This window comes from Palaemon carinicauda, chromosome 10, assembly GCF_036898095.1.
Source record: "Palaemon carinicauda isolate YSFRI2023 chromosome 10, ASM3689809v2, whole genome shotgun sequence".
In the NCBI taxonomy this organism is placed as follows: domain Eukaryota; kingdom Metazoa; phylum Arthropoda; class Malacostraca; order Decapoda; family Palaemonidae; genus Palaemon; species Palaemon carinicauda.
The window spans coordinates 117,561,011-117,633,099 of record NC_090734.1 but is presented as its reverse complement, the minus strand read 5'-3'; the positions used below and the strand labels follow the sequence as shown (position 1 = coordinate 117,633,099).

Sequence of the window (72,089 nt, the reverse complement as noted above, 5' to 3'; positions counted from 1 at the left end):
CTCATTACTAAAAATGCCGATTTACTGCTCCTTTTAAAGGTTTTTAAGGTCTAAACCCCCAACCCTGCCTCTCAAGTTGAGGTTGCAGACACTAACGGCATTGGTGAGTCTGAGCGGGACTCGAACCCCCGACTGACAAACACCGGGCAGAGACTCCATATTCAAGCCACACCTTGTAGTGAAATCAACAACAGCAGTCATTGTTTCACTGTCACATCTGACTCCGCCGCCAAGAGCCGGCAGTGTGTGCCCTTGGTCACCACCCAGTCAATAGATGAGTTGGTATACCTTCAATCGACAGCCCGCCGATTCCCAGCGGTCTGCCGACAGCCCGAGGAGTCTCCTCTGGTTCAGAGATCCGCTGACTATGCGTATAGTTTTCACCACTACCCAGTCACATTGAATACTGGCTAGGATGGTGTGACGTCTGTCAGCGACCCGCTGACAGCCGACAAATCACTGATATGTCGAAGACCTGCTAGCCATATCGGTACTGAAGTACTGTGCCAATTAACTTACCCCCAAGCACTAGCCTTGATGGTAACAGGCCAGTTGTATAGGGGTATACAATACCCTGTACACCTGCAGTTTAGGACCATATCGCAGACAGAAATCCTTGGTACATAACCATACAATAGAATGGTTTCCCAGTACGTTGTGCTTCTAAGCACAACCCCTTGCTGAGACCTACCTGATTTGGGGGATCCACTCCCCCCCCCCCCTTCTTCCTTACGCTGATGCTTCATCAGCCTCTTGATTCTCATTATTAATTCCCCGGATGTAGGGCGCTACTCTAGCCTTATGGACTAGAATCTTCCATCGGCCTCTGCTTGAAAGGGGATGCCCTAGAATCAATAATTAGGAAGACCGCAGCAGTTGGCTGGAAGGATTTACACGTCTGTGTCTCTCCTCTTTCCAGCGTACTTATCCTAAGTTTTATGCAATAGAAAGGAATCTTCTATTACAGTGAAACACTGAAAAGCTGATATAGGCGAACAGTCAGGTAAGGCCTGAAAGGAGAACGGAAGGGTTTCTTAGTTCTCCCTAGGATGTTAAACTGCATCCCACAGTTACAATGACCGTTGTTCCACAGACAGTCAGATTTATACACCTTCGGATCAAGCGAAGCAAACAAACGCTTCTGGTAGGAGGGAAGTTCCTCCTGGATCGCCGGACCTTTGATCACTGGAGTCCAAGGCCTGACCAAGATGAGACTAGAATGGAAATGGACATACCTCCACCATCCTTTCCTCAACTCTTCTTATATTCAAATTCCCCCTAGAAGAGTATACCTTAAAGCTCTAGAGCATACTAGCAGTGAGGAAAGTAGAGTCCATCGATTTCCAATGAAGGCAGTTTAGTGTTCACATGAAAGACTCAAGAAATCTCTGAGTCATTCTGGACTTGGCGCCACGCAACAAGTTCCAATAGAACAGCAAGTTCAGAATGATAATCCTTCTGAACATAAGGACCCTATTCAGTAAGGGGTGTTGACAATCTAGCCAGCCCTGGAAGATGTCTATCAGCAACTTCCAGTCAGTCACCCCCTCCCCTCCTACCTAGGATCCAAGTTATGGAAGATAACGTATATCCTGGACGAGATTCTCGTCGGACTAGTTTCAGTCCTAGGATCCTTACGGAATTAGCAGACAGTCAAGCGAAACCAAGCCTAAAAAGAGTTCAGGCAACGATGGCCCTGGACGACAGGCTGGGGTGGGTAGCACCCGAAATTACTGTCTATGAGCATCCATGGAGATGATCCGGCCCTGGAACATTGAGGATGCAAATAATAGAATCTCGATTCTCTCCAGCTCAGGGGCTTCAATGTTTTAAAAAATCATTGAACGCCCCCTTTTCCCCTGGGGATGTAAAAGGAGTTTGCAAGGTCTGTCAAGAGACTATGGTAATCAGTCAGGATTCCATAACGCTAACAGGGAGGAGTTTCGAACTCTCTCCAGTTCACGATGATGACAGACCCAGTGCTACGTGCACAACTATAAGATGCGCTAAGAGGCTGGAGAAGATACGCATCAAACGCTCGAAGAGATCTAATAGGACCAATGATGGTCATTCCCTCTCCGCTTACCCTACAATGACCAAAGGCCACGGACCCGTAGGCCATTTTAGCCCTGTAATGGGTGGATAAACTCTCTCCACACAGATCGGACCTCCTCAGGTTGATCTGGAGCATCGAAGCGATAATGAGGCGTCAAAACTGTCGAGGATAAGGGACGTCTCATTTCATTAGGGAATGCTAGCCATCCCTTCCTTAAGGGAATGGCGCCTATCAGCAGCTCGTTTATATATGATCCGCAAGGTGACAGCGGATGCTCTTCTTGGGTTCCACCCAATAGAGTTGGAATGGTACACGGACGCAGACCCATTCCCTCCCAGAAAGGGACAAGTCCCCGAGCTACAGATCGTTCTCTTCATAATGAGCGTTATCAAGATACTATCTCGTTATTTAGTCCCATACGAGGACCCTCTAATGGAGGTAACAGACATCATGTCTCTACATTAGAAGTGATGGACTTAGAATTCCTATTCAGCCCATCAAAATTTCCACCAGAAGGCCCTCTACATGCTGAGACCCTTCCAAGGAAGAGGGGCTCTATTGGCTCCCAGAAAGCCCAAGAACATCCCGTTCCCTGTAATGAAGGAACTGAGGCTGAGGCTAGTCCTAGTTATGCACCTAGGATTATCCAGGAGGTTCAGAAGTTTTCTGCCTTCTATTTATCACTGTACACCTGATCCCTTCATTTTTCGAATTCCTTGCCCTTAACGGTTAGGAAAAAGACTGGGATCTTAAGGGCAAAATAGAATTCCTAGAAGAATACAAGTCTAGTCAACGAGAAGACAATACGAGTCTTCTTGGGAAAGTAAATTGTTTTGTAAAGCAAAAGGGCCCGAAAACAATCTCATGATCTTCTGCCTGTCCTTCTTTGTCCACCCCTATATTCAGGGTCTGGCGGCCGACAGCACGTTGGCCTTTGAGGAAGGAGGCAGTGTATCCTTGAATACTATGAGAACGCTAGTTCTTCGGCCTTGTCTCCATATAAACCCTTGAGTAAGCACCAAGGGTATGGCTGACTTTGCGAGAGAGGTCACTTAATGGGATCTTTGGATCCATGGACCATTATCTCTGTGCAAGTCAGCCCCGACTAGACCTCTTCTATATGCCCTTTAAATGGATCTAACGATTGGAATCTTTAATAAATTCCCGATAACATGTGCAGGCTTAGGCCCGCAACGCCACTAAAGCCCATCTAATGGTCTTTGGACAAGGTCCTACATTATCCCTCACCTGTGAACAATGAGGATTGTTCCCTCAACCATCTAACCTAAAAGGTTATTTTTTCGGTTCCCTATAGCCTCTGGGACTAGAGTTAGTGTAATAGTAGCCCTATCCCGAGGGCCACATTAAGTGAGAGAACTGCATCTCTTTCTGATCTAACCTTTCTCATTAAAGATGTCCTACCTACTAAGAGGTGGGGCTCCTGGAGAATCTACCCTCTGAAGGAAGATGTCTCTCTAGGTCTGCTAGAGCGTCTAAGGTCTATCTTCATAGAACTTCAGACTTCAGGAGGAACAGCTCTTTACAGGAGAAAACTTTGGATCAAACTATCCACTACAATTGAGGGCGAAGCTCACCTACCTTTTTCGCGGAGCGGATCCTGACAGTACTCCTGCAGATAAAAGATCCAAGAAAAGTTGCTTCATCACTGAACCTTTCAGTGTGTGGACTTCAGCCTCTTCGTTCACCTACTGATCGGAGGTTGTCCAATGCGTCTTACAGACACTATACTAAGCAATCTATGGATTGAAGCAATATGTGGTGGCGGCAGGTGCTATTTGGACCCTGTCGTCTAGCTCTGCGATGAACAGTAAATTGATTGGGACTATCAATTAAAAGGAGAAGGGGTCAGCAATTTTCGTGTGACCTCCCTTTAAATAAGTGTTGCCAAGGTAACACTAAATCTGTTCAGAATCTCAGGTGTGAAATTATACGGATACCACTAGTGCCGTGTGTACATAGTACATAGTGTTGTTAGACTACTTCATGTACAGAAATTATAAAGAAAAGTCTTGTTAAAAGATCTTTTCTTCAGTTTGAGAGTGGCACTCATCATTTCCCCCTTTCAAAAAGGGGAACATTATTTTTTGTGTATGTCTCTCGTATAATTTCCTTATCATGCTACATTCATTTAGCATGTAGTCATTTATTAGGAATAAATGTCTATTAAAATGCAGTTGCGTCCTAATTCGCCCAACGATTGCATGTTTTAAAATACCAGAGTTCCTTAACTTACTCATGTAAGTATTTCTCATATCATTGTATGCTTACAATCAATGGATGGGGACACTGATATTGGTTCCGCAATATATACAATCCTTGAGACCGGTTGTATTCTCAGTGTATACTTATGTTTGTTCATACAATATATGCTACCTTGAGGCCCTTTTCCTACGTCTAAAAATGACTCTTCCCTGCAGGGGGCAGGAAGCACTACCATTGTTATGCTTAGTGATGATGACGGATAACGGTAACGTCATTTGTCTCAATTGGCCCTTTTGGCCGTGGAAATATTGCCCCAAGGTTAAGGCACTAACACAAAACCACAGATACATTAATTCTCTGGTTTGCTTCCATTAGGACGTCATGGCTTGAGCCCAAAAAACGGATTTTGAGCGAAGCGAAAAATCTATTTTTGGGTGAGATGGCCATGACGTCCTAATGGACCCACCCTTCTTTTCTATGAAAAGATCTTCACGGTTTCCCCCCCTGATCTACTGCATCTGTAGCACCTTGCTCACCGCTACAAGGAATGACCGCCAGAGGGAGTTGGCGCGGTTTTGATACGATTGTAGTAGGGGAACCAGGGTAATCTTTGTTGCGTTTACCCTTCTATTCTGCCACGTTTTCCCCCTAGAGCCTAGAGGCGTAAAGGCTATTCGGGGTGCAGATTGCCATGTGGCGTGTCAAGAATACGTCCCCTGATGATATACGATACCCTTGAGAGTAATCTTAAAGGTACTCGCGCTAGAAGTTAGAATTCTGTGAAACCTTTTGTTTGATTCTCTGGGAATATCACTGTAGTCATATATACCCTTCGGAAGCTACTAAAGGAACCTTCCATTAGGACGTCATGGCCATCTCACCCAAAAATGGATTTTTCGCTTCGCTCAAAATCCGTTTATCGGTCATCGCCTGACCCCATACTAGATCGCTAGCTTAGCCCCTAGGCCAGAGCGCCTGTCACCAGTGTTCATGCATGATATATTCCAGTGATCCTAGGTTAAGTTATGAAGATAGTGGCATTATTTTATGATACTGTTTACTGTGATGCAAGTGTTTTCGCCTTCGGGGACCATATAGGGGATTGGTTTGATAGTGTGCCTTTCTAACCTAACCTAAATGTAGGACCCCTATATGCTCCCTTCACCCCCTGCCTTAGGGTATTCCCTCTGTGTGGCCTTGCTCCCCCTACCACGTAAGGGGATCAAGTCCGTATCAGAGTATTTATCGCTTCTCTGTCCTCCCTAAGGGAATGATCCCCAACGGCCTGTCCTTCCTCAATTGCTGAGGTTAGGTTACCTGACCTTCCTTGCAATTTGCGATATGTCTTCCAGCCTACCTAGCTTAGGGTTTAACATCCCTTCTCTAGGTTAGGCCTCGGGGGGGGGGGGGGGGGGCTAGTTCTGTGCTTTGCTTGAAACGGTACCCATGCACCGTTCTCAGCCAGGTTGCCTACCCTAGGCTAGGGAGCGTCCTCCCTTCCTTGGTGGCCGCTTTTGTACAGAGCCTCCCCTATGGAAGACCCTTCTTCTTCTCCCTCCCCCCCTATCCCTTGTATGGTCTAGCCTATACTTAGGTTAGCCTATACTCATCTGTCCCTTGTCCTACAACTCCTCCTTAGGGTGGAGTGACAGGGCTATCTTGAGTCCCTGTGAGCAGTCCGCTCTGGTACATATACCCTTCATAGCGTCCTATGGGGTTAGCCACTGGAAGCGTTTTGTCCGCAGGGGTTCTCCCCCCTCTTGGGTGTTCCCTGGCCCTCACTTGGGCTACTCTGGTACCTGGCCGCCTGCCGGCCCCCTGCCATTGGGTGATAGGGCTAGCCTCTATCATGGGTACACTCATTCAGGTGGGATGCTATAGGGGTTCATAACCTTACCCCTCCATCCCTCCTTCTGTCTCTCTTCCTGTCCTGGTGCCGGTCCCTTGCCGCCTCTACTGCCGGCGATACCGCCCTCCCTTGGTGACACATTGCTAGTATCCTCCCTAGTCGACAGTCCTCCACGTGCCGGAGGGCTGCCGCCTTCCGTCGGTGTGTAGCCGATGGCCTACCCTTACTCTACCTAGCTTCGGTCGTTCGTCCTTCGGGCCGGCCTCCGGCGTGCCGGCATCGTTTGCCGGCGATCCGGGTATGCTATATCCCCCTTCCTTATCCTATGACCTTGTCACCAAGCCGGCAGCCCCCGCCGGCGGCCGCCAACCTGGCATTACACCTGACTTCTCTATGTGTCTTCCCTAATGCCAGAAACTCTGCTGGAGCGGCCTTCCGGAGACGCCAAGAGACTTGCACCCCTTCTCCCAGCTATCAACTCCATGCTGATAGCCCTACACCGCAACCAGAGAGCTTGGCTACCCCAATGGATTGGTATTGTCTTACCGTTCTATTAATGGCCATGCTGTCTTCTTGCATATCACAATTTTCCAGCATGCTGTGTGTATCTTAGCACAGCTGGTTGCCGGAAACCGTTGCCCTATGGGGTCTTCTACAACCCCCCATACTAATGGCCTGAGTGGTCTCAGTCCTTGATTTACATCTTAGGCAATTCCTGCTAGAATTACCTTCTGCCTTCCTTGGCGATCTATGAAGAATTCTGCCTTGTGTCCTCGGTCACAAACAAATTGCCTACTGATAAGGTTACGGTAACCAGCTGGGCGGGATACACAGAGTATGTGTCTATCTACTTCATTTCCCGCTCCACTCTCTAACATTACAATGTTATTAATTAATTAATGTTAAGGTAAAGTTAACTACTTAATATTTAACTTTAGAGTAATATAAGTCATTTGTATGACTTCCGTATACTCATGTTCTCCTTCTCTTACAGGAGGAGTACGTGAAATGTGACCACAACTTCTGTGGAGTGAAGCGCCCGCACTTCTACGGGCACACGGCGTGTAGGACCCACGCCCCCTGCGCCAACAAGAAAGGCGATCTGAAGTTTTGGGACCCGCAGCACTGTACAGTCTGCAAGGACCGCCTGGTCGAAGCGTTCGACAATCCTCCTTCAGCGGAGGTTAGGGACTCTTCTCGAGAGAAGCTACGCAAGTGGGTGCGTGGCTTCCAGAAGAACGCCACCGGACCATATCTCGCCACCGAAGATTTGAGGGCCTTGCTTTTCCCGAAGGCATCCCCAGACTCAGTGGTCCTCAAAGATCAGATTCCCACCGGATGTAGTCATGGCTCAGTCCATGCACGAGTGCCGTTTGGATGCCGACAACGCGGAACGTATGTCGGAAGTGTCGGAGAACACGGAGAGGAACCTCATGGGCGACGAACTGGACTATGAGGAAGATCAGGTGGAATACACTGAGTCGGAGCAGGAGGTCGCTCCAACATCCACCCCCACACCGACTCCTACACTGACGGATGTATCACTCCCGTCTACATCTGCTACCCCGGATCCCACCCCATCCAACGCCCAGGAGATCTTCAAAATACTTGAGGCTCTCATGGATAAGAAACTCCGCGAGAAGAATGAGTTCTTCAAGTCCAACATGGGAAGTTCGAAGCAGCCGAAAAGGATTTCAGTTAAGGACCTCCCTGCATGCTCGGATACTAACCCCTGGAGGTATGCCGAGCACATGTCGATCACTACGGGCAAGATCTTCATATGCGAAAAGGTCGGCTCGATCGCGCTGGAAGAAGTGGAATTCTTCCCAAACTTTGAGGCTTACCCGGACTGTTACGTCCGACTTAGATCTGAACCTGCCTCTAAAGAAGAGACCGAACCGAAGGAGGTTATAGTGTTCGAACTCCCGAAGGCCCAGGCTATGCTGGCCAATACAGTGAAAAGTAGGGGCTTCACCTGCTCAAAACTACCGGCGCTTAGCAAGAAGCACCCTACCTACGTCGCACCAGACGATGCGACCTTCCCCTTCTTGGAAAAGGCCTTCACTGCGGTGCATAAGGCAGTGGAAGAAGGAAAACCTTGCCCTGCACTGGAGGAGTGCAGACCCTTCTCCCTGACTACTCCCCCTGATGTTAGACACTGGAAAGATGTCCAGTCAACATTTGTAGTGGGAAAACTAGAACCTGACGTCGCTGGTCGTCAGTTTAACGAGGACCTCCCAAAACTTAATGACCATCTCCTTCGTCGGGAACATGATACGAAGGAAAGGCTCGCCGCATCTATGTCCCTCCAAGTACAGTTCGAAGTCATGGCCGGTGACACTAGGGTCCCTGACTACTACATGGTTCTCGCCAAAACACATTTGGCGACCGTAGTAAAGGATCTGTACAGCTTCACGAAGGCTCGTAGAGCCTGTCGTGAATTCGTGTTCTCAAGTGCTACAGTGAGACACGAACCCCGGAGGCTGATTTCCTCCAACATCTGGGGTAAGCACCTCTTTCCCTCCTCCCTAGTGAAAGAGATCACCGACAAGGCCGCCACGGAGAACAGGAACCTTCTCCACAAATGGGGCATGTCGAAGAAAAGGAAATCCTCTCAGGACGACGGCCCTCAACCTAAGAGGAAACCCACAAAACCGAAACCCCAGCAACGTCAACAGAGACGGCAGTTTCCGGGATCCGCTACTCCCCAAGTGGCAGCTCAGCCACAGCAGACCTTTCAACTGGTCACCCAACCGGTCTTGTCACAGTCGCCGGTCTTCACCCCTGCTTTTGAGCAACAGTCAACTACCTTTCGTCCCAAAGGTAGAGGCTCAAACAGAGGTGCAGGCAGAGATGCATCTCGCCATCCCTCCAGAGGCAGAGGAGGAAAGGGAGCTAGCGGCCGAGGTAGTAAGCCCTCGGGAAACCAGAAGCAATGAAGTGCTTCCGGTGGGAGGAAGACTCCGCCAATTCCAGGATCGTTGGACCTTCGATCCCTGGGCACACAGCATCGTCAAGAAGGGTCTAGGCTCGAGCTGGACTCAACCACCCCAACCTTCCAGCAATTCTTCCAACAGTCAACCCCCCTTCTGGAAGAATATGTCCTAGAACTCTTGAACAAGAAGGTGATAAGGAGGGTAAAGTCAACCAGGTTCCAAGGGAGACTGTTTTGCGTCCCCAAGAAGGACTCCGATAAACTCAGAGTCATTCTAGACTTATCCCCCCTCAACAAGTTCATAGCGAACAACAAGTTCAAGATGCTAACTCTTCAACAGATAAGGACCCTTCTGCCTCAAGGGTCCTACACGATCTCCATAGACCTGGCGGATGCCTACTGGCACGTTCCAATGAACCACCACGCTTCCTCCTACCTAGGATTTCGACTCCAAAGGAAAAGCTACGCTTTCAGGGCCATGCCCTTCGGCCTCAATGTGGCCCCACGGATCTTCACAAAGCTGGCAGACGCCATCGTTCAACAGCTCCGCCTCCGCGGCATCCAGGTGATGGCCTACTTCGACGACTGGCTGGTCTGGGCTCCATCGCCCGAAGATTGTCTAAGATCCTGCAACAAAGTCACCCAGTTTCTGGAACACCTGGGATTCAAGATAAACAGAAAGAAATCGTGCCTCTCTCCAGCTCAGAAGTTCCAATGGTTAGGAATCCAGTTGAATCTTCAGTCACACCGCCTTTCCATTCCCCAGAAGAAAAGGAAGGAAATAGCAGGGTCTGTCAAAAAACTGCTGAAATCCAAACGGATCTCAAGACGTCAGCAGGAACGAGTTCTAGGCTCTCTACAGTTCGCCTCAGTGACAAACCCAGTGCTGCGTGCACAGCTAAAGGATGCCGCAGGAGTCTGGAGACGTTCTGCATCCATCGCTCGAAGAGACCTCAAGAGACGGCTCCCAAACAGACTTCGGTTACTCCTCAAGCCGTGGTCGGAAGCAAAGGCCCTGAAAAGGTCCACCCCTCTTCAACATCCACCTCCATCACTCAACATCCACACGGACGCTTCGCTGGAGGGTTGGAGAGGTCACTCCCACCAAAAACAGGCTCAAGGAACATGGTCTCCCCTATTCAAGACGTTTCACATCAACATCTTGGAGGCCATGGCGGTCCTTCTCACTCTGAAGAAACTCTCTCCGCCTTCCTCGATCCACATTCGTCTAACCCTGGACAACTCGGTGGTAGTCCGATGTCTCAATCGCCAAGGCTCAAGATCGCCCCAGATAAATTAGGTGCTTCTCCCAATCTTCCGTCTGGCAGAGAAGAAGAAATGGCACCTGTCTGCAGTTCACCTACAAGGATTCTGCAACGTGACGGCGGACGCTCTATCTCGGACAAGCCCGATAGAGTCGGAATGGTCTCTAGACGCAAGATCCTTCTCCTTCATCTCTCACCAAGTCCCAGAACTTCAGATCGATCTCTTCACAACGAGCGACAACAATCAACTTCATCGTTATGTGGCCCCGTACGAGGACCCCAAGGCAGAAGCAGTGGACGCCATGTCACTGGATTCGAACAGATGGTCCAGGATCTACCTGTTCCCTCCCACCAACCTTCTGCTGAAAGTCCTCTCCAAGCTGAGAACCTTCAAAGGGACAGCGGCCCTAGTGGCTCCCAAGTGGCCCCGGAGCAATTGGTACCCCCTAGTCCTGGAGCTACATCCCACGCTGATCCCTCTCCCGGGCCCAGTTCTCTCCTAGCAAGTACAGAAGTCGACTGTCTTCGCTTCATCATCGAAAGTCAGGGACCTTCATCTCATGATTTTCTCTCCCTAGCCGCGAAGAAGAGGTTTGGGATCTCGAAGAAAAGTCTAGACTTCCTCGAGGAATACAAGACCGAATCCACACGACGGCAATACGAATCATCCTGGAGAAAGTGGGTCTCATTTGTCAAGGCAAAAAATCCTACGGAAATCACCATTGATTTTTGCATGTCCTTCTTCATTCACCTTCATGGACAGGGCTTAGCAGCCAACACGATTTCTACCTGCAAATCGGCCTTGACTAGACCACTACTGTACGCCTTCCAGATTGATCTGTCCAGCGACATCTTCAATAAACTGCCGAAGGCATGCGCTCGTCTACGCCCAGCACCCCCACCAAAACCTATCTCCTGGTCCCTGGACAAGGTGCTCCATTTCGCCTCCAACTTGGACAACGATTCGTGCCCTCTCAAGGATCTGACTCAAAAAGTTATATTTCTTTTTGCTCTTGCCTCAGGAGCCCGAGTCAGCGAAATAGTGGCATTATCAAGAGACGAGGGTCACATCCTGTTTACAGACTCAGGAGACCTTACCCTCTTCCCGGATCCGACGTTTCTTGCAAAAAACGAACTACCCACCAAAAGATGGGGCCCTTGGAGAATCTGGCCCCTGAAAGAAGATGCCTCTCTATGTCCGGTAGAGAGCCTCAAGGTCTATCTTCGTAGAACTTCTGACTTTGGTGGAGGCCAACTCTTCAAAGGAGTAACATCGGGTAGCGACCTGTCACTGAAACAACTAAGAGCGAAAATCACCTACTTCATTCGCAGAGCGGATCCTGACAGTACACCCGCAGGTCATGATCCTAGAAAAGTCGCATCGTCTCTGAATTTTTTCCAGAGCATGGATTTTGAAAGCCTCAAGAGTTTCACAGGCTGGAAATCCTCGCGTGTTTTCTTCAAGCACTACGCGAAGCAAGTGCATGAAGTCAAACATTTCGTAGTAGCCGCAGGTAGTGTTATGAAACCTGCAATTAACTCTGCATAGAACAGTGAGTTACTTGGGACTTTAACTCTTCGGGTGCCTATGTTGACCCTCGTGTGATACGTAGTGATTTCAGAGACACTTAGTGTTTTTCATAGACTGTTCTTTACAAGGTGAAATGTCATAGTCGTCACATGAGTGCCGCATGCCTAGAGCATGATGTGTTTTTTTTCCTTATTAAAGACTGACATTCCTATGGAACCTGTGCCTTCTAATAATTTGAAATTTTCTTTCAGATTCAAGAGCGAAGTCTTTCATTACTATGTACATTATAATTTAGTGTAAATTAATTTTACATCCCTTATTGCATTTATTTTACTATATCCTGCAATTGTGAAATAAAATTTCTATTTTATTACTTGTGCGTCTCACTCCGCTCCTACTCATACTATGAAATACATGGTTGTCAGTTTCATTATCCCCTTTCTTTTAAAATAATGAAGAATAATAGGTTCAATCCATATTATATACTCACCTATGCTGTGTAATATTCCTAACTGAATACTTACTTGCGCTATATCTTCGAGACCAGATCGTTCTCTTGCTACGAAATGCAGTGCCTAACCACCACTTTTCTGTTATTGAGAATGTTCCTATATGAATATCAATCATTCTGTCTTGTCTCCGAGTTCTTCACGTTCTCCCCGCAAGGTGGGTAGCCCTTCGATGACCACTTTGATCTTCGGCATGGTCCGTTGGGACTTCTCTGCCAAGGGGGGCAGGAAGTTACATCCCCACGGAACCTCTATCGAGGTCACTATGCTTACCTTATTCAAAGCCCTCGGCACTTACTCTACAAGGGGAAATCTACCACGATACATTGATTCTCTGGTATTCTTCCATCAGGACGCCATGGCTTGAGCCCAAAAAACGGATTTTGAGCGAAGCGAAAAATCTATTTTTGGGTGAGATAGCCATGGCGTCCTGATGGACCCTCCCTGCTACTTTCGTCCAGCCTTTCAGGCCCCACCCTGTCCTACTGTATCATGGTGATCGGCAAGCAACTGGCATCAGGATGAGGACGGACGTGACGTCATTTAGCAATGGCGCCCGTTTGTTTACGTTTCGAGTACCAAAAGTAGCCACGGACGAGTATAGCTGTGGAACGGCTCCCCAGCTATTCTCCGCCCCTCCATATCCAAGTGTTAACTCTGTGTGGGGTGCAGATAGCTATGTGGCGCGTTAATACATGCGTCCCCTGTTGATATACGATGTCTTAAAGGGAAACCTTTAGGATACTCGCTCCAGAAGTTAGAATTCTGTGATAACCTGTGGTTAAATTCTCTGGGAATATCTTAGTAGTTAATATACCCAAGGAAGCTACCTATAAGGAACCTTCCATCAGGACGCCATGGCTATCTCACCCAAAAATAGATTTTTCGCTTCGCTCAAAATCCGTTTTTGCAGGTTAGTGGCAGTTAGGTTTTTACTGAATGAGCCAAATGATTGTACAGCATTTCATTAAGTTTAGTGGAGTTTAGTCTTCTTATAAACATTTAATGTGCAGTTTTTGTAGGGCCTGGAACAAATTAAGCTATTTACATTTAAAAGGCGACTACGGAACCAATTAATTTCGTGTTGTGATTCATTACTGTATCAGGTTACACAAGGAACAATGGTACCCACCTACAGCCAGGAGGTCAACCTGCAGTGTTTCTTAGATGATGAAACCCCAAGAGAGGGGAGAATGAAGGATGAAGAGGCCAGTTACTCAAACATTCTTCCTAGACTTACTACCATGTAACATCTGTCCTCAACTGACTGCTATTTGTCCTACAAGAAAGCTGAGGTGTTCTTGACCACATTTTGTGCACCCACCTCAGGACCTATTGAAAAGGTATATACTGTAGTTTCCTGTGGGGTTACATCTTCCAGGTAGTGGGCTGTGATTGTAGTTTGCCGTTTCCGCACACCCACTTGTAATACCTGCATCACTGAATAGTTCTTTTTGAATGCCAGGGATGTGCTAAGTTGCTAACACAAATGACGTCATGAGCTCTAAGTCTACAGTCGGGACAAGTGGAGTCTGTTGGTAAGCAGTGAGAGCATGGTGATGGCAGCAAGAGCGATTGGTGTATGGTGTACAAGTAACAAAAAAATTAAGTCATACAGGCTAAAAGAAAATACTCATGTATTGTTATTGCTGTGTGCTGGTAAAAAATGAAGAAGAAAATTTGGTGCAAAGAGTGTTTGCAAAGGTGACAAAATTTTGGAAGTCATGTTACAACATTACGGAAGTTGCAAAATGAATCAAAAGTTGATTTCATATATTACATGAGAATACTGTAGATCCAAATATGTTTTACAATCATATCTCTAAACTGGAGCCTACAATCACCAAACAGGCTACTATTATGAATTATAAGACTAGTTTTTGTGTTGAAGCCCTTTTACAGGCAGCATTACTTCATCTGTCAACAAGATGCAACTACAGTATACAGAACTTTGATACACATTACAACAGGGATTTAAAAGCATAGTTTGTGTAAAATAATACCCAAAACTTGCAGAGAGATCTATGAAGTCCTAAAAGAAATTTCTTTGACTTGCTAATTTACTGCATTTTTTGTCTATGTTAATGCAGACAAGTGCTAGTTTTAGCTTTACTCTTTCCATAGTTATTTTAGAAATTGCTGCAACCTGTGCATCACAAATTCTCTCTAAAAAAAATATTGGTCCTCACATCCCAAGGGCTGGGGGGATGTTTATACAACTATCAAGTTTAAAGTTGCCTCATGAGTCCAATAAAGCTTGGACATGCTTAAACTTTAAAGTAGAGGAAACAGAAATGGTATATCACTGGCATTGGTGAAAAGCGTAACTTCATATGTCAGGCAATGACATTTCTCCATTGCTTAACCACCAACAAGCACAGCTCCCATTACTTCAGTAATCATACAAAAAACCTATACAGAACTTTACTTGCTGCTTCTACACTTCTGACATCACCTTAAAGTTTGTTGAGCAAAGTTTGTAGGGTATATAGAGCCTAAGGCTCGCTCCATCACCTGCCTGATCCAAGAAGAGATAGAGTTTTTGGTGACAATCATCTTAACTTTTCCCATGCATACTAACAGAGTCTTTTGACCTTTGGACGACCTCTGGCAGTTCGTTTTGAGATATTTCCTCAGCACCTTCACAGGGAATAGTATCAGTACCTCTGGATTATTTGTTACTGAACAAAGACTCTCAACCTGGAAGGACCTAAATCTAGGATCCGCTGCAGCTGGATTTTGAGTCTTAGCCACAAACTTAGGGGTGAAGCTGAGTATCACTTGGCCCCATCCTTTAGAATGGGCAACATTGTAGGACAGACCATGTAGCTCGCTGACTCTTTGCAGAGGCCAGGGCTAACAGGTAAACTGTCTTTAAGGACATGTCACAGTCTGATCACTTAAGAGATGGTACCACTTTGATCAGAGCGGATCATCTGTAAGCCGAACCTGCTTGACGGAACTGAGAGCATTTCAAGAATACAATTATGCCCACTTTAATTATAATGGCAGGCAAACCAGACACAATGCCAAAAGTCTTATTTAGAAAAACAAGCTCCCCCCTGGAATCCAAGGGCCAATTTTTTTACATGAAATAGTTCTGAGTGCCAATATGGGAACAAAGTATTGATACTCCTTTAGTCCAGTCATCAGTAGGTAGCTGGCAAGACCACCACAGCTCTTAGGAATACACAGAGGGGTAGAAAAAATTAACATACGCTTGACCATCAGCAAATAATTTTCGAAAAAAGAACTGCTATTGAATTTTTCCTTATGGCTTAATACTCTCACAATTGGTTTCGAAAACCCCATTCCCAGTAATGGTATCCCTTCCAAAAAATCTAGACAATGAAAAGGGGAAGAGTGGTTGGACAGCAAGGTGGGAGTCAGTTGATAAAATATCAAGAAGGTTGAAGTAATAATAAGCAATAGAAAAAGTATGAGAAATTTTGAGTCACACTGAGGCAAAAATATTCCCAGTTTTTAGTGCCCTCTTGCTCTTCAAAAGGCTTCAACAAGGAAATTATATCATGTGTTGAAACCAAGTGACTGTCAAGGCACTCTCTCGTTAATAGGGAATTGGTCTCACAGGTCCCAATGCTGGGCTACATGGCCCGAATTCATAAATTCATATATCCCATAGAAGGGAGAGCAGAAAAAGAGGGATCATGGGAGCTACCATATGCACAAGACTCATTGTTATCAGAAAAATCAGAAGAAGAGAAATTGGCAATGTTTAAAAAGTGAAAGTAAAATAGATAGGAGAGACTGAAAACCATGTACACAAAGTTAAGCTAATGGTGACTAGACATGGAACCAAACGGGAGAAATTGGCAAATGGTGTCACAAGAGCTGCTCTGAATTACAAAATCTACATAGAGTAAGAGAATTTACATGAACAAAACATGTAACAAGAGCAAAAGGAGAAAGCAGAAGGATTAGGAATCTTATAGTTATACTTGGACAAGTCTTAGAAGTGTAGTGCATCTGTGTTACATTGGAAACACCAAGAACTGTGAAGCAGGAGCCACAAGAGTACTGTAGTAAGAATAAGAATGGCAGCAACATTTAATATAGAGAGACTGCCAGACATTATGGGAAGGAAAATGTTCCATTAGTTGAGAGAGAGCAAAGTCTTACAATAGGTAATATTCTTTACAGCAGAAATTGAGGCACTGACAAACAACAGGGAAGTTATTTTGATAACGTGTTACCTTAGAATGTAAGATTCAAGGATTTGGAGTATAAGAGGAAGACCATATTACAAAATGAAGAACTGATGGAAAGATTTGGTGCCTATAAGCTGTATTCAAAGTTTAAGATTGAGATAATTTAGGCAAGTGATGAGAAGGGATGAGGAGTTATTCAGAACAGTAAATATGAAAGTAGAAGGATGAAAATTATAGGAAATGGTAATCCTGGTAGATGCAGCCCTAAGAAGACAAGATTACTGTACAAGAAAGGAAAGTGCAAAGCAATCGATTTAATTCTAACCCTGTAAAGGGAAGAGATAATGTAAAAACTGTAGTACCATATCAGATGAGCTAATATAAAGTGAATAAAGGGGGCAATATTCCTAGGAAAGGGGGAACGAGCAGGAAATTGGCATCCATGTTGACCTAACCCACAACCATTGAGGAAGTACAAAAAAGTTTAGTGTAGGAGCATGTGAATCTTAGTCTGTAGGAATACATTAAAAGTAATGAAGTTGTAGAAGGCTTTTGTGTTATAAGCAGGTGGGAGTGAGTGGATAGGGAACACAATACAGTATGTACGAGATAGGCCATAAATTTAGTGAGTTAGGTCAACGCGACTTAGATCAAGCTTTGCGTCGATACTTGCATTGTATCGGGATCGACCATCCTGCATAGTAGAGCCGAGGTGGAAAGAGTCCTAGTTCATTTCTGAAATCAGTTTTTGCACTGGGTAGAGCAATTATGAGGTAGTTAGGGCAAGAAAAATGCTCTGCAAAAATACAAGCTATCTAAGCCTACACCACAACAACAAAAATCAAATGATGGGGTATAGGATCAAGATGTATAGTGAAGAAGGGGATCTCATAGCGTGGTTAACCAATGCCAAGATGGTATAGACTTTAATGGTACAGTGCTTGGATGGGTGCACCCAATCAATGTATCAGCAGCACATGGAAAACGTAATGGCTAGCTGAAGCAGGCTTTAACATCGAGTTCAGTGGTAAGATATGGGTAGTTGGCAAGCTGAGGTACAATGGGAAGTTGGTAACGTTTTCGCCAAAGAAATATTACGATTGGCCGGACTAGCTAGGTACAAGGGTGAAGGGTAGAAACAACTGTTAAGTTGGCATTCATGTGTGGGTTTCTGGACCATATCTTGGCAGAGCTGCATAAAGTGCCTGATTTTGAGTCCATGCCCATAGACCAACTGGTGATGAAGGCTACAATAATGGTGTTTTTTAACACATCACGCATTGCTACAGTGTCTCCAAAAGTGGTAGTCATAGGCCAGTTACAGAGCCGGCTCTCTGAATGGAGTGATGATCGACTTGGTGGATGGGGAGAGGCTCTGAAGTTTAGAAGGAAGTGCTTCCAATATTGAGGCCCTTATACGGCAAGGAAATGTAAGGAACCAAACCTAGCTGTAATTTTCTACCCCTAAGGCAGGGTACAACACAATGGTGCACCCAAGAAAATGACTAGATGGGGGCTGGTGCACCTTCAGCCACTCTTTCCGACAGGTAAATGTGCTTCCTAGCTCTCTGCCATTAGTTGAGGTCAAAATAAGTGGAATGGGGTGAGGGCCCTCAGTGACAATAGCTATTGGACTACAGTACGGGCTTCACAGTTAGTTGATAGCTGTAGGGGAGAACAGAACCCAATGACATTTTATAGCAGGGAAGTTAGAAGCAGGGATGCGAGTAAGGTAGACTTGATAGACCATGAGAGGGTAGTGAGGGTGAATGTCATTATAGTTGAAAGCATAATTGTGGAATGGACGCAGTGATGTGGATGGATGTGACTTGCCAACTGGGGGTATAACTGTAAGTGAGAATGAAGTGAGGTTTGGATGGGCTGCATATGCAATGAATATAGAAAGTAAGTGTGAGGATGGTTGGGCTTAGCTAGCAAGCATTAGAATGGAGCCTGTCCTTTTTACGATCGAGGACCTGGACATCCTTGTTTAGTCTGATGAACACCATTGGACGGTCAAGTACTTCCGGAAAGATGGGAAGCATTCTATGCTAATGAACCAGGTGAGCTGCTATGAGCATTCATTGGAAGGAGGCAATAAACAAAAATTTGAAAAGGGGAATTGATGGATGGACTGTACATGATATAATGGAGTCGTGTAGAAAGGAGGGGGATAGAGGGATGCTGCCACTGATAGCAGTCATGGAGGCAACAAAAGGTAAAGTGCATTTGGTACTGTACTTCCGAAAACTGAATAATTATGTACAATATCACACTGGCAATAATACCACAGATGTTTGTGATGAGACCATATGGGAGTAGAGACAGATGATGGGACCACTATCATTCTTGACCTGATGTTACCCTACTGCAGCTCCATGTATCCAAAAGGCTGAGGAAATGTCAGCTGGAGAAGTACAAGGGTAAGATTTTGGAGGAGGCTACTTGGTTGAAAAAAAGGACAATTGGAGTCATAACAGTGTGGTAAAGCTGAATGCAGTGCTGAAGAACATCCAATTAGCATTAAAATGAGGACTGCAGAACTTTGAGCTTAAAACGGATTCAGCCACAATGTTCAGCCGGTTTAAGTCGGTGAACACAGCCGAAAAGAAGGTATGTAAATAAGGGGCATCAGAAATGATCCTAGAGCATCAACTGAGAATCCTTGGAGAACTGGTTAAGAAATTTTAGTTGAAACTATACACCTTATTTGCACCCTCTGAAAATAACAAGGCAGATGCACTAGCCAGGGTAAAGAATGCCCGGTTGGGAGAGCCAGAGGAGACTGCAAATGAAGCAGCTAGAGTGTATTGTTCTGCAGCACTGGATTTACTGGAGATACATCGGAAGCACCATATAGGGGTATATAGGACCTTGCCTCGGCGTCAATGACCTTCAATGTCAGGCTGCCAGAGAACTTCAAATCATTCATTCATTCTTCCTGATTAAAAGAATCAGCCCTGGCATCACAAAGGAAGCTGTGCTGCAAGTACTCTAAGGCTATGACAAATGTTAGTCAACCGACCTGTCGTCTGGGGCCTACGAGTCTAGAGAAATTTGGGTTGAAACTACCTGGACAAGGCTGGCCATAGATATAAAACTTTATAAGTGAGGCCTGTATCTTTCAATGATTGATTATAGCCCAGTCAGTGTGGCGATCTATAAGGAACTTTGGACTGAGACAGTGTCTGAAATTGCTGGTGTGTTAGATGGAATGTTATAGAAGAGGGGTCCAGCATTTGTGGTACTGATGGACAACAGCGCTGCTTTCTTTTCGGAATCTTTTTAAGAGCAGCTCACTCCATGGAAACTGTTCTGGTATAACATTTGCCAAAATCAGGATAGGATGACATCCATGCCTCAATGGACAGAGCTCTGTTACAAGTGTCAACACCTTAGTCAGGAATCTGGGGACATCATAGTCAGATGGACCCGCAATCATTAAGGTTAGAGACGAGGTATAGGTAAAGCAACCAAATGCCAGTTATATAACTCAAAGGTAGTAGGTTGGCCAGGGCACCAGCCACCCGTTGATACTACCGCTAGAGTTATGGAGTCCTTTGACTGGCCAGACAGTACACTGGATCCTTCACTCTGGTTGCAGTTCTTTCCCTTTGTCTACACATACACCGAATAGTCTGTCCTATTCTTTACAGATTCTCCTCTGTCCTCATACACCTGACAACACTGAGATTACGAAACAATTCTTCTTCACCCGAGGGGTTAACTACTGCACTGCAATTGCTCAGTAGCTAATTTCCTCTTGGTAAGGGTAGAACAGTCTCTAGCTATGGTAAGCAGCTCTTCTAGGAGAAGGACACTCCAAAATCAAACCATTGTTCTCTAGTCTTGGGTAGTGCCATAGCCTCTGTACCATGGTCTTCCACTGTCTTGGGTTAGAGTTCTCTTGCTTGAGGGTACACTCGGCACACTATTCTATCTAATTTCTCTTCTTCTTGTTTTGTTAAAGTATTTATAGTTTATATAGGAATTATTTATTTCAATATTGTTACTGTCCTTAAAATATTTTATTTTTTCTTGTTTCCATTCCTCACTGGGCTATTTTCCCTGTTGGGGCCCCTGGCCTTATAGCATTCTGTTTTTCCAACTAGGGTTGTATTTTAGCAACTGATAATAATAATAATAATAATAATAATAATAATAATAATAATAATAATAATAATAATAATAATAATAATGGAGATGATGTAGGGCAACTGATGTCCACTCCTGGAACAACATCTAAGGGAACAGCATGCTGCAATACTGTACATCCTAGACGTGAGAAATTGTGGACTGGTTGGAGAATGACACAAGTGAGCCATAGCATGAAGGGAAAGTGACAGTGCAACAACCACACAGAGCGACAAGTTCCTGATTCGATGAATGACTATAGGAGATGGATATCGAGCCTATGGAATGTTGAGCATAAATGGGAGGTTACCAATGTTGATCTGGTACATAATGATTGTGGGTATGTCTGTGAGGCTATCGTGAGATCAGGGGGGCATGTGGTATGAGCAAAGGGAACTGGTGTAAAGGATGAACGAAAGGGGAAACAAGCGGGAAATTAACTACTCTACATTGTTGCCCTGATCCATGACCAGCGAGGATAAATGGAATTATGAATGTAGTAGCATGCAAGTCTTAGTTTGTATTACTACATCAGAGTAGTGAAATTGTAGCAAGATTTTCTTATATAAGTGTGTGCAAGTGTGTGGACAGGGAACAGAATGCTAGTATCGCCATAAACTTAGTGAGTTAGGTCAACAAGACTTCATTCAAGTCTGCATCAATATCTTGATCATCAAAGGTCAAAGGGTATCAACCACCCAGAGTAAAAGAATCTTTCATAAGAATTCTATAATCCGTACATTATCATTCACACAAGTTGACAAAAGCAATGATGATGATAATATTAATAACAATACTGTTATGATAATAATTGGTGGTTGCAAACCTCCAACAAGACAGAGAAACCAATCTCCCCCAAAAATCCCCCTTTCCCTCTTTACATTCCCATTTTTGTCAAAATTTAGTAATGTCAAGAATGCATCTCCATTTTCTTTTAAAGTTTCGTACTCATTCCTCTTTTGGTATAATTTTGCAAATAACCGTACAAAGAGAACTTGAATGATAAGATTATGTCTACCTCCTTATCAGAGTTGACATATTACTCATTTTAAGTGCATATAAGTTATAGAGAAACTACCTAATGATACTAATGTACATCATAGAACACAACAGTAAGCCTGCTACTGGTCATCTCACTGCAGCCGCCATTCATATTTTATGATGAATGAAACCAGGAGTATCTAAGTTACTTTAAAATAAAAGTTATAATGTAGTGTCTTGTCGATATTATAAAAAAAAGGAGGTTTGTAATTAAAATATAAAGCTGAAGAATATTGAAGACTGGGATGTTTAAAAAAATATGATGTCTCATTTTCCTTTTCTTAAGGCCAGATGGAATTTCGTTTAATAGATCTTTGCCCCTTAGACATACAAAACCCCTTCCCCACAGCTTAATGAGGCTAGAACTATAACATATACAACTGTGAGTGCCTCACAGAAATGAGGTCTTAAGTTATTTTACTCTAAGTTCCTTTAAACCCTTAAATCTTAGTTGATTGAAGAAAATATGTCTCGTCAAATCCCAGTTCCATCTAGGATGCTGTTATTTTTTTCTCATTTCACACTTTTGTGTGTTCCCAGAGTAAAATGTATGTCCCACAACCTCTAAATGTCATCCTTACCCATCCACCACCAAAGTCAATCACTGCATAATGTTCCTTTTCTTCTTATATTCTTTTCACCATGTATCTTGGTTATATAAAATTACTCAATTTATATAGAAACGTTCATGAGCATATTTTGCCCTCCATGCATACTGTAGTACTGTTTACCACTAAACGAAAAATACGGACGAGTGAGTATACCATAAGATTATAAATTACGTTTTCTTTAAAAAACCAAACTTGTTAACGTTTTCAGTGGCTCTAACACCAAACATAAACGTTTCTACGGACAAAGAAAAAATGTAAATATTAAAGACAACTGAGACAAACGAAGTAATAAGTTAAAAGTTTTTTAAGAACTCACCCCTAAACCAGAAGAATTGAGGTTACTTAGCACAAGAGTAAAGAAGTAGCCTTCGACATATCTATCGGTCAAGCCCACGGATGTACGGCGATATTTGCCTCATATTTCTTTAATTTCTTTTTTTATTCCTTCTAAATCTTCTATGTTTTGCATAATTATCTCATAAATATCGTTTTATATTACGCACAATTATCTTACAAATTTTACATTTTAGTGATCCAAGGCCTTCGCCGTTTCAACGGCACATCAATTTAGATAAACAATAACAAACGTTCGAAACTCGGCCTTTCCACTACCTTTGGAGTTGACATGCAATAGTTGTTCTCGGGTAATTACTAGATAAACTGGTTATGGTACTTGCAGATAAAATCCATTTCGTCAAAATTAATGCACCATATATTAATCGTGCATTTTAGCGAATTGTTATCTTGTAGTGCATGTTTCCCTTTGGTAGCCTAATGGGTTTTATCATAGTTACGGACGGGAAAAGCTTTCCTACAAAATATAAACTTTTTTTCTACAGAAAAACTCCGTATTCTTCGAAACTTCGAAAATGACACATATCATTTGGTTAAATCACTTTATTTACTACAAAAAAAAACATGGTTCAAAATGTTTCCCCGTCCGTAAATATAATTTTACCGCCTAATGCCCCTTGTAGAACATTAGGAGCCACATTGATTTACCTAACGGTTCTGGATTGAATAAAACGAATTTTAGTGCTAAAATGGACGATAACAGAATTCTCCACTGGAAAAAAAAATGAAGGAAATGCATGCTTTGCAAGGTTACCTCACCCCAGAGGACACATCCCATACAATTCGAGATTGGAATGCTATAAACTTGTCGACTTCTTTAGACTCCTACTGGCATTTTATTTCCTCTGGGGTGAGTTGAATTGAATATAGGATTTAGGCAACAGTGCTTGGCTTAATGCCTAAATCCTATATTCAATTCAACTCACCCCAGAGGAAATAAAATGCCAGTAGGAGTCTAAAGAAGTCGACAAGTTTATAGCATTCCAATCTCGAATTGTATGGGATGTGTTTAGGTGGATATACATATATAACCATTAATACTTTCAGAGCAAATAGGAGGGGTTGCTGGTGTATTTTTGAGTGTTCTGAATGATTTATCGGTTAATAACTGTTGGAAATTTGTAGTTTTAAATTGTTAAGAAGACTGAGATGAAAATATGCTTGAAAAAAAATATTTCACAATAAAGCAAACATGAGTGAGACCTTACCTAAAATTTCCCACCTAACTAAGCTTAAGATGCCTTATCAAAAAAAAAAAACACAGAGCGGGGTACAACCTTCCAGAACTACGAGTAAAATTATAGTACAGTATTATACAGTGTCCCTAGTGAAAAAACGGCAATTCTGGTGTACATCTAAATTCCATATTTAAATGTTTGCAATTTACAAAAATCCATAAGTAAAGGATAGGTGGAATGGGATTGATTGATTTATGAAGCTTTTGGCCCGAAGGTCTGGGATGGGGCTCTGGCTAGTAAGGCAGGTTGTAGCACTATGGATTAGGTTAGGTTAGGTTGGGTTAAAATGTAACTTTGTAGGAACTACTGCCATATTTTTCAGGAAAGATTGAGTTCAGTCCAGCAAGGGAAAAATTCATCCTTGTCAGGTAAGTTATCCCATAAGAGGTACTGTAGGTTATGAAAAAGTGTTAAAATTTATTTATCTGTGTCTACTAGGCTATTTCCGGGATAGTGGAGAATGGAGAAAACTCAATTCCTGTAAGATTACGTATCTGTCCATAAATGGTATTCAGTAAAGCTAAGAGCTGATGTAAAAAAAAATAATGATGTATAAAACAAGTGAAAATAAGCTAAAGTGTTAGGTTCTAATGCAGACAGCTTTTGTCACAAATATGAAGCAATCCATTATTATTATTATTACTTGTTAAGGTACAACCCTAGCAAGATGCTATAAGCCCAAGGGCTCTAACAGGTAAAAATAGCCCAGTGAGGAAAAGAAATAAGGAAATAAATAAACTACAAGAGAAGTAGTGAACAATATAAAATATTTTAAGAAGAGTAATACAGTATCATTAAAATAGAGTTGTTCCGTAACCGAAATACAAACCACGCTATTTACAAAGGGTATTACTTTTAGCGCAGCTGAAATGACGAGCCAATAGTTTTTAACGAGGGTTAATTACCCCCGCGCTAGTTAGCGGGGGGTGGGGAAAGGTAGCTTGCTACCCCTCCCCCCTCCACACACCGGTGACTTGCTTCTCTTCACTTTTGGCTCGGCGGTGATCAGACGTGTCTGTTCATCGCCTTCGTGACAGCCTTTAATTTTCTGCTTTTTCTTTTCAGCTTGTGTGATTGGTTGGAAGTTGACCTTCAGTTATTTTCTTTTATTTACTATGCGTACATGCCCTGGAGTTGCCGGCCGTCCTTGTGGGACTTTCATGTCGGACGTTATTACGGATCCTCACACCCTCTGCCCTCAATGTCGGGGCCGACGGTGCGACCAGGATAACATGTGCCGTGAGTGCAGGGAGTGGTCTGCCTCCCAGTGGGAGAGGTTTTGCCGTCGGCGTAAGAAGAAGTCCAAGAGAGACCGTTCTCCTCCGGGGTTAGCCTTGAAGGAGGAAGGTTCTCGGGACTCTTCTTCCGCCGCCCAAACCTCCTCCGAAGCTCCCCCTCGTCCGCCTCCTAAGGAGAGTCGTCCGAGTGGGAGCGCAGGCCCTTGTTCTGTTTCCCTACCTTCGGTGGGGGGAGAGGGCGTCGCCTCCCATAGCGAGGCGGTTCCCCCTCCTCCTCCGGGGGAGGTTATTGATAATAATGCCTTATCCAGTGATGATCTTTTACAGATTTGGTCGTCCCTGGGGCTTAAGGGCTTGCCGACGTCGTGGTGACAGAGGCCTCCGACGTGGCTGGGCCTTCCGACGCAGGTGCTGTTGCTGGTGATGGTGCTCAAGGCTCTCCTCCTCCTTCCGTGCATCCTTCGAAGGGGGAAGTGAGTCCTTCGGTCTCGACTGCTGCCCAGCTTCCTTCTGAGGGAAGTGTTTTGACGGAGACTCCCCTTCGGAGGACCGATGGTCCCGACGATCTCCGCCGAGGCCGCCTCCGCCGTAAGGCTCACCGCCCTCTACGCCACAAGGGCCTCCCTTCCCCTTACAGGGGGACTAAGAGGCGCCTTTTTGGGTCTTCGTCCTCCGGGGGGGACTCTCCTCGTCAGCCTCAACCGACTGCTCCGCCCTCCTTGAACCTCTCTGCAGACCGCTCACCATCTCCTGCCGGATCTTCGCCTTCTGGAGAACTCGTCACCCGACGGGCAATGGTCCCTTCGGGGCTATGGGATTCTTCCCTTACGCGAGCAGGACTAGCGCACAAGCGCTCTCCTGCTCGCCAGCGCTCTCCTGCTCGCCAGCGATCTCCTGCTCGCCAGCGATCTCCTGCTCGTCGACGATCTCCTGCTCGCCAGCGATCTCCTGCTCGCCAGCGATCTCCTGCTCGTCGACGATCTCCTGCTCGCCGACGCTCACCTGCTCGTCGGCTCTCTCCTGATGTTCGCCCCCCTCGCCAGCGCTCTCCTGCTCGTCAGCTCTCTTCCGAGCGTCAGCGCTCATTTGAGGACCATCGCCCTGCGGTCTCTGACCACCCTTTAGTTCCTGCTGAACTCCCTGCTCACCATCCACCTGGTCCTGTGGCTACGCAACATCGTGCTGCGCGTGTGTCAGAAACACATGTTCGCCAACGCGCCAGCGATCTTCCCGTTCCTGCTCGTGAACGCGCCGCACCACCTGTCCTCTCACAGGACACGCGTCGACCTTCTGCTCGCCAGCGATCACCTACACATGCTGCTCGCCATCGCACGACCCTGCATGATCACCCGCTTACGCATGCTGCTCCTCATCGCACAACCCTGAACGATCGCCCTCCTGCGGATGCTGATCACCATCGCCCCCTTTCACGCGGTCATTCACCTGCGCATGCTGCTCGCCATCGCACAACCCTGCACGATCGCCCGCTTACGCATGCTGCTCCTCATCGCACAACCCTGAACGATCGCCCTCCTGCGGATGCTGATCACCATCGCACCCTTTCACGCGATCATTCACCTGCGCATGCTGCTCGCCATCGCACAACCCTGCACGATCGCCCGCTTACGCATGCTGCTCCTCATCGCACAACCCTGAACGATCGCCCTCTTGCGAATGCTGATCACCATCGCACCCTTTCACGTGATCATTCACCTGCGCATGCTGCTCGCCATCGCACAACCCTGCACGATCGCCCGCTTACGCATGCTGCTCCTCATCGCACAACCCTGAACGATCGCCCTCTTGCGGATGCTGATCACCATCGCACCCTATCACGCGATCATTCACCTACACATGCTGCTCGCCATCGCTTACCATCACGTGGTCATTCACCTGCGCATGCTGCTCACCATCGCACATCAGTGCATCGACATACCACAGCTCGTCATCTATCGCCTGTGGATCTACATCGCCAGCGATCTCCTTCACCTACGCGGCAGCACGATCCCTCGCCGTCGCGCCATCGCTTGCGTTCGTCGCCTCGGACACGTGTTCATTTACCTGCCCACCCTCACGCTCACTCGCCTGCGCGCCCGTGCGATCGCTCGCCTGCGCGCCCGCGCGACCGCTCGCCTGCTCGCCTGCGCGACCGCTCGCCTTTGCGCCCGCGCGACCGTTCGCCTTTGCGCGACCGTTCGCCCTCGCGCGACCATAGTTCGCGGCGAATTCCACAGCCGGTGGTAGCAGCAGGGACGCGTGCTCCTAGACGGCACTCGGGATCACCTCCATCCAAGCACAGGTTGGTAGTGCAGGACAAAGACAGGTCAGTACAGCATTCTTCCCCACCTTCTTTTCAGGCAGGTACCGTCGTGTCCACTCCAAAGGATCGCCCGATCCCTTTCACCTTAGCGAGGATTTCGGACTCTGTGTCCTTGGAGCAGCAGACTTGGTTTGGTCCGCTGGCACGGGCGTTAGTGAGGGTTATGAAACCAGCACTCGCCGGCCAGGGTAACAAACCAGCGGCTGTCTCTCCTACGCTGAAGAGAAAGAGAGGAGTGGACTTCGTGGTGACTTCCCCCAGGGCGAAGTTGGTTCCCAAGAGGTCGGTCTCGAGGGTCCCCTCTCCTGCACGAGTACTCTCTCCTTCTCCCGTGGACGAGGCCTTTCCGTCCTCAGGTGAGTCCAGTGGGGCGGTAGTCTTCCCCTCGGCACCAGGGGCGGAGACTTTGCTTCAGGCAGGAGAATCGTCTCGTGAGGAAGGGGCCCCTCGAACCTCGTTGTTGGGATCCTGTATCCCTCCCAGGAGGGAACCCAAGGATTCCAAGACCATCCCTAAATCCTCTGCAAGGATTCGTCAGGAACCCACGACTACCCAGGGGAATGTCCACGTATCACCCCAGGAAGAGATTCCTGGGGCAGGAGACTTAGCTGCCAGCCCGCAGGGAGGAGAACAGCAAGAGTCCGAACATGCCTTCTGGCAGGTCCTAAGCCTGATAAGGCAACTTAACAGTCTTACGGATCCAGTCATCCCCCCCCCGTGAAGGCAAAGACACGATTCTGGATGAAGTGTTTGACGTTCGGAAGGCCCCTAAGACCAGTGCAGCTCTGCCCTGGTCTCGGGGGCTGAAGAGTGCCAGAGCTAGGGCCAATGCTCAGCTCGCACTTCTTGCCTCCTCCAGTCGTTCCACTGCCGGGAACAAACTCATCCCTCCTCCTCGCCTTCAGCAGAGGAGGTATTTCGAGATCCTGGGTGAGCACAACCTCGCTCTTCCTCTCCATCACTCTGTGGAGGAGCTGGCGAAGGGAGTTCCCTTGGAGAAACTCTCTGCCCGGCAGGTGTCGTTCTCGGCGGCAGAGATCCTTAACCACGAGAAGGTCGCTAAGTGTGCCATGCAGGCCACTTCGTGGCTGGACTTCTGGTTAGGATCTCTGGGCATCCTATTGCGATCGGAGGACTTGTCCAAGGAGACCAATAGGAAGGCCCTAGAGACCTTCTTGCTCTCGGGCACCCGCTCCATCGAGTTTTTGGCGCACCAGGTTACCACCCTGTGGGCCAACTCGGTGTTGAAGCGTCGCGATGCTGTGTCCGAGAGATTCCATCCGAAGGTTCCCGCCGTAGATGTGTGTAGGCTCCGACATGCCTCCGTCCTGGGGGAGAGCCTGTTTGAGCCTCAAGACTTGGAGCGAACGGCTGAGAGGTGGAGGAAATCCAGCACGGACTCCCTCCTCCACAGGGCCCTTACAACTCAGCCCTATAAGCCTCCAGCCCCGCCACAACAGCAGCAACAGCCTCGTAAGGCTCCCAAACAGGCACCGGCAGCTAAGAAAGTGGTGTCTAAGCCCCAGCCCTTTCCAGCCAAGGTCAAGAGGGGCGGTAAGTCCTCCAGGGGAGGCAAGACTTCTAGGGGTGGCGGCCGCAAGCCCTAGGGGTGGCAGTCCCCCTGCGTGTCCACCTGTGGGGGGATGCCTTCAGCGTTGCGTCCGCAGGTGGCAACATCACGGGGCCGATGCTTGGACGGTCTCAGTGATCGGCCAAGGTTATCGCGTCCCGTTCACGTCATCTCAACCTCCCCTGACAGCGAATCCAGTGTCGTTGAGCTCCTATGCCATGGGATTGGCAAAGGGGCTGGCCCTTCAGGCCGAAGTCGAGACCATGTTCGAGAAGGGCGCTCTCCAGGAGGTCGTGGACGGCTCTCCAGGCTTCTTCAGTCGACTCTTTCTTGTAAAGAAGGCTACTGGAGGCTGGAGACCCGTCATCGATCTCTCGGCTCTGAACAGGTTTGTCAAACAAACCCGGTTCAGCATGGAGACAGCAGACACGGTCAGACTTGCGGTGAGACCACAAGACTTCATGTGTACACTGGATCTAAAGGATGCGTACTTCCAGATCCCAATCCATCCGTCTTCCAGGAAGTACCTGAGATTCTGCCTAGACAACAAGATCTACCAGTTCAAGGTGCTGTGTTTCGGTCTCTCCACAGCTCCTCAGGTGTTCACCAGAGTGTTCACCCTGATTTCGACTTGGGCGCACAGGAACGGCATTCGTCTCCTTCGTTACCTAGACGATTGGCTAATCCTAGCAGACTCGGAGACGACCCTTCTTCGGCACCGAGACAGGCTTCTAGATCTTTGCCAGGATCTGGGGATCGTGGTAAACCTCGAGAAGTCCTCTCTGCAGCCGTCCCAACGACTGGTTTATCTAGGCATGCTAATAGACACCAATCTCCACAAAGCCTTTCCATCAGACGACCGGATAGCAAGGCTGAGGAGGGTGGCAGAACCTTTCCTCAGGCGAAAAGAACTCCCCGCCCAATCGTGGTTGCGTCTCTTAGGCCACCTATCCTCCCTGGCCCGTCTGGTTCCAAATAGCCGCCTCAGGATGAGATCCCTTCAATGGCGGCTCAAGTCCCGGTGGAATCAAGGATCCGATTCCCCGGACATTCTGATCCCAATGGGGTCTCTGGAACAGACGGACTTGCGGTGGTGGCTGGCCGACGAGAACCTGCGAAAGGGAGTGAGTCTTCTCGTCCTCCCCCCGGAATTGACTCTGTTTTCGGACGCGTCAAAAGAAGGGTGGGGGGCGCACGTTCTGAACCAGAGGGCCTCAGGCCTTTGGTCAGAATCAGAAAAGTGCCTACACATCAACCTGCTAGAATTGAAGGCCGTCTTTCTGGCCCTTCAACAGTTCCAATGGTTCCTGGCGGGTCACTCCGTGGTGGTGATGAGCGACAACACCACGGTAGTGGCTTATATCAACAAGCAGGGAGGCACTTTTTCGCAACAGCTATCCCATCTTGCAGTAGAGACTCTGAGGTGGACCGAAACCCACTCGACAACACTATCAGCTCGCTTCATTCCTGGCAAGAGGAATGTGCTCCCCGACAGTCTGAGCAGGGCTTCGCAGATAGTGAGTACCGAGTGGTCTTTGGATCCTCAGATAGCCAACAAAGTCCTGACTTTGTGGGGTTCCCCGACGGTGGACTTGTTCGCGACAGCCTTGAACTTCAAGCTGCCCCTGTACTGCTCACCAGTCCCGGACCCCAAGGCACTCTGGCAAGATGCTTTCCAGCAACGGTGGGACAACATCGACGTGTACGCCTTCCCACCATTCTGTCTGATGAGAAGGGTGCTCAACAGGACCAGACTATCGGTCAACTGTTCCATGACTCTAGTAGCTCCGCTATGGCATCACGCGGAATGGTTTCCGGACCTTCTGCAACTCCTGACGGAACTCCCAAGGGAGCTTCCTCCACGACACGAGCTTCTCAGACAACCCCACTCCGGTGTCCCTCACAGGGCCGTAGCCTCGCTTCGGCTTCACGCCTGGAGACTATCCAGCGTCTCCTCGCGGAGAGAGGCTTTTCGCAACAGGTTGCTGATAGAATGTCTCGGCACCTGCGAAGGTCCTCTGAGGGAGTCTACCAAGCGAAGTGGAGAGTCTTTTGTGGTTGGTGTCGTGGAAGGGGTATCTCTCCACTCGATGCCACTATTCCAGCAATAGCGGACTTCCTTGTGTATCTGCGAGAAGAAATGCGCCTTTCTGTCTCGGCAGTGAAAGGCTATCGCTCAGCCTTAAGCTTGGCCTTCAGATTGAAGGGCGTGGATATTTCTTCATCGCTAGAACTCTCTTTACTCATACGTAGCTATGAGCTTACCTGCCCCCAGTCGGAAGTGAGACCCCCTCCTTGGAACGTGGTTCGAGTCCTCAGGTCTCTCAAGAGACCTCCCTTCGAGCCATTACGCCAGGCCTCTGATCGCCACCTGTCTTGGAAGACGGCTTTCCTACTCGCCTTGGCCTCGGCCAAGCGAGTTAGTGAACTTCATGGTCTCTCGTACGACATCGCCCATTCAAGGGGATGGGGGGAGGTAACGTTCAGGTTCGTCCCTGAGTTTGTGGCCAAGACTCAGAATCCTGGAGTGCCGGATCCTCGGTTCGACTCTTTCAGGATCGCGAGTCTCCGTTCTGTAACAAACGACCCAGACCAGCTGCTACTATGCCCAGTGAGGTGTCTGAGGTACTACTTGAAGAGAACGGCTGCAGTCCGTCCTCATGTGCGAGCTTTGTTTGTGAGCACAGGCAGGACAAAGAGGAGGGTCACCAGGAACACCATCTCTGCTTGGATTCGAAGGGTTATCCACCATGCCCTAAATCCTGACCCTCCTCCGTCACGTCGCCCTCGGGCCCACGATGTCAGGGGTATTGCTACATCCCTGGCCTTCAAGAGAAACTTCTCTGTGACGCAGGTACTTCAAGCTGGAGTCTGGAAGCGTCAAACGACCTTCACAGCCCACTACCTGCAAGACGTGACCCACAGGAGCCTCGATACGTTCTCTATCGGCCCTGTGGTGGCTGCACAACAGCTGGTCTAACCTCAGGCTCCTTTTTGGACAAGTAGCAGTAGGTTGAGGGCGTTGTTACCCGGTCTTAGTCTGTGTGAATGAAAGAGTATGTCTGACCCTTACTTCTTTCTTCATTCTCCCCTCTCTTGGGGAAGCAGCATCCTGGTCCTCGCATAGCTGACCTCGACCTCTGCAGGTAACCCATGCTTCTTTGTGCTCCTAGTATTAAGCTTAATACTGTTGCGTCTCCCATACCCTGACGAGGTGGTATGGGGAACGTCCTATCCTAGAATTCCTATCTGAAGGTCTCAAGGTCAACTTCATAGGACGAGTCACACTCTCCTCCTCACACTACTTATGTAGGCCACTCGTTCCTAGCGATGCTAGGAACCTGTGAGGTACAGGGGCTCCCTCTCTCTAGTGCTGCTCACTTAGGGATCGAGTCCCTGGGCAAGCCGAAGTCAGTAAGGCTGGGGACTTTCCACCCTTCCTAAGGGGTAAGTCACCCTTTGTAAATAGCGTGGTTTGTATTTCGGTTACGGAACAAATGACAAATTCGAAGATAATTTGTATTTTTCCTAACCATACAAACCTTAGCTATTTACACATATGTGCCCGCCATCCCTGACCCCCAAGTCAAGTCCTACCTCTAAGTGAAGTGAAGCAAGTCACCGGTGTGTGGAGGGGGGAGGGGTAGCAAGCTACCCTTCCCCACCCCCCGCTAACTAGCGCGGGGGTAATTAACCCTCGTTAAAAACTATTGGCTCGTCATTTCAGCTGCGCTAAAAGTAATACCCTTTGTAAATAGCTAAGGTTTGTATGGTTAGGAAAAATACAAATCATCTTCGAATTTGTCATCTTTCATATATAAACTATAAAAACTTGAAAAAAACAAGAGGACGATATATAGCACACAAATGTGCCCGAGTGTACCCTCGAGCAAGAGAACTCTACCCCAAGACAGTAGAAGACCATGGTACAGAGGCTATGGCACTGCCCAAGACTAGAGAACAATGGTTTGATTTTGGAGTGTCCTTCTTCTAGAAGAGCTGCTTATCATTGCTGTAGAGTCTCTGCTACCCTTACCAAAAGGAAAGTAGCCACTGAACAGTTATAGTGCAGTAGTTAACCCCTTGAGTGAAGAAGAATTGTTTGGTAATCCGAGTGTTGTCATATGTATGAGGACAGAAGAGAATGTGGAAAGAATAGATCAGGCTATTCGGTGTGTGTGTGTGTGTGTGTAGGCAAAAGAAAAAACCGTAACCAGAGATTGATCCATTGTAGTACTGTCTGGCAGGTCAAAGGTCCCTATAACTCTTCAGCAGTAGTATCTCCACGGGTGGTTGGTGCCCTAGCCAACCTACTACCAAGATATTAACAACCTTGTCTGTTTATCTTAATTGTTTATAAATATATATATATATATATATATATATATATATATATATATATATATATATATATATATATATATATATATATATATATTCACTGTCATGTAATAAATGATTGACTTGATTTTCAGAAATAAACTACTGTGCTGTACATAGTTATGGATCCACAATTAGCTCTGCAGGCCTTTGAAGAGCTTGGGACACTAGTCATGCTTGGAATGCCAGTCGGAACAGAGTTTGGCATAGACATGAATACCTGGAATGTGGGGGAAAAGTTCAAAGGTGTCAAGATGATCCCACCAGGGCTGCACTTTATTTATTATAGGTAAGTGAAGAATACTTAATTTTCAGCTGCAAAAGTTCACTTTTTGTTTTACATGAGCATGAAACGATGATTGTAGACTCCCAAAGTTTATGAACTTTTTAATTTGACACGGAGGTGTTCTTCCCATCTCTTTGTTGTTGTATCCTGTAGTATAAGGAACAGAAGTAAGAACAAGTGTTATTTGTTACTTGTTCTCTTGCTTGAGGGTATACTCAGGCACACTATATTCTATCTAATTTCTCTTCCTCTTGTTTTGTTAAAGTTTATATAGTTATATAGGAGATATTTATTTTAATGTTGTTACTCTTCTTAAATATTTTATTTTTCCTTTTTTCCTTTCCTCACTGGGCAATTTTCCCTGTTGGAGCCCCTAGGCTTATAGCACCCTGCTTTTCCAACTAGGGTTGTAGCTTAGCAAGTAATAATAATAATATTGATTAGCAAATTCATCTCTGATCTTTTTGTGGTAAGATCAGTAACTAAAATATTATAGTACATGTCTGTCTACATGCAAAATGTTATTTTAATATTTCCAGGTAATTTAGTGTCCCATATCTTCTGATTGGCATAAACAACAGCTGTCACTGTGCTTGGTTGCTTTGTGTCATATACCACCCCAGAATTTATGATTACAGTACATATTTACACAAAAATATAATTCAACTAGTCTAAAAATATTTTGGCATAAGTTAAATGAAATTGAATGACATTTAAAATGTCTAAAATTCTAGTTACTGGCTTCTTTTGATAAGGTTTCTGTAAATTTAGTAATACTGTACAATATTGTTGCAGTGCAGTATATTAATTGCTCTGAAAATATAGTAAATGAATTATAAGTAATATTTTTCAATATTAAACTTAGCCAGTGATCATATAAGCTGTCAGCTCTGCTGCCCGACAGAAAAACCTAAGGACAAAATACGCCAGCGATCGCTATACAGGTGGGGGTGTACATCAACTGCGCCATCTGTCGAGCAGGTACTCAAGTACTCCATGTCAACACAGAACCAATTTTCTCTCTGTCGTGCCACTGGCAAGACCTACTAAATACGCTGTTGCTTACTGGATTGATTTTCACAGATTTTGGTGAAGTACTCATTTCTAGTTTTTAGCTTTCGCTTTGCAGAGGTTATCTTCAATACTTCCTTGCATTCTTTGATTGAATTTTGGTTTATTTGTTGACGACTTGGATAGATTTTGAATTCCCCCTTTGACTAATTCAAGATGGCTGACCCTTCTCAAGTCCCTAAATACAGGAAGTGTAGTGCTAGGGACTGTTTTAGGCGTCTTCCGAAGGCTTCTATCGATCCTCACACCATTTGTTCCAATTGTCGGGGTAAATCCTGTCAATGGGAAGATCGGTGTGAGGAATGCGTTGGGCTTTCGGAATTCGATTTTGTCGAATTCCTTAAATATTCACGTAGGCTAGAGAGAGATAGAGTCAGGAGGAGTTCATCTCGCTCAGTTGATTTTTCCTCTCCCCATGCCCCACAACCTATTCCTTCCCCTGTAGTGGTTACTCCTGATCCCCCTTCTAGCACTCAACAACCTTCGATGGCAGATATGATGCGTGCCATCCAGGCTCTGGGTGAGAGAGTCGAGTCATTAGCGAGTGACCGCAACCAACTCATGGCAGACGTCAGGGAGTTGAAGGGTAAGAGTGCATTGGGAAGTGAAGTGAGTGGTAGTGCTGTGAAAAGTGTTAGTGTTGCGCTTGAGGGTGCGTCTGTTCGTGTCTGTCGTCCTCCCAGTCCGGGACCTCTTGCAAGCTCCCAAGCCCAGGGGAGAAGCAATGTCGTACGACCAAAGGGTTCGACAGGCTTTAATCAGCGGACAGACGCTCCCTCCGTGGTTTCGGACGTATCTTGCCAAGATCGCCCCACCCACAAGAAGACGAGAGAGCCCGTTCATTCCTCGTCTGCGGAAGAGGTTTCACGCCAGAAACGATGGACCAAGGTCTCACGGCCTTTCAAACGCAAGGTCCCTTCCGCGCAAGTCCAACGGCCCAGGTGTAGCCACTGGGTCAGTTCGGACTCGCTGCAGTCTTCCGATGACTGCACACCTCCTAAGAGAGGCAAAGTGGTACCGCAACAGGCAGTAACACCGTCTGTTGCCGCACCTGCTGCTGTAGACCCTAAGTGGTCTTTGCTACAGTCTATGCAGACACAGTTAGCATCTTTTATGCAGGAGTATCGTGCGGAGAAGGTTGACGCTGCACCCGTTAGCCTACAACCAACCACGGTTGTGCGTGCAGTAGACGCTGAGGCTACCTTCTCCCGCACTCCGGCTGTGAGAGTTCCACCTCCCATGCGCAGTGTACCCTGCCAGCCGCACGTTGACGTTCACAGACGCACGGAACCCTCCGTTGACGTTCGCGAGTTTCCACAACAACAGGAGGGTGGAGTTAAGTTGCTTTGTTTTGACGCTGTGCGTCAACCTCCGCAACCCACTGTGGTTACCGCTTCTCGCCCGCAGCAGACTAGTCAGTCAGGAGTAGAAGCTTTGCTTCCCCACACAGCTATGGTTGTTGCCAGCTCACAGACTGACCAACAGTTCCATGACGTTGCGTCCAGTGCAGTCACGCATGCACCCGTGCTGCCGGACTCAGCCGACCAGCTGATTCCTACTCCTTTGCCGCTTCCTCTTCAACATTCAGACGATGGACTCTCTGATGATGACGACGCTGCACATCTTGACGACCCGCACACGGACATCGACGAACCCAAGACCACGCCTCCCTCCTTGGACTTTAGGAAAGTGCTTGCACTGTTCAAGGATTTATATCCTGATCAGTTTGTGTCTGCAGCACCACGCTCTCCTCCCTCTGAGTTCGCTTTAGGCACGCAGTCATCCGCACCTGCCTTTACGAAGCTCGTCCTCGCCCGCTCATCCAAGAGAGCTTTAAGAGTGCTGGGAGATTGGTTGCAGTCCAAGAAGCAACTTGGGAAGACAGCTTTCTTGTTTCCCCCTGCCAAGCTTGCTTCCAGATCTAGCGTCTGGTATGCCACGGGAGAAGTTCTCGGCTTGGGAGTTCCTGCCTCTGCCCAGGGCGACTTCTCAAGTCTTGTAGACTCTCCCCGCAGGCTGGCCATGAGACGCTCCAAGATTTGTTGGACTCCTTCGGATTTAGACCATCTGATGAAAGGAGTATTCAGAGCGTTCAAAGTTTTTAACATTTTGGACTGGTGTTTGGGAGTGTTGAGCAGGAAGACCTCCCCTTCTGACAAGGAAACTTCCATGCTCATAATGTCCTGCATGGACAAAGCCATACGGGATGGTTCTAGTGAGCTTGCGGCTTCTTTCGTTTCCGGGGTCCTCAAGAAACGGGAACACCTTTGCTCCTTCTTGTCAGCTGGAGTAACCCCATGTCAAAGATCGGAGCTTATGTTTGCTCCTCTCTCGAAGTGCCTCTTCCCTGAGGAGTTGATCAAGGAGATTGCTGCCTCCTTGATTCAAAAAGACACACATGACCTGGTTGCGTCATCCGCACGCAAAGCCCCCCCTTTGCCCTCCGTGTCTAGACCCAGGATGGATACTCCAGCGTCAAGGTTCATTCCGCCCTTTCGTGGCAGAGCCTCCAGCAGAGGAGGTGCTCGTGCCGAAGGTAAACGTGGGAGCAAGAAGAAAGGTTCCAAGTCCTTTAGAGGCAGAGTCTGACTGCCACCTTCTTCAGACAGCAGTGGGAGCCAGGCTCAAGAACTACTGGCAGGCCTGGGAGAACAGGGGCGCAGACGCACAATCTGTGAAGTTACTCAGAGAGGGGTACAAGATTCCATTCTTGCGCAAGCCCCCTCTAGCAACAACTCCCATCGACCTCTCTCCCAGGTACAGAGAGGAGGACAAGAGACTAGCTTTGCAGCAAGAGGTGTCTCTCTTACTACAAAAGGGAGCGGTAGTCAAAGTCCGGGACCATCAATCCCCGGGCTTCTACAACCGTCTCTTCTTAGTCGTGAAGAAGACAGGAGGGTGGAGACCGGTGCTAGACGTCAGTGCTCTGAATGTCTTTGTCACAAAGCAGACGTTCACCATGGAGACGACAAAGTCGGTTCTAGCATCGGTCAGGAAGGAAGACTGGATGGTCTCTTTAGACCTCAAGGACGCTTACTTTCACGTCCCCATCCACCCAGATTCCCAACCTTTTCTAAGGTTCGTTTACGGGAAGGTTGTATACCAATTTCAAGCCCTGTGCTTTGGCCTAAGCACGGCGCCTCTTGTTTTCACGAACCTGATGAGGAATATTGCCAAATTCCTGCATTTAGCAGACATCAGAGCCTCCCTCTATTTGGACGACTGGCTTCTAAGAGCTTCGTCAAGTCGTCGCTGTCTGGAGAATCTAAAATGGACTCTGGATCTGGCCAAGGAATTGGGTCTCCTGGTCAATATGGAAAAGTCCCAACTCGTCCCATCCCAAACTATAGTGTACCTAGGAATGGAGATTCAGAGTCAAGCTTTTCGGGCTTTTCCGTCGGCCCCCAGAATCAGTCAAGCCCAAGAATGCATCCAGAACATGCTAAAGAAAGACCGATGTTCAGTCAGACAGTGGATGAGTCTGATAGGGACGCTTTCATCACTGGACCAGTTCATTGCGTTAGGGAGACTGCACCTCCGACCCCTTCAATTTCATCTAGCTGTTCACTGGAGAAAGGACAAGACGCTAGAAGCGGTCTCGATCCCTATTTCCGAGAAGATGAAGTCTTCACTGACTTGGTGGAAGGACAACATTCACCTCAGAGAGGGTCTGCCACTGGCTGTTCAGACCCCCAACCACGTTCTCTTCTCGGACGCATCGGACACGGGCTGGGGTGCGACATTAGACGGTCGGGAATGCTCGGGCACGTGGAACGCGGATCAAAGAACGTTACATATCAACTGCAAGGAGCTACTGGCAGTTCATCTGGCCTTGAGAAGCTTCAAGTCCCTCCTTCTAGGCAAGGTGGTGGAGGTGAACTCCGACAACACCACAGCCTTGGCGTACATCTCCAAGCAAGGAGGGACTCATTCGATGACGTTATACGAGATCGCAAGGGACCTCCTCACCTGGTCAAGAGATCTAAACCTGTCTCTAGTAACGAGGTTCATTCAAGGCAACATGAATGTCATGGCAGACCGCCTCAGCCGGAAGGGTCAAATCATCCCAACAGAATGGACCCTTCACATGAATGTATGCAAGAGACTATGGGCCTTGTGGGGCCAACCTACCATAGATCTATTTGCAACCTCGATGACCAAGAGGCTCCCAATTTATTGCTCGCCGATCCCGGACCCAGCAGCAGTTCATATAGATGCCTTTCTTCTGGATTGGTCCCATCTAGACCTTTATGCATTCCCCCCGTTCAAGATTGTCAACAGAGTACTGCAGAAGTTCGCCTCTCACGAAGGGACAAGGTTGACGTTGGTTGCTCCCCTCTGGCCCGCGAGAGAATGGTTCACCGAGGTACTGCAATGGCTAGTGGACGTTCCCAGAACACTTCCTCTAAGAGTGGACCTTCTGCGTCAGCCACACGTAAAGAAGGTACACCCAAGCCTCCACGCTCTTCGTCTGACTGCCTTCAGACTATCGAAAGACTCTCGAGAGCTAGAGGCTTTTCGAAGGAGGCAGCCAGAGCGATTGCTAGAGCAAGGAGGACATCCACTCTTAAAGTCTACCAGTCGAAGTGGGAAGTCTTCCGAAGCTGGTGCAAGTCGGTATCAGTATCCTCAACCAGTACCTCTGTAACTCAGATAGCTGACTTCCTTTTATACCTAAGGAAGGAAAGATCTCTTTCAGCTCCCACGATCAAGGGTTACAGAAGCATGTTGGCAGCAGTCTTCCGTCACAGAGTCTTAGATCTTTCCAACAACAAAGATCTACAGGACCTCCTTAAGTCTTTTGAGACCTCGAAGGAGCGTCGTTTGGCCACACCAGGTTGGAATTTAGACGTGGTACTAAGATTCCTTATGTCAGAAAGGTTCGAGCCACTACAATCAGCCTCCTTTAAAGATCTCACTTTGAAGACTCTTTTCCTCGTCTGCTTAGCTACAGCTAAAAGAGTCAATGAGATACACGCCTTCAGCAGGAACATTGGATTTTCATCTGAAACGGCTACATGTTCTTTGCAGCTTGGTTTTCTAGCCAAAAACGAACTACCTTCTCGTCCTTGGCCGAAATCGTTCGATATTCCAAGCCTTTCTAATTTGGTTGGAAATGAACTAGAAAGAGTCTTGTGCCCTGTTAGAGCTCTTAAGTTCTATTTAAAACGAACTAAACCTTTACGAGGACAGTCAGAAGCTTTATGGTGTGCTATTAAGAAACCTTCTTTACCCATGTCGAAGAATGCAGTTTCCTATTATATTAGACTGTTGATACGAGAAGCTCATTCCCATCTGAATGAGGAAGACCATGCTTTGCTGAAGGTAAAGACACATGAAGTTAGAGCTGTCGCAACTTCAGTGGCCTTCAAACAAAACAGATCTCTGCAGAGTATAATGGACGCAACCTATTGGAGAAGCAAGTCAGTGTTCGCGTCTTTTTATCTTAAAGATGTCCAGTCTCTTTACGAGAACTGCTACACCCTGGGACCATTCGTAGCAGCGAGTGCAGTAGTGGGTAAGGGCTCAACCACTACATTCCCCTAATTCCATAACCTTTTTAATCTTTCTCTTGAAATGTTTTTTATTGTTGTTTTTGGGTTGTCCGGAAGGCTAAGAAGCCTTTCGCATCCTGGTTGATTTGGCGGGTGGTCAAATTCTTTTCTTGAGAAGCGCCTAGATTAGAGGTTTTGATGAGGTCCTTTAGTATGGGTTGCAACCCTTCATACTTCAGCTCCTAGGAGTCGCTCAGCATCCTATGAGGATCGCGAGGCTCAGTAAGGAAGACGTACTTAAAAAGGCAGAGTAATTGTTCAAGTCGACTTCCTTACCAGGTACTTATTTATTTTATGTTTGTTATTTTGAATAACTGCTAAAATGAAATACAAAATACTTAGCTCTTAATAATGTCAACATGTAATGCTGGTCTCTACCCACCCCCCTGGGTGTGAATCAGCTTATATGATCACCGGCTAAGTTTAATATTGAAAAATGTTATTTTTATTAATAAAATAAATTTTTGAATATACTTACCCGGTGATCATATATTAAAGGACCCTCCCTTCCTCCCCAATAGAGACCCAGTGGGCCGAGGAGAAAATTGGTTCTGTGTTGACATGGAGTACTTGAGTACCTGCTCGACAGATGGCGCAGTTGATGTACACCCCCACCTGTATAGCGATCGCTGGCGTATTTTGTCCTTAGGTTTTTCTGTCGGGCAGCAGAGCTGACAGCTTATATGATCACCGGGTAAGTATATTCAAAAATTTATTTTATTAATAAAAATAACATATTTGTGAAATAATAATAATAAAAAAAGCATATCTTGGATATGTAGGTGTAATTTTCAATATTAAACTTAGCCGGTGATCATATAGCTAATTTATGATCACCGGGTAAGTATATTCAAAAATTTATTTTACTAATGAAAATAACATTTTTCAATATTAAACTTAGCCGGTGATCATAAATTAGCTATATGATCACCGGGTAAGTATATTCAAAAATTTATTTTACTAATGAAAATAACATTTTTTCTACAAACTGTAAGTTTCTTGTGATGGATGAAATGATCTTGACAGTAAAATCTCTCTTCCTTGTATTTCAGTGCCGTTAGTCGGCAGGGAGAAACTGCACCAAGGACTGGGTTTTTTCATTATTTTAACCAGAGAGAGTTGATTGTGCGGCATTATGATCCTGCTGCAGAAGACCTTTTAAACACAGGTAGGATGACAATTAGTTTTGATAATTCTGTAGACATCACTGGAAATGCAGTGTTTTGTTGAGAATTTGGGATTTAATTACCGAGACGGCTTTTGAAGTACTTCAGTGTCTCCTTGAGTATACTAACAGGTTCTGCAATCTCTATTAGTGATAGAGAACTTGGTGTATTTCTTTTTTGGGCTCAAGCCATGGCGTCCTGATGGAAGGTTCCTGTTTGGTAGCTTCCTTGGGTATAAGACTACTAAGATATTCCCAGAGAATTTAACCACAGGTTATCACAGAATTCTAACTTCTGGAGCGAGTATCTCAAAGGTTTCCCTTTAAGACATCGTAATACAACAGGGGACACGCATGTCTGAACGTGCCACATAGCTATCTTCACCCCGAACAGAGTTAATGCTTCGGTGTGTAAGGACTGAGAATAGCTGGGAGCCGTTCCACAGCTAATCTCACTCGTGGCTACTACTGATACTCGAGACGTAAACAAACGGACGCCATTGCTCTGATGACGTCACGCCCGTCTTCATCCTTTGTTTAGTAGCTGCCCTACTTAGACGGATTTTCCCTGTGTTATCTTTATCGCTTTGCATCTTCGCTATGTCGTTACCTTCAGCCTCGCCTTCTTCTGGAAAGTTGAGTACAAGGTTCCAGTATTGTTTAATTAAGCTCTGGCCGTAAAGTAAATATTACTTTTCGAAATAATTGATGTTTTGTGGCAGAGCTGTGCCTCTACCGGACCCGCCATTTTATGGCGTCGTTGTTGTTATGCATGTCTTATTTAGTTAGCCACAACAACGCTTCCGGCATTATATACTAATCGAATACATTAGTTTATTTAGTCTTCATAGCTAGGAACTTTTATATCGTGTTTAGACGCTTTTTCGGTCATCGATTGACCTCATACCAGTCGGCTACTATAGCCCCCAGGCCAGGAGCCTACATACAAGTGTTCATGCATGATTTATTAGTGATCTTAGACTAAGTTATGAAGATAGTGGCATTATTATTTTACAATACTTTTGACAGTGATGCAAATGTTTTCGCCTTCAGGGACCATATAGGGGATAGGCTAGTCAGTGATTCTTTCTAGCCTAACCTAATATTAGGACCCCTATATGCTTCCTTCATCCCCTGCCTTGGCATTCCCTCTATTTAGCCTTGATCCCTTTTCTGAGTAAAGGGATTAATTGTCTAATAGAGTATATATCGCCTCTCTGTCCTCCCTAAAGGAATGAACCCCCTTTAGGGCTGCGTCTGAGAGTGAGGTTAGGCTAGCCTACCTCTATGGCTAGGATGGTCTATGACTTTCCTGCGATAGCGACATGTCTTCTTCCTTGCCTAGTTCAGGACTTTTAGCCCTGTTCTAGGTCGGGTTAGGAAGGTTTCTCTGTTCCATGCTGAAACTGTACTCTTGCACCGTTTTAGCCGATCAGCCTGATCTTAGGTTAGGGAGTGTCCTCCCTTCCCTTAGTGGCCGCTCTGGTACAGAAACCCTTCCTGGGAAGACTTCTCTCTTCTCCCTCCCCACCTATCTCTTGTATAGCCTAGCCTATGCTTAGGTTAGTTTATACTCATCTGTCCCCTGTCCTACAACTCCTCCTTAGGGTGGAAGAGTAGGGCTACCCGAGCTTCCTTGTGCAGTCCACTCTGGTACATATACCTTCATAGTGTCCTATAAGGTTAGTTACTAGTATAGTTCTGCATATGGGAGTCTCCCCCCCCCCTCTTGGGTGTTCCCTAGCCCTCCCTTGGGCTACCTAGCTCCCGGTCCCTAGTGACCCCTGCTCATGGATGTTAGAGCCTGCCTCTATCATGGGTACACCCCCTCAGGGAGGGGGAGGGATGTCTGGAACCCTGACGGTACTTCCTGCATCCCTTTCCCCCCTCCCCCTGTCTCTCTTTCTATCCGGGTGCCGGTCTCTTGCCGCCTCTACTGTCGGCAATACCTGCCTCCTACTTGGTGACTTCCCTACCCTTGCCGCCAGCCCCCCGTGTACCGAGGGACTGCCGGCTGCCGCCGGCTACTACCGGCGGCTCTCCTACTCCTATCTAATCGTCCGCTTGCCGGTCGATCACCGGAGTGCCGGCATATACTGCCGGCAACCCGATACTGCCTTTACCATCCTTATCCCAGTCACCAACCTGGCATCCTCCGACTGCCTGAGCCGCCGCTTCCTGCCGGCGTGCCGCCGTTGTGCCGGCGGCCGCCATCCTGGTATTTAACTGACTTTTGAAAATTGTCTGTTCTAATGCCAGAATCTATGCTGGAGCGAGCTCCGGCATGCCGGCGGCTTGCCGGATGCCCCGGAGGCGTCAAGAATACTTGCACCCCCTTACTGTAGCTATCATAGACTAGGATAGCCCTATATCGCAAACAGATAAGCTGCTTCTGCTTTTAAGATCAGTACCTAGTACTGCTCTATTAGTGATCATGCTGTCTCTTTGCATTCTTCTAATTCCAGCATGCTATGTGCATCTTAGCACGGCTGGTTGCCAGAAGCAGTTACCCTTTAATGAGGCCTTCTGGCTCTTAACTGGGAACCGAATGAATTCGATCCCAATCTTGTCCTTGGTTTTCCATGGAGTTCCAAAATACTGGGAATTCTAGGAAACTATATCCAATGATCTCGGTCATTTGGATTATCCAAGGACCAAGCTTACGGTAACCAGCCGGGCGAGATGCATGGAGCATGTTCTCCTTTACTGTTTTCATTCTCTATGCATCACACCTTCTTTAAGTTAAAATTAATGATTAATATTAACTTAGTTTAAGAGCCATTCTTATGACTCCCCCATACTCATTTTCTCTTTCTTCCACAGGAGGAGCAGATGAAGTGTGACTTCGCCTTCTGCGCTGTGAAACGCCCGCAGTTTTACGGGCATACGGCTTGCAGGACTCACGCCCCTTGTGCAGACAAGAAAGGGGATTTGAAGTTTTGGAATCCACTGGATTGTACGGTCTGCCAGGCCCACCTAGTTGAGGCCTTCCATAACCCTCCCTCAGCGGAGGTTAGAGACATTTCTCGTGAAAAGCTGCGCAAGTGGGTGCGTGGCTTTCAGAAAAATGCTACTGGACCGTACCTGGCCACCGAAGAACTGAGGTCCCTGTTGTTCCCTAAGGCCTCCCCTGACTCAGTGGTACCAAAAGATGCGATCCCCACTGTCCAAATTACGGTGGAACCTGATGTGGTCATGGCTCAGTCCATGCACGAGTGTCGTTTAGATTCCGAGGATGATGAACAGATCTCAGACGTCTCGGAAGACACGGAGAAGACGCTTATGGCTCAAGGAGCCGAAGAGGACGAAGACAAGGTGGAGTACACCGAGTCGGAGCTTGGAGCTGCTCCCTCGTCCATCCCTCCTCCTACTCCTACACCGACGGAAATGTCCATTCCGTCTACCTCCTCGACTCCGGATCCTTCTTCTTCTACCCAAGAACTGATCCGGCTGATTAGAGCCGTCATGGACGACAGGCTGAAGGAGAACCAGGAGTCCATCAGGTCGATGATTGGATCCAGAGAACCGAAGAAGATTTCGGTCAAGGATCTCCCCGCTTGCTCTCATGCCAACCCGTGGAGGTATGCAGAGCATATGGTTATTGCGACCGGCAGGATCTTTGTTAGTGACAAGATCGGCACGGTCCCGTTGGAAGATGTGGAGTTCTTCCCAAGCTTTGAGGCCTACCCGGACTGTTACGTCCGGCTTCGTTCCGAACCTGCCTCGAAGGAAGAGACCGAACCTAAAGAAGAGATAGTGTTCGATCTCACAAAGGCCCAGGCTATGCTAGCCTCCGCATTTAAGAGTAGGGGCTTTACCTGCTCTAAGCTTCCGGCTTTGAGCAAGAAGCATCCTACGTACGTTGCACCTGACACTGCGGTTCTTCCTTTCTTGGAAAAGGCCTTAGCTGCATGCCTTAAAGCGGTGGAAGAAGGGAAACCCTGCCCTGCACTGGAGGAGTGCAGACCCTTCTCCATCGTGACCCCCCCTGACGCTCGACACTGGAAAGATGTTCAGCATACTTTCGTCGTGGGTAGGCTCGATCCTGACGTCGCCGGACGTCAGTTTAATGAAGACCTCCCTAAGCTCAACGATCACCTCCTTCGCCGGGAACAAGACACGAAGGAGAGGCTTGCGGCATCTCTTTCTCATCAAGTCCAACTGGAAGTGATGGCCTGTGACACTAGAGTACCAGATCACTACATGGTACTATCCAAATCCCACTTACTGACAGTAATGAAGGACTTGTACCACTTCATAAAGGCTCGAAGAGCCTGTCGTGAATTCGTGTTTGCCGGTGCCACCGTGAAACACGAACCCCGGAGGCTGATTTCCTCCAACATCTGGGGAAAGCACCTGTTTCCTTCTGACCTTGTCAAGGAAATAACTGACAGAGCCGCCACGGAGAATAGGAACCTTCTCCACAAGTGGGGCATGTCCAGAAAAAGGAAACCCTCTCAGGACGATGGACCTCAGCCTAAGAGGAAACCTCAAAAGCCAAAACCCCAGCAACGTCAGCAACGACGTCAGTTTCCGGGACCCGCTACCTCCCAAGTGGTTGCCCAACCACAACAGACCTTTCAATTGGTCCCCCAACCGGTGTTGTCACAGTCACCGGTCTTCACCCCTGCCTTTGAGCAACCATCTACTACCTTTCATGCCAAAGGTAGAGGCTCGTTCAGGGGTGCAAGCAGAGACGCATCTCGCCGTCCCTCCAGAGGTAGAGGAGGAAAGGGAGCTAGCGGCCGAGGCAACAAGTCCTCGGGACACCAGAAGCAATGAAGTGCTTCCGGTGGGAGGAAGACTCCGCCAATTCCAGGATCGTTGGACCTTCGATCCCTGGGCACACAGCATCATCAAGAACGGTCTAGGCTGGAGTTGGACGCAACCACCCCCAATCTTCCAGCAGTTCTTCCAGCAATCGACCCCCCTTCTGGAAGAATATGTTCTAGACCTCTTGAACAAGAAGGTGATAAGGAAGGTAAAGTCCACCAGGTTCCAAGGGAGACTGTTTTGCGTTCCCAAGAAGGACTCAGACAAACTCAGAGTCATTCTGGACTTATCCCCCCTCAACAAGTTCATAGAGAACAACAAATTCAAGATGCTGACGCTTCAACAAATAAGGACCCTTCTGCCTCAAGGTTCCTACACGGTCTCTATAGACCTGGCGGATGCCTATTGGCACATTCCAATGAACCATCACGCTTCCTCCTACCTAGGATTTCGACTCCAAAGGAAAAGCTACGCCTTCCGGGCCATGCCATTCGGCCTCAATGTGGCCCCTCGGATCTTCACAAAACTGGCGGATGCCATAGTACAACAGCTCCGCCTAAGAAACGTCCAGGTGATGGCCTACCTCGACGATTGGCTAGCTTGGGCTCCATCGCCCGAAGAGTGTGCAAAGTCTTGCAACGAAGTTACCCAGTACCTAGAACACCTGGGATTCAAGATCAACGAGAAGAAATCTCGCCTCTCTCCAGCTCAGAAGTTTCAGTGGTTGGGAATCCACTGGAATCTTCAGTCACACCGCCTTTCCATCCCCCAGAAGAAAAGGAAGGAAATAGCAGGGTCTGTCAAGCGACTACTGAAATCCAAACGCATTTCAAGACGACAGCAGGAACGAGTTCTAGGCTCTCTACAATTCGCCTCAGTGACAAACCCAGTGCTTCGTGCACAGCTAAAGGATGCCGCGGGAGTCTGGAGACGCTCGGCATCCATCGCTCGAAGAGACCTCAAGAGACGGCTTCCAAACAGACTTCGACGCCTCCTAAAGCCGTGGTCGGAAGCAAAGGCCCTGAAAAGGTCCATTCCTCTCCAACACCCTCCTCCATCACTCAACATCCACACGGATGCCTCACTGGAAGGCTGGGGAGGTCACTCCCACCTGAAACAGGCTCAAGGGACCTGGTCTCCACTATTCAAGACGTTCCACATAAACATCTTGGAGGCCATGGCGGTCCTTCTAACTCTGAAGAAGTTATCCCCGCCGCCCTCGATCCACATCCGTCTAACCCTAGACAACTCGGTGGTAGTTCGTTGTCTCAATCACCAAGGCTCAAGATCGCCCCAGATAAATCAGGTGCTTCTCCCAATCTTCCGTCTGGCGGAGAAGAAGAAGTGGCACCTGTCTGCAGTTCACCTACAAGGATTCCGCAATGTGACAGCGGATGCTCTATCTCGGACAAACCCGATAGAGTCGGAATGGTCTCTAGACGCAAGATCGTTCTCCTTCATCTCTCACCAAGTCCCAGAACTTCAGATAGATCTCTTTGCAACGAGCGACAACAATCAACTTCCTCTGTACGTAGCCCCGTACGAGGACCCCAAAGCAGAAGCGGTGGACGCCATGTCACTGGACTGGAACAGGTGGTCCAAGATATACCTGTTCCCTCCCACCAACCTTCTGTTGAAAGTCCTCTCCAAACTGAGAACCTTCAAAGGGACAGCGGCCCTAGTGGCTCCCAAGTGGCCCCGGAGCAACTGGTACCCCCTGGTCCTGGAGCTGCAGCCCAAGCTGATCCCTCTCCCGGGCCCAGTTCTCTCTCAACAAGTACAGAAGTCGACTGTCTTCGCTTCATCATCGAAAATCAAGGACCTTCATCTCATGATTTTCTCTCCCTTGCCGCAAAGAAGAGGTTTGGGATCTCGAAGAAAAGTCTAGACTTCCTAGAGGAATACAAGACCGAATCCACGAGACGGCAATATGAATCATCCTGGAAGAAATGGGTCTCCTTTGTCAAGGCAAAAAATCCTAAAGAAATCACCATTGATTTCTGTATGTCCTTCTTCATTCACCTTCATGGACAAGGATTAGCAGCCAATACGATTTCAACCTGCAAATCGGCCTTGGCTAGACCAATTCTATATGCTTTCCAAATTGATCTGTCCAACGACATCTTTAACAAATTACCAAAAGCATGTGCTCGCCTACGTCCAGCACCCCCTCCGAAACCGATCTCCTGGTCACTTTACAAGGTACTCCATTTCGCCTCCAACTTGGACAACGATTCATGCCCCCTCAAGGATCTGACTCAGAAAGTTATATTTTTATTTGCTCTCGCTTCGGGAGCTCGAGTCAGCGAAATAGTGGCATTATCAAGAGAAGAGGGACACATCCTGTTTACCGATTCAGGAGAAGTGACCCTCTCCCCTGATCCGACGTTTCTCGCTAAAAACGAATTACCCACCAAAAGATGGGGCCCTTGGAGAATATGCCCCCTGAAGGAGGATGTCTCTCTATGTCCAGTAGAGAGTCTCAAGGTCTATCTTCGCAGAACTTCGAACTTTGGTGGAGGCCAACTCTTCAAAGGAGAAACATCGGGCAGCGACCTGTCACTGAAACAATTAAGAGCGAAAATCACCTACTTCATTCGCAGAGCGGATCCGAACAGTACACCCGCTGGTCATGATCCTAGAAAAGTGGCATCTTCTCTGAACTTCTTTCAGAGCATGGACTTTGAGAGCCTTAAAAACTTTACGGGCTGGAAGTCCTCGCGAGTTTTCTTTAAACATTATGCGAAACAAGTGCACGAAGTCAAACATTTTGTGGTAGCCGCAGGTAGTGTTATGAAACCTGCACCTAACTCTGCGTAGAACAGTGAGTTACTTGGGACTCTAACTCTTCGGGTGCCTATGTTGACCCTCGAGCGATTCATAGTGAGGTCTAAAAACACTTAGTGCTTTTATAACTGTTCTTATCCCAGGTGAAATGTCATAGTGTCACACAAGTGCCGCATGCCTTGAGCATGATGTGTTGTTTAAAGACTTGCGTTCCTCGAGAACGAGTACCTACTAATCCTGAAATTCCTTTTCAGATTCAAGAGCAAGCCTTTATTTCTATGTACATTATTATTACTGTAAATGAACTTTACTTTTGCTGTAAATTATTTAATTTCTGCATTGTGAAATAAAATTTCTATTTTATTACTTATGCGTCTCTTTCAGCTCCTACCTACTATGAAATACATACTGTCATAGTTTTATTTATTCCTCCTTTCTTATGGTCATGAAGAATTTAAGATGTCTAATCCTAAATTATATTCACCCTGTCTCAGTAAGGTTCCTACACGAAAACTTACTTCTGATAACCAAGAGATGAACTCTATACACAGTGCCCAACCACCACTGGTCTAATTCAGAATGTTCCTATACAAATATCAAACATTCTGCTTCATCTCTAAGTTCTTCAAGTTCTTCTGTCAGGATGAATAGCCCTTCAATACCACTTTGACGTCGGCATAGCCCATGGGAACTTCCTACCAAAGGGGGGCAGGATACTTCGTTCCTATGGTTCTTTACCTAAGATTACTTTGCTGTTTTGTCAATGCCTAGGCACTTAACACTGGGGGAAAATCTACCACGATACATTGATTCTCTGGTACTCTTCCATCAGGACGCCATGGCTTGAGCCCAAAAAACGGATTTTGAGCGAAGCGAAAAATCTATTTTTGGGTGAGATAGCCATGGCGTCCTGATGGACCCTCCCTACTACTTCGTCCAGTTTTGTTCCCACCCTACACAATTGTATCATGGTGATGGGCAGCAACTGGCTTCAGGATGAAGACGGGCGTGACGTCATCAGAGCAATGGCGTCCGTTTGTTTACGTCTCGAGTATCAGTAGTAGCCACGAGTGAGATTAGCTGTGGAACGGCTCCCAGCTATTCTCAGTCCTTACACACCGAAGCATTAACTCTGTTCGGGGTGAAGATAGCTATGTGGCACGTTCAGACATGCGTGTCCCCTGTTGTATTACGATGTCTTAAAGGGAAACCTTTGAGATACTCGCTCCAGAAGTTAGAATTCTGTGATAACCTGTGGTTAAATTCTCTGGGAATATCTTAGTAGTCTTATACCCAAGGAAGCTACCAAACAGGAACCTTCCATCAGGACGCCATGGCTATCTCACCCAAAAATAGATTTTTCGCTTCGCTCAAAATCCGTTTTATTTCATGCATTGCATCTTTTAGCTAACCTTTGTTCTAAGCCTTTTTAAAAAAATGAGAAGTTGAGAAAATTCCCTGTGCCACTTTTCAGTCTTTGAAGACTATTTTGCATAAGACCAGTATTATAAAGTGTTATAATATATTCCAGAACCATGTAGGGCTACATTACTGTATTGTTGAAATTTATTTTTTCAAAGCTACAAATGAATACATATTTGGTATGACACCAATCTTATTTCAGATCCAGATTCTGAGGAAGTGGAAAGGATTCGCAGTAACATCCGTGATTTTGACAGGTTCTTGGGTCCTTATCCCATGGATTCCTGGAGAAAGTGGATTTCTCTCACACAGTATATTAGTTTAGAAGACATGAAGAGAATGATTCCATTGTCAGGTAATTTTATTTATATTTCCTATTCTTAAAAATATTTTGATTTCTCAAAATCTGTAAAGCATTTGTGGTTTGTCAGTAGCCTAGTGTTTGTTTTGCATGCTAATCTTCACTCAATAAACTTTTATATCAGTATTCATTGATTAAAGACTTACAAGCTAATCCTGGAAAGCCAGTTAAGAGCAGAAGTCTTCTCCCAACCTTTGGGTGTGTTGCATTGATTTCTAATTCTAGTTAAGGATCTAATCCTAAAGGTGAGACTTATTAGAGTCAAGTAATGTGACTAAATGATCTCGTTAAACTAGTTATATTAACAATCTCTAACCAAATTCAGTTGCAGTTGCAGATATGTAACTTTCATAATTCAACTACTACTTACTGTAGGATGTTCTGTAGTGTACTTCCATTTACTGTATTAGGAAAATTTTGCATATGAATTTGATATATAAGTAATTATTACATCTGAGATCAGTGTAATTGTTTGAGGATTTCTTCTCATAGGTAAAATCAGTTCAGTTCCTGAGCTCATGACACAAAGCCAATGGAAATCATCAGAACCAGCAAATAAAAATGAGACACCTCCATTGAATCCTGAAGAAGAAGGTACACAGTCCAGTAGCTCAAAAGTAGAAACGTCAGGGCAGACACAAGAAGACCGTGCCACCGCATCCTTTAAATCATATAAATCCTGTATTCCTGACCTGAAACCAATGCCAGGCACAGAAATAAGGTTCAGCAATTTTCCAAGCCGACCCTATCCTGATGGGGCAACTCCAAGTGAAATCACCCGATGCAGCCTTGACTCATCTTACTCCATTGGAAAGATTGTTGAAAACATTGGAAGGTGAGGAGTTTGGAGTTAGTAACATTTTTCACTCATTTGTCATGAGGTGAGGAGTTTGGAGTTAGTAACATTTTTCACTCATTTGCCATGAGGATTTATAAATCATAAATACATTATATCAAGAGCTTGAAAAAGAGATTGAGAAAAGATGTACCTATTCATCATTAAAACACCGTACAGTAATTTAAAGTGAATTTTACCAAAGATTCTTTATGGCTTACAGTGTTAAACAACTTTATATATGGTTACTATTGCCCTGAAAAAAAGAGAGGCAGAGAAATTGTCTTAAATGATGCCAAACCATGTCTTTTGTGATTGCAAGCCTTTTTGGAGTTATGTATTGTGGGATCGTACTCTCCTTTTCTAGCTGTATGAATAATAATGATGGGTTGTCAGCTTTCATCTTCTCTGTTGTCTTTCCTAACTACTTCAAATGTTAAATCAGTTAGGGGCTTGATTAGTTACTATGTTACATTTTTTTTTGTAGCTGCAGTGCAGCATAACTGATGACTTAAATTTCTCATTAAATTTGGATTTTATCTCTGATAAATAAAATTATCATCATCGATGCACTTGGTTATTTCAGACCTGAAGGACTATTAGGAGAGCTGCAGTTTGCCTTCATTTGTTTCCTAGTTGGTCAAGTTTGGGAAGGATGGGAGCACTGGAGGCGCTTGTTAAGTGCTCTGTGCAGTGCGGAAGCTTTCATATTGGAAAATCATGAAATCTATCTCAAGATTATCTCGGTTATTCACTTTCAAATGCAGGAGGTAAAACAGCCGCTCAGAAGTTCATGCTTTAGTTGTTAATTTCTAGTTTTCCTTATTTAATTTTTAGAGATGTTTTCATGGAATAATTACAAAAGTGGTAGATGACTGATGGAAATTGTTCATCCAAATGATAGTGTTCTGTCATAAAGATAATTTTTTACTAATTAATGAATTTTTATAAATCTGCTACATATTATGCATGGCATAGATTTATAGGAGATTTAGTTAAACCCAACCAATTTTTCTCATATGCATTGATACTACAGTATATTGAGTACATAAACTTTTGATAATTTGTAAAAATCACCAAAAATATGAATAAAATCTAGTATCGGGTTTATTTTGATTACTTTATGAGAATATTGCCTAACAATTACTTTCCTTTTCAGGTCCCTGAGGATTTTTTTGTGGACATTGTTGAAAACAATAACTTTTTGGCAGAAGCCCTTAAAATGTTCTTTGCAAATATCAGTGACAATACTTCTTCCTTGCCTCCTGCAATAGTAACCAGAGCCCAGAAATTTAAAGACCATCTGACTTCCAAATTTGAGTGGAGTTTCACAATGGAAGAGGATGATGATGAAGATGCTCCAGTCATTGTTGATTTATAGAAATTATCTGTGAGAAGTTCTGCATTATGCAGGATAACTGACTAAAAAAAATTTGAAGCCACACTTAGATTTTCTATGACATTTTTGGTACTAAGAAGGGTAATGTTTTATAACCGAGGAAACAGCAAACTGCATTTTTACCATTTTTTTATTTTGAAAATGACTAAAGTCCGGTTTAGGAATGCATTGCATTTGTTCTTTGCCTACAGCGCACCTTGTCATGCACGTTTTAGGCCTCAGTCTCTTTCATTACATGACAATCATTTTCATGTTAACTTGTAATCGTCTTGAGCGGGTTATACAACTTTTCTTTATTTAAACTACTTTTTTCCCAATTTCTTTTACATTTGAATGCAAACCCTAGAAAAGGTCTTGTGAGGTACTGTATGTGAAACTTGCAGAAAGCTGTGGAATTATTTGAGTGTTTTTTTTTTTTATATATATATATATAAGTTAGCTCTCTAACTCGGTAGTTTTTTTGGGCTCAGGCCATGTCGTCCTCATGGAAGTTCCTTCAAGTGTAGCTTCCTAGGGTATATTTGACTACAATGATATTCCCAGAGAATTTTACCTTAAGGTCTCCAGAATTCTAACTCCTGGCGCTAATATCCCTAACTTTTCTTTGTTCCGTAACTGAAATACAAACCACGCTATTTACAAAGGGTTACCTTTTAGCGTAGCTGAAATGGCTAGCCATTAGAATTTAACGAGGGTGTATTACCCCCGCGCTAGTTAGCGGGGGGGTAGGGGAGTGGTAGCTAGCTACCCCTCCCCCCCTCACACACAGGCGAGTGCTCACTTTCACTTTTGGCTCGGACTGGGACAGACGTCTCTGTCTTGGTCCTCGCTTGGCAGCCATTGTTTGTTTTGTCTTTACTTAATCGCTTACTTTTCTTTTACTCAATATATATGTAAACATGTTTTCATGTTTGTATATATATTTGAGTATAGAAATCAGTAAGTTTCCTTTTCAGAGTTGTGTGTGTAGTGTACGATATCTCCGTGGAGTCCTCGGCAGTTAGGCCACCACGGCGTAATTTTATGGGTTGCGATCGAGTTTGACTTCGGTCTTTCTCTCTCTCTCTCTCTCTCTCTTGAGGTCGTTCACCCTTTTACTACGTGTTACTACGCCCTTGTAGCTTCCTTCCCGTGTGGGGGGGTTGCTACGCCGTACGTTTTGTCTCAATTAGTTTATGAATCTAATTGTAGTTGTTAATTTGTCAGCTTGTAGAACGATTCCTTTCGGGGTTTTCGTTCTTTCTTTAGTGTTCATTCATTTTTAAATTACATAATTACATAGTTTCATAATTATAATTGTTATTTTTAAATATTTAACTTAGCTGGTGAATATATAATAGCTGACGTCTTCGGCGGCTCGACAGAAAAACACAAAAATTCGCGAGCGATCGCTATGAAGGTTGCGGGTGTGCCCACCAGCGCCAACTATCGGCCAGATACCGCATATACATGTAAACAGCTCCAATTCTTCTCTGTCGGTCTGATCGACAAGACGTACCATTACTCGCTGTTAACCTGGAGTTTTTCAACAGTCTTGGTGAAGTACTTCCTTTTGGTTTGAGCTTTCGCAGTGCAGGTGTTTTATCTTCAACTTAAACTCTTGAACTCTTTTTTGGATAGATTTAATTGTTGATGACTTTGGATTGTTTTTTGGACTTTCTTTGACTTTTCAAAATGGCCGACCCTTCCCTTAGTGTACGGAAGTGTGTTTTAGGCTTTTAGCAATTATCTTATCACATCATAAATTGTTGTTGTTAATTATAGTTTTTCCTCTATATATTTTATATCTCACTCGCCTTTATTAGGCCTCTTCGATTAGCTTTCCATTTATAATAAACATCAAGATAAATTTTAATGATTTGTTTATATGCGGCCTTACCTATTCCTCCCCTAATCCGAGAGTAGGCGGTCCTAACTTGGAAACCGAAGTTAAACAACGTTGAGCCCTTTCAACTTTTATTTTCGTTAAGTTTAAATCATTTGCTCTGTAAGAGTTATTAAATGAATATTTTTTAGTAGATATTTTATGAAAGATTTTCTTTGAATAGTCTTCGTGCTGTTTCAAAGATGAACTAACGTTTGGTTTATTTATGCTACGCAGTTTGCGCTCTATCGTTACGATAGAGAAAGAGAGAATCACGGTTTCACTTTGCAGAAAGAGTAAATCGATTCTGACGTTTTGTTCATTCTTCTTTCAAACTGAAATGTTTTAAATACTAATTTAAAGGAACTTCTTAATTTTCAATTTCTTAGTCCTTTCAGTTTTTTCCTTTGGTCAAATAACCTGTTTATTGACGAAGGGTAAGTGGGCTTTTCTCTTCTGTGTGAAATCAAGAGAGAGAGAGAGAGAGAGAGAGACGGAGAGGGAGAGAGGAAGAGAGAACGTTCCGATCTTTATTCTCGTCCCAAGCGAGTAACGTTGTTCTCGAGTCAGTTTTTTACTCTCGTCCCAAGTCTCTGTACGGGGAGAAAGGATAAAACGTTTTTAGTTTTTATTCTCGTCCCAAGGCACTGTACGGTGAGAGATTGAAAACGTAGTTTTTAATGAACTAGTGTTTAGTCTCCTCCCCAGTCAATGATCCTTTTAACTTTATATATTTCCGTTTTATTCGATATATATGTTTACTGTTTTTTTGCTTGTATTAATGTGCTTACATAATACGACTTATTTCGCAATTATAACCTTTTGATGTAGGGGAGAATTGCGTGCTTCAGGTAGAAATCAGTTTTTATTCATGCCTAATGTGAAATTATTGAAAAATTCGAATTCAGTGAAGTAAGTGCAAAAACAGAAAATTGTAGTGATAAAGTGATAATTGCGCAAAGTGTTATCAGTGTTGCGACAGAGGGTTCGTCTGTTCGTGCTTGTCGTTCGCCTAGTCCGAGACCTCTTGCAAGCTCCCATGCCCCAGGGAGAAGTAATGTCGTAGTTCTTATGGGTTCGAGAGGCTTTAACCAACGAACAGACGTTCCCTCTATGGTTTCAGGCGTGTCTCGTCAAGACCGCCCCTACCATAAGACGAGCGAGACGGTTTTCTCCTCGTCATCCGAAGGCTTATATCGCGTAAGAAACCGTGGAGCAAGGTTTCGAGACCCTTAAAGCGAAAGTCAGTCCATTCAGGACAGGTCCAGCGTCCTGGTTGTAGCTATTGGGACAGCTCTGACCCTGTGCAGTCATCGGAAGACTGCTCGACGCCTAAACAGAAGCGTAACACAGGCTCCGAGAGTCTTAGTGTAGGCAAGGTTTTGCAGTCACAGACGTTACCCTCGTCTCTTACCGCACCCATTCCCGTTGATCCTAAATGGGTTGTACTGCAAGACATGCAGAATAAGCTTGCCTCTCTTATGGAGGACTATTCTGCTGAGCAGGTTCACGATGATCCTCGCCGCTTAGCTGATCGAGATCCTGGCCGTCAGCCGCCCAAACGAGCCTTTGCTCGTCCTGTTGACGTTGACGTTACAAAGTCACGTCAATCACGTTTTGTAGAGCCTCACTCGATGCAGTCCCGTGTTGACTTTCAGCCGCTTGTGGACGTTCAGCCGCTGCCGCTTGCTCTTGTTGACGTTCAGGACGTTCGCCAACCAGCGAAAGTTGACTTGTTTTGACGTTGAGCGTCAAGCACCGAAGTCAAGAGTTGTTTTGACTGCTCAGTCTAGGCAGTCAAGGCAGTCTCGAGTTGACGTCGAGCGTCCTCCCGCACCTGTTGTTGTTGCTGGTCAGTCCTTTAAGCAGTTACATGACGTATCGTCCTTGACTGCTACTGATGCTCCTTTGCGTGTGGACTCTGCTTGTCAAGCATTGCCACCACAGCAGGTCTCTCCCTTGCTTGAGACTCGGCAATTGTCGGACGAGGTTCCTTCAGATGAGGAAGTTGCTGATCCCCCTCCTACTGATATTCCCTTGTGGACTCTGTCAGACGGAGAGGAGCCTAAAGCTGCTCAGCCCTCTATGGACTTTACATAAATCATGCTGATTTTTAAGGATCTTTGTCCGGATCATTTTGTAACTGCTGCTCCTCGTTCGCCTAAACGTCAGAGTTTACACTAGGCCTAGCTACTTCGAAGCCGTTGTTTTCTAAGCTAGTGCTCTCTCGCTCTTTTAAGAGAGCTTTACGTTTGCTAGGCGACTGGTTGATCACCAGGAGGAGTTTGGGGGAGACAGCCTTTGCTTTCCCTCCTTTTAAACTGGCTTATAGAGCGAGCGTCTGGTATGACACGGGAGAAGTTCTCGGCTTGGGAGTTCCTACCTCTGCCCAGATAGACTTCTCAAACCTCATAGACTATCCCTGGCGCCTGGCCATGAGACGCTCCAAGATTTTATGGTCGGCTTCAGAGCTAGACCATCTCCTGTTAGGAGTTTTTTCGAGCGTTTGAAGTTTTGCTGTACAATTATGTCATGCATAAACAAGGCTATCAGGGATGGCTCCAATAATCTGACAGCCACGTTCTCTGCAGGAACAAGACTATCAGGGATGGCTCCAATGATCTGGCAGCCACGTTCACTGCAGGAGTACGTAAGAGGCAAGTGCGCTCAATGTGTTCATTGTCAAGACAAACTTCACGATGAAGTCTACCAAGCTGTCTTGACAGCATTAATGGAAGGCGACTGGATGGTCTCTCTCGACCTTCAGGATGAATACTTCCACATCCCGATTCATCCAAACTTTCAACTACATCTGAGGTTTGTGGACGGAAAAGTAATGTACCACTGTCGAGCACTGTACTCCGACCTCATTCCTGCTCCTCTTGTTTTTACAAGGCCCTTGCAAAATGTAGCAAGCTTTCTACATTTTTTGAGGATTCAGAGCCTCCCTTTATTTTGACGATTGGCTAATCAGGGCGTTCGTCATTATATCGCTGTCTGGAGAGCCTCTAATGGACATTAGACCTAACCAAGGAGCTAGGTCTCATAGTGAACGTAGAGAAGTCGTAACTTACAGTATCCCATCCCAGACTATTCTTTTTTTTGGGAATGGAGATACTGTGTATGATTTTTCGACCCTTTTCGTCTCCCGCAAGAATGGAACAAGCTCTGTTAAAAGTCCTTCACTTGCAAGAGAAAAACAGTTGCTCTGTAAGAGTTTGAACTAGCCTCGTGGGAACTCTTTCATCGCTGGAGTAGTTCACTCTCTGGGGAGACTCAACCTATGCCCTTTCCTATTTCACCTAAACATTGGAACAAGGAGAAGGGCTTAGTGAGTATCTCTTTCCCAATCTCCAACTCAGTCTAGACATGTCTGACTTGGTGGGACAGCAACATCAGACTTCGAGAAGTTCTTTCTCTTGCGATCAAGAACCCAAACCATGTGTTGTTTTCAGATGCAGCGGATTTGGGTTAGGGAGCTCCACTGGACAGTCTGGAAGGCTTGGTTCTTTGATCCACGGATCAAAAGGAACTCCTTTTAAGGCAGTAACATCTCTCCTTTGGCGAGATTTGTGCAGAAATGAATGTCTTGGCGGACGGCCTCAGCAGGAGAGGACAAGTCTTCTCCATGGAGTGGACGTTGCATAAGACTGTGTGCGAGAAGCTATGGATGACATGGGGTCTACCCACCATAGATCTTTTTGCTACTCTCTCTGACAAAGAGGCTCTCGACTTACTGCTTTCCAGTTCCAGATCCAGAGGCAGCTCACATAGATGCTTTCCTGCTGGACTGGTCTCACCTGGACGTTTATGCCTTTCCACCTTTCAAGGTCCTAGACAAGGTGCTGCAGAAGTTCACCTCTTACGAAGGGACCAGGTTGACATTGGTTGCTCCACTCTGGCCCGCGAGAGAGTGAGTAACAGAGGTACTTCAATGGCTGGTAGACGTTCCAAGGAGTCTACCTTTAAGGATGGATCTCTTACGGCAGCCACGTAAGGAGTCTTCAGCAAAGCCTCCCCGCGCTTCGTCTGACTGCCTTCAGACTATCGAAAGACTCTCAAGAGCTAGAGGATTTTCGAAGGAGGCAGCCAGAACGATTGCGAGAGCTAGGAGAGCATCTACCATCAAGGTCTATCAGTCGAAGTGGGAAGTCTTTAGAGACTGGTGCAAGTCATCATCCATTTCCTCTTCCAGTACCTCTGTAGCCCAAATTGCAGACTTTCTCCTTCATCTGAGAAATGTTCGCTCCCTCTCAGCGCCCACTATTAAGGGCTACAGGAGCATGTTGGCGTCTGTGTTCAGACATAGAGGCTTAGATCTGTCCAATAATCAAGATCTCCAAGATCTCCTTAAGTCCTTTGAGACCTCTAAGGAGCGTCGTATGGCAACTCCTGGATGGAACTTAGACGTGGTCCTAAGGTTCCTAATGTCCGACAAGTTTGAGCCATTACATTCAGCCTCCCTGAAGGATCTCACCCTCAAGACGCTTTTCTTAGTGTGCTTGGCTTCGGCTAAAAGGGTCAGTGAGATCCATGCCTTCAGTAGGAACATCGGCTTTTCTACAGATAAAGCCACATGTTCACTTCAGCTTTGTTTTCTTGGCCAAAAATGAACTGCCTTCTCGTCCTTGGCCTAAGTCATTTGATATACCTTGCCTGTCAGAGATCGTAGGCAACGAGCTTGAAAGAGTGCTGTGTCCAGTTAGAGCTCTGAAGTTTTATTTAGCTCGGACTAAATCGTTACGAGGTGGATCTAAGGCTTTGTGGTGCTCATTTAAAAAGCCTTCATTGCCTATGTCAAAGAATGCTTTGTCATATTTTATTAGATTTTTAATCCGAGAGGCTCATTCTCACTTGAGTGAAAAAGAGCGTTGCTTGCTTAAGGTTAAGACGCACGAAGTAAGAGCTATAGCAACTTCTGTGGCCTTTAAGCAAAACAGATCTCTGCGAAGTATTATGGACGCGACCGTTTGGAGAAGCAAGTCGGTATTCGCGTCATTTTATTTAAAAGATGTCCAGACTCTTTATGAGGACTGCTACACACTGGGTCCATTCGTTACAGCGAGTGCAGTAGTGGGTAAGGGTTCTACCACTACATTCCCTTAATTCCAATATCCTTTTAATCTGTCTCTTGAAATGTTTTTAATCTTGTTTTTGGGTTGTACGGAAGGCTAAGAAGCCTTTCGCATCCTGGTTGATTTGGCGGGTGGTCAAATGTCATTTCTTGAGAGCGCCCAGATTAGGGGTTTGATGAGGTCCTGTTGTATGGGTTGCAGCCCTTGATACTTCAGCTCCTGGGAGTCTTTCAGCATCCTAAGAGGATCGCTGGGCTTCGTGAGGAAGACAGACTTACAAGGCAGAGTAATCGTCTAAGTCAACTTCCTTACCAGGTACCTATATATATTTGGGTTTTGTTATGATATAACTGTCAAAAACTCTAAGCATGTACGCTGTAAACTTTATTAATTCTGATCTCTACCCACCACCATGGGTGTGAATCAGCTATTATATATTCACTGGCTAAGTTAAATATTTAAAAATGATATTTTAATTATAAAATAAATTTTTGAATATACTTACCCGGTGAATATATAAATTAAAGGCCCCCCCTTCCTCCCCGATAGAGACCCAGCGGGATGAGAAGAATTGGAGCTGTTTACATGTATATGCGGTATCTGGCCGATAGTTGGCGCTGGTGGGCACACCCGCAACCTTCATAGCGATCGCTCGCGAGTTTTTGTGCTTTTCTGTCGAGCCGCCAGAGACGTCAGCTATTATATATTCACCGGGTAAGTATATTCAAAAATTTATTTTATAATTAAAATATCATAATTCTGTTTTGGTTACAGCTCTCCTTCCGTGAGTGTAAGTGGTTGTGAGGGCACGTGCCTGTTGTGTAATTCTTGTTTCCTTTCCCTCGGGATTCCTCTTCGGAGCCTTCCCGGGGGAATGAATGTGTAATAATGTTTTTTGTTTTTATTTTTTTACAGTTACCGATCTAGTTCGTTTCTGTAATATGGCTGCGGTGTGAGCTGTCTTGTGGAGGCCTGGGGATTCGGCTGTTGCTGCCTCCCCCTTTGGATTTTCGTCAAGGGCGTGTCTCCTTCTACTGGAAGTACTCCCGTGACGATTGACAGCTCCCCAGTTCATTTTAGAACTCAGGAGGCTTGCCTCCTTGGGTGGGTAACTTTCCTTCTGAGGGAAGTTTTTCCTGTCCAGGCTTGAGTTTTTCCCCTTTTGGGGGGTTCTTCTTTTGCCTTTTTTTTTCGTGCGACTATGCTCTTGGTGCTGAGCGGTCACACCTGCAGTTTTGCTCAAGGGGCTGGGCAACTGCAGGAGCCCCTCTTCGGAGGATTGCTCCTTTCTAGGTCACTGGCTGACCAGTCTCTTCTACGAAGTGTTTCTCTTTCGTTCGCGGGAGAGTACACTCATAGAGACTCCTCTTCGGAGGATTCTTCTGCTGCTGTTGCTGTTGGCCTCCTTCGCCGTAGGCTCATCGTCCGCCTCATTGTAAGGGCCTCTCATCTCCCTATAAGGGTGCTAAGAGGCGCCTTTTTGAATCTATGTTTGCAGCCTACAACTCCTTCATCCGCCCTGTTGCAGATGGACAGCAGTCTGACGGGCAACGGTCTTCCCGACGGACATCGGTCTTCCCGACGGACAACGATCTTCCGACGGACATCAGTCTCTCGGCGGACAGGCTTCGGTCTTCCTGCCTGTTCCTGCTCGGTGTTAGCGCACAGGCGCTCTCCTGCTCATCAGCGCTTCCTGATCGCTAGCGCTCTCCTGTTCGTCAGCGCTCTCCTGCTCGTCGGCGCTCTCCTGCTCGTCGGCGCTCTCCTGCTCGTCGGCGCTCTCCTGCTCGTCGGCGCTCACCTGCTCGTCGGCGCTCTCCTGATGTTCGCCCTCCTCGCCAGCGCTCTCCTGCTCATCAGCTCTCTTCTGAGCGTTCAGCGCTCATCATTTGAGGATCATTGCCCTGCGGTCTCTGACCATCCTACAGTTCCTGCTGAGCTCCCTGCTCGCCATCAGTCTTCTGACCCTGTGGCTACGCGACATCGTTCAGCGCGTGTCAAAAGCACATGTTTGCCAACGCGCCAGCGATCTTCCTGTTCCTGCTCGTGAACGCGCCGCGCCACCTGTCCCTTCACAGGATCTCACGCGTCGACCTCCTGCTCGCCAGCGATCACCTATGCGCCAGCGATCACCTGCTCGCCAGCGCGCACAGGCGATTTTAGTATCGCCTATTCGCCAGCGTTCTCCCACGCGTCAACGACCGCCTACGCGCCAGTGTTCACCTGCTCGCCAGCGCGCTCAGGCGATTTTGGTATCGCCTATTCATCAGCGTTCTACGCGTCAGCGATCACCTGTTTCTCGGCGATCTCTGGACCGCCCGCGTGTGTTACAGCCTGCGCACCAACGTTCTCCAACGCTTAGTCAGCCGGAGGTTCTGAAGGGACATGGTTCGCCGGCTACTAGCTCGCCATCGCGCGATCGCTCACTGGCGCATGCTGCTCGCTATCGCTCGCCAACGCGTCACCATTCCACAACGCGCCATTGCCTACCTGCGCGTCAGCACTCACCAGCTCACCACCGATCTCCTGTTGATCCACATCGCCAGCGGTCTTCCTCACCCACGCGACAGCGCGTTTCCTCGCCATCGCGCCAACGCTTGCGTTCGCCGCCTCGGACACGCGCTCATTCACCTTCCCACCCTTGCGCCCACTCGCCCGCGTGACCGCTCGCCTGCGCGCCCGCGCGATCATTCGCCTGCACGATCGCTCGCCCGCGCGATCATTCGCCTGCACGATCGCTCGCCCGCACGACCGTTCAGCGACCATCGTTCGCGGTGAATTCCGCAGCCGGGTAGTAGCAGCAGGAACGCGTGTTCCTAGACAACGCTCGGGATCGCCTCCACCCAAACACAGGTTGGTAGTGCAGGACAAGGATACTACTGAGGTGAGGTTAGTACATCATTCTTCCCCACCTTCTTTTCAGGCAGGTACTGTGGTGTCCACTCCAAAGGATCGCCCGATCCCTTTCCCTTTAGCGAGGATTTCGGACTCTGTGTCCTTGGAGCAACAGACTTGGTTTGGTCCTCTGGCGCGGGCGTTAGTGAGGGTTATGAAACCAGCACTCGCCGACCAGGGTAACAAACCAACGGCTGTCTCTCCTACGCTGAAGAGAAAGAGAGGAGTGGACTTCGTGGTGACTTCCCCCAGGGCGAAGTTGGTTCCCAAGAGGTCGGTCGCGAAGGCCCCTTCTCCTGCTCGAGGGCTTTCTCCTTCTCCCGTGGACGAGGTCTTTCCGTCCTCAGGTGAGTCCAGTTGGGCGGTAGTCTTCCCCTCGGCACCAAGGGGGGAGACTTCGCTTCATGGAGGAGAATCATCTCGTGAGGAAGGGGCCCCTCAAATCTCTTTGTTGGGATCCTGTATCCCTCCCAGGAGGGAATCCAAGGACTCCAAGACCGTCCTGAAATCCTCCTCAAGAATTCGCCAGGAACCCACGACTACCCGGGGGAATGTCCACGTTTCACCCCAGGAAGAGATCCCTGGGGCAGGAGACTTAGCTGCCAGCCCGCAGGGAGGAGAACAGCAGGAATCCGAACATACCTTCTGGCAGGTCCTAAGCCTGATAAGGCAACTTAACGGGCTTATGGATCCAGTCATCGCCCCCCGTGAAGGCAAAGACACGATCTTGGATGAAGTGTTTGACGTTCGGAAGGCCCCGAAGTCCAGTGCGGCTCTGCCCTGGTCTCGGGGTCTGTAGAGTGCCAGAGCTAGGGCCATCCTTGAGAAGAGTTTGTTTGTGCCCAAGGACAGAGACTTAGACAGCGGCTGTGCGGAGGAAGTCGACTTCCGTTTTCACTCCTCCAAGGCGCTTTCTTCCAGACTCTGCAGGGCTCCAGCGCCTTTTCTTTCAACCACGTCGGCCTAAGTTATCGGCTACGACAACTGAGACAAGGTGTCCAATTGCAGTTTCCTCCTGTCAGGAACAGATGGCACGGGAGGCTCCCCCGGGGGGGGGGCATAGTCCTAAAGGGAGCGGCAGAGTTCACGAACTCTAGGATTGCAGGTTTCACGCTGGGAGGATGCTTAAGGTTACTCATCCGGATGCCCATTCCCGCACGATCTCTGTGATCAGCCAAGGATATCGCGCCTGCCGTCTCTGTCAGCGAATTCAGTGTCTCTGAACCTCTATGCCATAGCGTCGGCAAAAGTTGCCCGTTTGGGTAGAATGATCCATACCTTAGGCGAAGGTCCTCCATAGGATCATCGACGGCTTCACCCCCGGCTTCTTCAGTCGATCCTTTCTTGTAAGGAAATATCTGAGACGGGAGTTCCGTAGTCGACCTCTCAGCCCTGATCAAGTTTGTCGAGCAAACTTCGGCCAGCGTAGAACTGCAGAATCGATCAGACTGGTAACGAGGCGACAGGACTCCTTAGGCCCTGGATCGGAAGGACGGGTAATTTCAGTTTCCATTCCATCCATCTTCCAGGAAGCTCTTGGAATTCAGCCTAGACTACAGGTGTTCCTGCTTAAGATGCAGTGTGGCGATCCCACCGTGGTATCGCAGGTTTTTCCCCAGAGAACTCTCCCTGCTTTCCTCATGGCCGCTCAGGAGCAGGCTTCCGCCTCCTTCGTTTTTTGGAGGGCTGGTCAACTCCGGTAGGCTCGGGTTCGACCTTCTTCAGCGCCGGGACAAGCTTCCAGATGCTTACCATGAGTGTGGGTTTATAGTATTTTGCTAGGAGCCTTCTCTTCTTCTGCCTCAACATCTGGAGTATCTGGCCATGATATTGAGTCAACGGCCTTACCACGTTGGAAACCCTGCTTCTCGTCCGTCCAACGAGGTTAAGCAACGTCGGTTCTGGTCGGTACTTGGATGGGTGACCACCTGGGGACGCCAGATTCTGTTGCCACATCCTCCGAGCCTTCTTCAACTGTGGCAAGGCTGAGGAGAGTCGCAGTACCTGTTCTCAGTCAAGCAGAGCTTTCAGCCCTACCTTGGGACGTTTCCTAGTTCTCCTTTCCTCATTGACCCGTCTATAGTCCGAACGGTCGCCTCAGGATAAGTTCCATGTGGGGCGGTCCAAGTTCCGGTGGTTTCAGGCAACGATTAACCGGACTTCCTGGCCCCTATGGGACCAGCGGAACTATTAGACCTGCAATGGGTGTTGACCTATGGAACCTCTTGATGGGAGTGGATATTCTCGTCCTTTCCCCACATTCTTGATGCTGTTTTCGGACTCGTCAAAGAAAAGGGGGGGGGGGAGGGCATGTTCCGGTCCAGGCCTATGGTCAGGACCTGAAGGATACCTCTCCATCATTAAGGCAGGCTTAGGGGCCGTAGTCTGGCCCCTCTACAGATCCTACAGCTCCTGCTGAGTCGCTCCGTGCGCGCCGACTTCATGATTCTGGCGTGTTCTAACCAGCAGGGGACGCATTTTCACACCTTCACATCTTGCAGTAGAGATACCGAGATGATTGAGATACTCTCAATACCACCATCGGCTCTCTCATTCCAGGCAGAGGAATGTTCTCTCCGACTATCCGAGCAGAGCCTCGTAGAGAGATTGTACCTGGGGGTCTTTGGCCTTGAGTAACCAGCAAGTCCTGGTCTGGGGGACCTTATCGTGACAGCTTGGAACCTCAAGCTTCCGCTGTTCTTCCCCCCAGTCTCAGACCCCGAGACTCTGGCAAGATGCATTCCGGTGATGGTGGGACAACTTCGACGCCTGCGTCTTCCCTCCTTTTTGTCTGTGGAGAATGGGTCTCAACAAGACCAGGTTGTCTGTCAACCTTTCAATGGGAGAGCTCCACTGGGACTATGCGCAGAACGGTTTCTGGACCCTCTGCTTCCCCTGACGGAACTCCCGGGAGAGCTTCTCCCACGGCACAGACTACTCAAACAACCACACTGCAACATCTTTCACGAACAGGGGCGTCGCTTCGGCTTCATGCCTGGAGACGCTACGCCTCCTCCTCAAGAAGAGACAACCCGCTACAGTCGCGGGACGGAGGTCGCGTCATCTGCGATAGTCATCCGCAGGGGTCTTCCAGGCAAGGTGAAGAGTCTTCGGTGGTTGGTGCCGTGGGAGATATACCTCTTCCCTTGAGGCCTCTTCTCCAGCAATAACGGTCTTAGTGCCTTTCGGCGGGAGGAAACTCCTTTCCGCTCTCGGCAATGAAGCCTGTCGCTCAGCCTTTCCCTGACCTTCAGGCTTAAAGGAATAACTTTTTCCTGCTCGCTGGATCTTTCCTCGCTCATGCGAAGCTACGATCGTCCCTGCCCTAGTCGGAGGGAGACCTCCAACTTGGAACATGGCTCGGACTTTTTAGTCCCTTAAGAGATCTTCTCAAGACCCTTTACGACAGGCCTCGTATTGTGTTCCGTCTTGGGTCTCCTGCTCACTCTGGCCGCGGCCAGTGTGTAAGCAATCTTCTTGGTCTCGTACGACTCCGCCCTTTCTAAGGAAGAGGGGAAGGCAATATTCAGGTTCGCTCCTGAGTTGTTGGCTAGACTCAGAATCTGGGGGTCCCAGCCCTTCGGTCCAATTCCTTCAAGATTTCGAGTCTCCATTCTGTATCTGATGTCCCAAGACCTTCTCCTTCTTGCCAGTAAAGGAATCGAGAGGTTAGCTTTGGGAACAGCTGCAGTTTGTCCTCAGTTGCAGCCGATTTGGGAGCACAAGGAGGACACGGGGGAGAGTCACCAGTATACCTCTTCAGCTCGGACTCAAGGACATTCATCTCGACCTGTCTCCAGACCCTCCCCCGTAACGTCGCCCTACAGCACGATGTTGGATACATCGCAACGTCCCTCGCCTTCGAGTAATACTACTCTGTGACGCAGGTGCTACAAGCTGGAGTCTGGAAGCGTCTAATGACCTTCGCAGCCCGTTTCCTGCAGGGCGTGACCCACAGGAGTTTCGATACGTTTTCTATCGCTCTGTGGTGGCTACACAACAGCTGGTCTAACCTCAGGCTCCTTTTTCGACAGGTAGCAGAAGGTTGAGGGCATTGTTATCAGGTTTTAGTCTGCATCAACGAAAGAAGTATGTCTGGCCCTTATTTCTTTCTTCATCATCCCCTCTATGGGGAAGCAGCATCCTGGTCTCTGCATAGCTGACCTCGAACCTCTGCAGGTAAACCATGCTTCCTTGTGTTCCGAGTATTGAGGTGGTATTGGGAACGTCCTAACCCAGAGTTCATTCTGGAACTCCAGGTCAACTGCCTAGGACGGGTCACACTTCTTCCTTCACACACAAGCTTATGTAGGCCACACGGTTCCTTGCGGAGCAAGGAACTTGTGAGGTGCAGGGACTCCTTTTCTCGAGTGCGACACACTCGGATTCTGAGTCCCCGGGTAAAGCCAAAGCCAGTATGGCTGGGGACTTTCCACCCTACCTAAGGGGTAAGTCACCCAATGTAAATAGCGTGATTTGAATTTCGGTTACGGAACAAATGACAAATTCGAAGATAATTTGTATTTTTCCTAACCATACAAACCTTAGCTATTTACACATATTTGCCCGCCAGCCCTGTCCCCCAAGACAAGTCCTACCTCTAAGTGAAAGTGAGCACTCACCTGTGTGTGAGGGGGGGAGGGGTAGCTAGCTACCACTCCCCTACCCCCCCGCTAACTAGCGCGGGGGTAATACACCCTCGTTACATTCTAATGGCTCGCCATTTCAGCTGCGCTAAAAGGTAAACCCAATGTAAATAGCTAAGGTTTGTATGGTTAGGAAAAATACAAATTATCTTCGAATTTGTCATTTTTAGGGATATCGCATAATATCAGAGGACGTATTCTTGACACGCCACATAGCTATCTTCACCCCGAATAGCGTTTACACTTCGAGGGGGAAAAGTGGCAAGAAACGAAAGGGGAGCCGTTATAAGGTAACTCTCCTCCATTACTGTTCGAGTCTCTAGATGACGTCATATCCGTCCGCCATCTTTATTCCTTGTAGCGTTAGCGAGGTGCTACAGATACAGTACTTTCGGGAGGGATCCTTTCAGCCCTTTTTTTAGTAAAAGGAGGGCGGGTCCATCAGGACAACATGGCTATCTCACCCAAAAATAGATTTTCCGCTTCGCTCAAAATCTGTTTTTTGGGCTCAGGCCATGTCGTCCTGATGGAAGTTTACCAGAGCATTAATGTATCTGTGGATTTAGTATTTGTGCCTTAACCTCAAGACAGACTTTCCTTGGTCACTGAGACCTAGAGACATATGATGTTACCGTTATACATAATTTCTTCTAATCATGAACCATGTTAGTGTTTCCTGCCCCCTGCAGGGAAGAGTCATGCCAGACTCTGGAAAAAGTCTCGAGGATTCCATATTTCATATGAATATCCTAGCAACCAAACAGGTATACCAGTCTCATCGTATAGCTTCCCAATGAGAGTTTGAATTCGAAAACAAACAAATGTATGTATGAGTAACTGACACCTCCCGTGGGCATACAGAGCTAACTGTATGCCAAGACAGACAAGTTTGTATCCAGGTAGAAACAATCGTTTTTATAAGTCAGCATCCCATCAAAAGTATCTTGGGTGAGTTGTAAGCAAAGACAGACAAGTATCTTATTTGTGTAGGAATTAAGTATGTATACACATAAAGAAGGTTTGTTAACTGCCTCTGGAAAGTTGAGTATTGATCTTTACATTGTATAAATGTAAGCTCTTGCCTTATTTTAATATACGTTAAAGTTAAATCAACGTCGCAAGAGCTGTTGCCTAAGCCGGAGGCGTCATGGGCGCTGTCGTTCATAACGCAAGAGTCATTTAGTTAGCCAGAAAGACTTTCCCGGTGTTAATAGCTTAAATATCTTCAGCTATTTAGCGTTCATTGCTAGGAATTCTTTATATTATGCCGATAGTATTGATATCAGCTTCAGCGATTTAGGTAACCGAACCATGTTTATGCTAGGCTTCCTAGCCTAGGCGTTCAGTTTTAGTACTTCCATGCATGATATAATAGATTTTCCTAGTGTTATTTTTTTAATGAAGCCTTAGGCATATTTTATACATGTAAGATAAATTGTTTGCATAAATTTTCCTCTTCCAAGATAGTATACGAGAGAGTTTAGGTGATTTAGGTAATCGATTCTCACTGCCATTAGGCTACTAGCCTAGTGGCTTTAGTATACTTTCATACATGTTTCCCAATTGCCCTTATGTGTCGTTATATTGATACAGACGGAGCTAGATATCTCCTAATTCATTAATAAAACGACACTTATCTCATAAGAAGATTTAAGGGCAATCTCTTCTTCCCTCTGAGTTAGCCTAGGCTATAACCCTAGTCTATAATGCCTGGAGTTATTTAAGCATGATTAGGCAAGGGTTTTCTGTCCTTTCCCTGTAACCGCAGAGGCAGGTTTTTGGGTTTTGGTCAGAACCTCAGAGTATTTAGTCTATTACCGATGGCTGGCTGACAGGGTGAATAGCATTCCCCTGCTAGACTAGGCTACCTGCATAGGAGGCTAGACCTCCCTAGACCACACTTGAAGGTTTTCTATATGATACCTTCTCCCTGTGGTCTAGCTGACTAGTCCTGTGCCAGCGGACCCTAGGCTGAGGAATAGAATTCTTCTACTGCCTAGGCGACTCCGGCACTAGAACTAGAACTCTGATCCCCTACTGTTTAGGGGTGGTGGCGAGGGTGCTGCCAGCCCCTTTACTGTATTAGTCGACCCTAAGCTTGAGAATAGAATTCTCCTGCCACCTGGGTTGGCTTTAATATTGGAACAGAGTTCGTTAGGTGAGGTAGGACTGGCAACCTGCCGGCTCCTCCCACACTCTATAGGACCCTCACCCCTCCCAATCTGTCCTTTAGTGATGGCCTAGCCATCACAAACTCTTGGCCATCGTCCTACAATAGAGTCGATTGCCGGCAGGTTGTGGGGATGGCTCGGGTCTCTGTCCGTGGTCGTGCAGTCACACAACTCTCCCTTACGGACATAGTGCTCCGGGGGAGTTGGGCCGGCTGTGCCGGCTGCCGGCAGAACATCCCTTATCTGTAGAGTGTTCTTCAGTCCTCTCTTGGACTGCCATTCATAAACTGTGCCGGCAGAGACTGGCAATAGTTATGGATGGGTGGAAGCCTGAATGATACATTCTCCCCTTCCATTTGAACACTCATTCTGGAACAAGGTTGTAAGGCAGAGCTCTTACACCATCCTTCGATCCATGCTTTCTCTCTCTCTATTAGCTGGTACCACTGGGTTCTACCCTGCCGGCAGCTCTAGCTAGCTGCCGGCAACCGGCAAGCTGCCGGCAACCGGCAAGCTGCCGACAGCCGGAAAGGTTGCCGACTGCTGTGTATAAAACGGATTTTGAGCGAAGCGAAAAATCTATTTTTGGGTGAGATGGCCATGTCGTCCTGATGGAAGTTCCTAAAGGGTAGCTTCCTTGGGTATATATAACTACGGCGATATTCCCAGAGAATTTACCTTAAGGTACCCAGAATTTTAACTCCTGGAGCGAATATCCCTAATAAAAGAACCAGGGATATCGCGAAATATCAGAGGACGTATTCTTGACACGCCACATAACAATCTGCACCCCGAACAGAGTTAACATTTCGAAGGGGTCAATTGGCAAGAAAACGAAAACGAGAAAGAAAAGGAGAGCCGCTCGCAAGGTATCTCTCCTCTCCCGTTTCGTAAGCGTGCATTGCGCCGCTCACGGCGCCATCTGTATTCCTTGTAGCGATACACGAGGTGCTACAGATACTGTATGTAGGGAGGGGACCTACAGCCCTTTAAAAGAAAGGGAAGGGCGGGTCCATCAGGACGACATGGCCATCTCACCCAAAAATAGATTTTTCGCTTCGCTCAAAATCCGTTTTTTGGGCTCAAGCCATGTCGTCCTGATGGAAGTATACCAGAGCATTACTGTATCTGTGGATTCTCAAAACGTGCCGTACTCCCCGAAGGTATTTCCCGGCCAATTAGACCTAGAGACCTAAGATGTTACCGTCATACATCTTTTCAACTAACCATAGACCATGTTAGTGCTTCCTGCCCCCTACAGGGAAGAGTCCTACTAGACTCTGGAAAAGTCTCGAAGAGTACATATACCTATGTATGAATAACAGACAAGCCAATATAGTGGTCTCACCCTATATCATGTAAAGCATAGTTTGTAAAGAACCACTGAGTCAATATGAAATATCGACCAGTTCTCCGTTCAATACCGGATTGGACAAAGGTTTATATCCGAGTAGGCGGAAAACTTGCATATCCGCCACCGTCCCCTCAGGGCATGGAGTCCTCCCGCCAAGGGAAAGCATAAACCAATGCAACGAATGCTTGCACAAAGGAACAAGCTATTAGAATTATCCCAGATAAATATACATAGAACGTAATGCAAAATTATATCAAATAAATTGACACAGGTGAAGGAGACGCAAGGTTCCCAAGAACTAGTTTATTGACAAACAATAAATAAAACAGGTTAAACAACCATTATATAAATATAAGAGGAAGATAACCAACAAATAAGCATAAGCATGATAGTAAACAGAAACTTGTTTATCTGAAAGAAAAACATTAGCGCCACTTTTAACATACCGAGGTATCAAAATTATAAAAGTCTGTATTACTAATCAGTTACATTAGCGTTGGAAACGCTCGGCACACATGTCTGTACTTATGCTAGGTTCACCTTTGAGAGTGGAACAGTCAATGTGGGCAACCCAGTGCCCTCACACTTAGTCTGTAGAACAGTTCGTAACTACACACTCACCCCGGAATTAATCGTCCCAATTAAATCCACTGTTCCTCGCAGAGTTAAACAGCAAGGTTAACGACACAACCCACTGCTACCACAGACCTCTTTAGTTGCTCCACTTGCTTCGCATAGTGACAAAAGAACACTCTGGAAGACTTCCAGCCAGTGTATGAACGAAGATGTTCAAAATCCATACAATTAAAGAAATTTAAGGATGAGGCAACTTTCCTCGGATCGTGACCTGCGGGTGTACTGTCTGGATCCGCTCTGCGAATAAAATTGGTGATTTTCGCCCTAAGTTGTTTCAGTGATAAATTTGAGCCTGATGTTTCTCCCCTGAATAGTTGACCACCCCTGAAGTCTGAAGTTCTACGAAGATAGACCTTTAGGCATTCCACTGG

The 72,089-nt window shown here is 46.7% G+C and overlaps 1 protein-coding gene across 1 annotated transcript; it reads left to right on the top strand.

Moving 5' to 3' along the window:
* The first annotated feature begins 22,842 nt into the window (after positions 1 to 22,842).
* On the top strand, positions 22,843 to 53,462 carry LOC137648707 (protein AAR2 homolog). The gene is made up of 7 exons (XM_068381745.1): positions 22,843 to 22,967; positions 33,519 to 33,712; positions 41,388 to 41,503; positions 50,685 to 50,837; positions 51,336 to 51,678; positions 52,265 to 52,448; positions 52,838 to 53,462. The coding sequence occupies exons 2-7, from the start codon at positions 33,546 to 33,548 to the stop codon at positions 53,057 to 53,059; spliced, it is 1,185 nt and encodes a 394-aa protein (XP_068237846.1). The 5' UTR covers positions 22,843 to 22,967; positions 33,519 to 33,545; the 3' UTR covers positions 53,060 to 53,462.
* Positions 53,463 to 72,089: the final 18,627 nt, after the last annotated feature.

Excerpts from the sequence above, each read along its gene's own strand:
- LOC137648707 (XM_068381745.1), top strand. The coding sequence starts at position 33,546 with ATGGATCCACAATTAGCTCTGCAGGCCTTTGAAGAGCTTGGGACACTA. Across the intron at positions 41,504-50,684 it reads AGAAGACCTTTTAAACACAG|ATCCAGATTCTGAGGAAGTG; the intron begins GTAGGATGACAA and ends ATCTTATTTCAG. Across the intron at positions 50,838-51,335 it reads GAGAATGATTCCATTGTCAG|GTAAAATCAGTTCAGTTCCT; the intron begins GTAATTTTATTT and ends TTCTTCTCATAG.